General features: G+C 54.6%; 1 protein-coding gene across 1 annotated transcript; it reads left to right on the forward strand.

Moving 5' to 3' along the window:
- Nucleotides 1-4885: 4885 nt before the first annotated feature.
- On the forward strand, nucleotides 4886-60161 carry SNTA1 (syntrophin alpha 1). Its single transcript, XM_075012106.1, has 8 exons — nucleotides 4886-5225; nucleotides 9973-10158; nucleotides 42106-42307; nucleotides 43834-44041; nucleotides 45991-46121; nucleotides 50892-51088; nucleotides 52772-52959; nucleotides 59196-60161. The coding sequence occupies exons 1-8, from the start codon at nucleotides 4976-4978 to the stop codon at nucleotides 59286-59288; spliced, it is 1455 nt and encodes a 484-aa protein (XP_074868207.1). The 5' UTR covers nucleotides 4886-4975; the 3' UTR covers nucleotides 59289-60161.
- Nucleotides 60162-69658: the final 9497 nt, after the last annotated feature.

Genomic DNA, 69658 nt, shown 5'->3' on the forward strand with positions numbered 1-69658 from the left:
TGCTCAAGAAAGTGCTTGGAGTCACCATAGAGAGTTCTTTGAAAACAGGTGCTCAGGGGGCAGTCAAAAAAGAAAACAGAATATTAGGAACCATTAATGAAAGGATGGGAAATAAGATCGTTTCACTTCATCTCAAAAGAGATAATGGAATTGCATAAAGTATCAATGGCTATTAGCCAAGAGGGTCAGGGATGCAACCTGGTGCCTTGGGGGTGTCTCAGCCTCTGAATGCCAGATGCTGGGCCTGGAGGAGGGGATGGACGAGCCAATAACTGGCCTATTCTGGTCATTCTCTCTGAAGCACCTGGTACCCCAGCCTTGTCGGAAGACACTACGCTAGGCTAATTGGACCCTTGGTCTGACCCAGTTTGGCTGTAAATGGTAGGAGAGCAACAGCTCAAGGTCTGCAAGAGCTCACAGATTCCAGTCTGTGTGGCCAGGCAATTTCTTCTCAGACAAAAGTGCTTTTGCCTTCTTGAAGCCGCTGCCACCGGACGTAGTGCTTGTGTATAGAATCACAGAGATTTATTGAGCTATTGCTACTCCAGGTGGTGTTAATGGGAACGTTGCCCAGGACTTTAAATGCAGCAGGATCAGAGGCAGTAGCGTCCTTCGCTGAAGAGCTAAGCACTTCCCGCAAAGGCCCTTCTGCACTGAGGAATAGCCCTGGCTCAGCAATGGCACAGCCTCTGGTGCCAGCCATCAGGTGAAGTGATGGTCAAGCTGGGGTAATGATGAGAGAGGTGGTGTCTGCACCTCCCCTGCCTCTGCTACCCATTAGCTGCTCATTCCCTGTGTCAGGTCAAGCCAAGGCACGGCACACTGTTCACCCTGCTGGTTGGAAGGTCCTGTGCTCTGCTACCCCCAGGTGAAGCCTGGAGACCCACAGGCATAAATCCTTCTCTGCATTCTCTTCATACTGCTCTCCCCATCTTGGCCTTCCACAGCAGACCCCATTCGCCTTGGGCTTAGCTGGGCCTTTAAGATTCCTGTGCATTTCCTTGGCGTAGGCAGGAGGGCCCAGGGAGAGACGGGCACAATCGGCCTGAGGATGAACTCCTGTGTGTGGAGGATGAGTGACTCTTTGCATGCACAAAGCCCTGCCTACGGTTATCTGAGCCCCCCAGAGAGAGAATTTTATTCCACTCCCTGAGCACGAGCGTTAGTGGACTCCTGCTTTGCTTCAGCAGTGATTAATGTAATTAATGTGACGAGAACAAAATGTTGAACCGCACCTCTATAAATAGAGCCCTGGGCTTCACTACAGCTCTGCTCCCTGAGTCCATGCCCGCAGGCAGGGCTGCAATGGGCTGGGTCTGAGAACAGCTGCTTGGAGGTGAAGTGTGTGTGTGGAGGGATGATAAGGATTTGTTCACAATGACACGGTCTCTCTGTGACAGTGAGAGGAAAGGTTAGCCCAGACTCACCTGGGGCACGACAATACATTTTGAAAGGAGTCCCGGGGAATCTTGACAGAGGAGTAGAGCTTATCCAGGGCACTGGGGTGGCTGTGGCTTGCAGGAACTTTTTGCACACAAGCACTTTTCTGAAGGCTGGTCAGCCTCAGGCAGACTGAGCTTCTCTGCCTATTGCCTTGAGGACCCAGACTTCATCCCCAGCAGAAGACAAGTACCGGTGAGCACACAGCCCAGAACTCTCAGCGCCCACACGTTGCATTTCTAGATCTATTTGTCTAGTTTTCCTACCCCTCCAGTTCAGAAGTGGACCTGAGGAAGTATTTCTTACTGCAATAGCTCATTTCCTAATAAAAATGTGGTAGTCCTTAATGGGCTTCAGGACTGCTTGTTACTTGTGAAGTTACAGACCAACATGGCTACCCCTCTGAGTCCACCAACACAGTTCCATGAGGTACTGAGGACTGGCTGCCTCCAGCCCCGCCTATTCCTGGGCCACTGAACTGCTCCCCACACCTTGCCCAGGGACTTGGCAAGTGTGTTGCCCCAGTGCTGAACTGGGACTGGGGGGTTCCGCAGGAGCAATATCTTTCCTGTTTCCTGCATCAGGAGTGAGACGGGGCAGCTGTCACGCAGTGCTGCCCTGGCAGCTAGTGAAAATGCTTGTCCTGGTGTTACTTTGTGGGCAAAACCCACGGACCCCATGACTGACTGCAGGAGCAGTGACAGGAGGACTTTGCTCACTGTCTATCGAGGTCCTGTCTCCCTTTCTATATCTTGTTCTAGGTTGTCTCAATGCTGGTTCAGGCCTGGCCAAACATGAGCATTAAAATTTCACTGGTGCTTTTGCCAAGCATCCCACTCCTGACTCCCATTAAACTCTGCTGCTAAAAAACTCCACTGTCCACAGGAGGCAAGGGCTCTTTCGTTGCTGAGCTGAGCTACTCCATAATGTTGCTGTGCTCTCAAAAGAGCTGTACCTTCCACCCCAGAAGCAGCTGGATTTTAACGGAAGGATGCAGTGGCCTGTGACGTGCTTTGTGCAGTGAGTGCGTTGGGAGCTTTGACAAATGGTGTCATATCATCCGTAGTTTTTATCACCATCTGTTCTGCAGTTGGGCATTTTTAGTCAGGCCAGTCAGAGGGGCAGCAAGTGTTGTGAAGTCCAGCACAAGGCTGCGATAGCAACCTGCCAACCCTAAGAACTGGTGTGTCTGCCTTTGGTGGGGGGACCCCGTAGTCTCACAGCACTTGTACTTTATCCAACTAGGGCTGAAGGACCCCTTGCCCGACTATACCTGAGGTATGTCACCTCGTGTCTCTCCTCATGGCACTTACTAGGGTCTGCCATGAGCCTCAATTCCCCCAGTGCCCTTAGGGCAGCTTCTAGATGCTGGAGATGTTCTGACCAGCTTCAGCTATACACCATGATGTCATCTATACAAATCACTGTATATTGGCCTGGTGACAAACTGGACTGAGTGAGGAAAGCTGTCTTCTCCTTGGAATAGTCACAGAGTGGTGGCCGTGTTACCCTGTATCCTAACAAAACAAACAAGCAGTCATGTAGCACCTTAGAGACTAACAAAATAATTTATTAGGTGATGAGCTTTTGTGGACCAGACTCACTTCTTCAGACCTGGAGATAGAACAGAGAAGAAATCAGGTAAGATGGGCTGCAGCTGTTGTGAAAGTCAGATCCATTTCCTAGCAGATGGGACAAGACAGGCACGCACAAAAGGGACATGGAAAAGACCAGCTAATGCAAAAAACACAGCTTGGCTACGTCTACACGTGAAGCCAACATCGAAATAGCTTATTTCGATGTAGCAACAACGAAATAGGCTATTTCGATGAGTAACGTCTACACGTCCCCCAGGGCTGGCAACGTCGATGTTCAACTTCGACGTTGCGCGGCACCACATCGAAATAGGCGCTGCGAGGGTACGTCTACACGCCAAAGTAGCACACATCGAAATAAGGGTGCCAGGCACAGCTGCAGACAGGGTCACAGGGCGGACTCAACAGCAAGCCGCTCCCTTAAAGGGCCCCTCCCAGACACAGTTGCACTAAACAACACAAGATACACAGAGCCTACAACTGGTTGCAGACCCTGTGCCTGCAGCATGGATCCCCAGCTGCAGCAGCAGCAGCCAGAAGCCCTGGGCTAAGGGCTGCTGCCCATGGTGACCATAGAGCCCTGCAGGTGCTGGAGAGACAGCGTCTCTCAACCCCTCAGCTGATGGCCGCCATGGCGGACCCCGCTATTTCGAAGTTGCGGGACGCGCAACGACTACACGGTCCCTACTTCGACGTTGAACGTCGAAGTAGGGTGCTATTACTATCCCCTCATGGGGTTAGCGACTTCAACGTCTCGCCGCCTAACGTCGAAGTTAACTTCGAAATAGCGCCTGGCGCGTGTAGCCGTGACAGGCGCTATTTTGAAGTTAGTGCCGCTACTTCGAAGTAGCGTGCACGTGTAGACACGGCTCTTGTGTCCCTGGGGTTGACTTTCACACACCACCTCACTGCCGGAGAAACAGAGGTCCTGCACAGGATCTTATTGGTCACTTGGAGGCCCAGCTAACTTGCACCAACCTTGGACTGTTTCATTCATTGCTTTTAGCTGCCTTTTTTGGTCACAAGCTTACAGCGTTATTGCAAAATATGTAGTCTTGGCTGGGTGAGTGAGACTTCCTAGAGTGAAGGAAAGGAGGAGAGAGACAGGAGAGAGCAGAACAAAAGAACAGCCACACTGGGTCAGGCCAAAGGCTTATCTAGCCCTGTAGCAGTCTTCCGACAGTGGCTAAGCCCAGATGCCCCAGCAGGCGTGAATGCAACAGCTGGTCACTGAGTGACCCCTCTCTCATCATCCCTTTCCAGACTCTCTGGCAAACGGGCCAGGGACACCGTTCCCACCCATCTTGGCTAAGAGCCACTGATGGACCGAACCGCCATGAATTTATTTAGCTCCTTCTTGAGCCCTGTTAAAGCCCTGACCTGCACGGCCTCTTCTGTGGGGGGGTTCCACAGGCTGACCCCGCGCTGTGTTAGTTTTAAACCTGCTGCCCATTAACCCCCGTCCTGGTGTTCCGGGAAGCGAGCCCTGTTATGGAAAAGGCTGGCACCTGCTGGGGAGCAGGGGCTGGCACGAGGTTGGCGCCCGGCTGAGGGCCCATGGAGCACAAGCGCCAGCGCCCTGCGCTCAGCACCCTGCAGCGCCTGGGAGCTGAATCTGCAGCACTTGCACAAACTCCCCGGGGGACATTTGCCTCCAGCCCCAGCGGCAGAGGGGGCGGGGCGGGGCGGGGCGGGGCCGGCTCCCCACCGCTGCCCCACGCCCGCCCTCGGCCTGGGGCCCCTTCCCCCTGTCTGAGCGCCCCCGCCCGGAGACGCGCCGGGGCGGGGAGGGGAAGGGAGGGGCGGGGGGCGGACCTCCAGCGCGCCCGCGGCCCCGTGCGGGGCGGGGCGGGGCGGGCGGCCCATGTGCCCGGCGCCCGCGGTCCCTCCCGGGGTGGCTGGGTGCCCGGGGCCCCGCGCGGTGCGGAGCGGAGCGGAAGATGGCGGCCGGGCGGAGCGGGCTGCTGGAGCTGCGGGCCCCGGGCGGCCAGTGGCTGCGGGTGCTGCTCGCGCTGGCCGAGGACTTCCTGAGCGTGAGCCCGAGCCCGGGGGCCGAGGAGCCGCCGCCCGCCCCGGCGCAGCTGAACGGCGGCGAGCCGGGCGCCCCGGTGCCGGAGGCCCTGGCCAACGTGCGGCGCACGGTGCGGGTCGTCAAGCAGGACGTGGGGGGGCTGGGGATCAGCATCAAAGGTGAGGGGGGTCGGCGGGGCGGGGTGCGGGGCCGGGAGCTGCGGGCGGGGTCGGGGGAGGCGGGGTGCGGGGCTGGGGGGTGCAGGGTCGGGGGGGAGGGGGGGTGCGGGGCTGGGGGGTGCAGGGTCGGGGGGGAGGGGGGGTGCGGGGCTGGGGGGTGCAGGGTCGGGGGGAGGGGGAGGCGGTGCTGGGCCGGGCCGGGCCGGGGGCTCCGGGCGGGGGAGGCGGGGTGCGGGATGGGGTGTGTGCAGGGGTGGGAGATCGGGGGAGGGGGAGGTGGGGCTGGCGGGTGCGGGGTCGGGGGGTGCGGTGCCGGGCCGGGGCTCCGGGCGGGCGGGGTCGGGGGGTGCGGTGCCGGGCCGGGGCTCCGGGCGGGGTGCGGGGCCGGGGGGTGCGGTCAGAGGGTCCGGGCGCGGCCTCTCCCGCTGCTGGCCTCGGGCGCTGGCCCTGCCCACCCGGCCGCGGAGAGCGGGGTCCACCCCGGCCGCTGAGGCTCCCCCGGGCGGCCGGTGCAGCGCCGAGCCCCGCGGCGGGCCGAGCCCTCGGACAGCCCGGGGCGCCGGCTGGGACGTGCCTGGGGACTGAGCCGGCTGCGGGGAGGCTCTGCGGGGCGCGCCGTCGGTGACCGGCCCGGGCTGCGCGCAGCCGAGGTGGCGATGCTGCAGCCCGGAGGCCCGGCGGGGAGCGGCCGGGCTGGACGTGCACCCGGAGCGGGGAGTGACCCTGAAACTGCCCGTGGAGTGTCCGGGCCGCGGTGGTGGGCGGGTTCGGTGGAATTGGGGGCGGGGCGGCTGTGGGGTGCGGGATGCGGTGTGGGCAGGAGAGGGAGCTCTGGGGGGTTGGGTTCAGGGGGCTGTGGGGTGCAGGATGGGGTGTGTGTGGGGATGGGAGCTCTGGGGGGTTGGGTTCAGGGGGCTGTGGGGTGCAGGATAGGGTGTGTGTGGGCAGGAGAGGGAGCTCTGGGGGGTTGGGTTCAGGGGGCTGTGGGGTGCAGGATGGGGTGTGTGCGGGGGTGGGGGGTTGGGGGGCAGGAAGGGCTGTGGGGTGCGGGATATGGTGCATGCGGGGGTGGGAGCTCGGGGGAGGTTGGGGGGCAGGAGGGTCTGTGGGATGCAGGATATGGTGTGTACAGGGGTGGAAGCTCTGGGGGGTTGGGGGTGCAGGAGCGGCTTTGGGGTCTGAGAGGGACTTGGGGCTCAGGAGAGGTTCTGAGCTGTAGAGGTGCGGTTGCGGGTTGGGGTTTTGTCCTGCAGCAGGAGGTTAGGGGGTGCTGGGTGTGGGCTCTAGCCAGGAGGTGCTTACACTGTGGCCGCAGCAGCCAGTGAGCCTGTCTGAGGGTCCTGCTGGGCTGTGGCAGGCTGGGTCTAAATCTTTGGTGGGCTGGATTTTGCCGGGGTTATACTGAACTCACAGACAATGTGTGTAATTGTCTAAGCATGCTGGAGTGGCATTGAACAGAAGGTGAAACCGGATGGGGGCAAATTAGTCTATTATAAATTAAATGTAAAGAGAGCTGAGAAATGTTCTCCCCTTACATCCTACAGAATTCAGCCCAAGTCACATTCTGTCTCTTCCTTGTGGGTTCTGCTGTGCTTGTCTGCATTTGTCTTGTTCCATTACTGAGCTCGGAGGATGTTTTTGCGTTCTCTTATGGGCAGTCCTGCACGTTAGCCTGCTGCAGAGTTCTCTTCCAAAATACCGTAGACTTATAGAATCCTAGAGCACTAGAACTGGAAGGGATCTCAAGAAGTTATCAAGTACGGTCCCCTGCCCTCACGGCAGCACCAGGCACCGTCTGTATTATCCCTGTTAGATATTTATCCAGCCTCTTCTTAAATATCTCCCGTGATAGAGGTTCTACAACTCTCTCTAGACAACTTATTCCAGTAATTAGTCACCTTGACAATTAGGAAATTGTCCCTAATGTCCAACCTAAACCTCCGTTGCTGCAGTTTAAGCCCATTTCTACTTGTCCTATCCTCAGAGGTTAAAGACAATAATCTTTCTCCCTCTTCCTTGTAACGCTCTTTTAGATACAGGTTGCACCTCATGTGTCTGGCATGCTTGGGCCGTGACTAGACACGGACGAGAGCATTTGCTGCATGAGGAGAGAGAGGGCTTCTGGAGGCAGAAAGCCCTGTGGTCAGGGGCTGCTGCAGCTCCAGCCTCTCTCCCCACCCCAGGCTGCCATGGGGCTCCAGCCAGCCCCTGCCCCCACCCCCCAACGGCTGCCACAGAGCAGAAGAGAGCTCCAGCTCCCAGCCCCACGGCAGCCTTCCGGCCCTGCTACTGCGGCCACAGGGAAACTTCTGTTCCCTGTGCTGCTGTGGGGGCTCTGGCCCTGTGCGCTGCTGCGGGGCCAGTGGGGACTTTGGCTCCTAGCCCTTCAGAGGCTCCTGCACCAGCCACTGCTCTCTCATTTTGGCAACATTTATAGTTATGCCAGAGGGAGGCTGTTGCCAAGGGAGAAAATATGGGATTTCAGAGGTGCAACCAGTACTTGAAACCACTATCATGTCCCCTCTCAGCCTTCCCTTTTTCAAACTAAACAAACCCATTTCTTGTACTCTTCCAGGTCATATTTTCTAGAGATTGTTAATCATTTTGGTTGCTTTTCTCTGGACCCTCTCCAATTTGTTCACACCTTTCCACACAACATGATGCCTATCAAAATACAGATCTGAAAATCCACAGGCCCCCACACTGGATTAATCTCAGTGAAGGCTGCTCTGTAAAAGCACTCCTGTGAGCTGTGTATCTTCAGAGATCTCATCTGTGCAACTTTGCTGTCTGGCAGAAGTCAGCATAGTGGCCACAGGTGCTCTGAGGAATAGATTGTTTTTGCACAAAATGAACAGAGCTGTGAAGGTATAAGGTTCTTGAAGCTGCAGATGACAGTGGTTTGTTTTGCAGTTGATGCTTCATGAGTTACACCTGCTGGACAGGCAGATTTGACCTTCCAAATCCAAGACCTAGAAAATTCACCTGGTGAGGAATCAGAGTGATCTCCTGAGGACGGACAGGAGGAGATGTTGGAAAAGTGATCTGTTGCCAGGCTGGCTTCTGCCCATAAACATGTACTGGGTGTGGTTCACATTTTCGCAGAATAGCTCCAGTGCAGGAGCCTTGCAAATGTTAAGAGTTGGTGTTGTCGCTCCCTCTAGTAAGTACTTGAGGAGGGAAGGCGAAAAGGACAGAGCACATCTGGGAGCTGAATGAAGTAGAAAAAGAGCTAGCGACTGGCCACAATTTCCCTGTGTGCCCCCCTTACCCGGGGGGGGAGGGGTGAGAGTTAAGTGTTTTGTACATCTAATAATCTCATTCTTTTGTGTTTTGTTTTGCCCTTAATCCACATCCCTCTTGGTATTTTGCAGCTGAGATGACTCAGCCTTAGAGAGTTGTTGCTGAGTACCAGGGGCTCTCACTATCCGGAGGCGCTCCTTCCTAGCAGAGACCTTCCTCTGCTCAGTTCATACTTCTGTTTTGCAGTGGCATGTGCGAAAGTCAAGTAGCACCCCTCCTCCCAACCCCATTGTGGGCTAGTGGTATCGCCGAGCCACTGGTGAGGAGCTGGTGCTCAGAGAAAAACTTCCCCAAGGTGTCACAGCCTGTTGCAGAGCCAAGAATTCAGGGCTGCTGAGTACCAGGCTAGTGCCTTAACTTCTCTTCCCTGCCAGCTCCTGCTGGGTTTTCATTCACAGTGCAAGAGCTCCGCCCTGGCAATGCAATTCATAATGTCAGGATTTTAGCAAGCCAGAAAGAAAGACTGTAAGGCAGTGGGTGCATCTACTTATCCCCACCACATGTTGTGTGTCTGCTATTGCTTGTTCCTAGGAGTGCTCGGAGGCCTTTGTTTGCTGTTACAGCCAGTGCCTGCCTTGTGCTAGAACCCAGACGGGACTGGGTGCATGGCTCTTGGGGCTGGAGGGCCCTGCCCAAGGGGCCATCCCTGCTGCAGGGAGCATGCAGTGCAGCTAGGTCACCCTTTGATGCCAGCAGTCACCTGCACTCTTGATTCTTCTTGGTCATTTCCCACTTTGACCCAGGCCACTTGCATATTTGTTAATCTTCTTGTTTTGGAGTCATCCCCAGAGAGGGGAGTGGTGGGATTTCTACTAAAAAGGCAGATGTGAGACAGCTGTGTAGGAAGCACATCTGTGCCTCCCTTCTCTTGTGTTTCACTATATTAATGTTGAGTCAGAAGAGTCTCTAGAAACTCTCAGACAAGCCTGGGCTGGGGTAGAATAAGCAGCCCGAGTCAGTACTGGTAGATTAACAGCTGCTTCATCCATGGGGCAGGAGCTGCTCTGTCCTGCCTCTGCTGCAGAGGCTAAGAACCATTGTGAGCAATCAGTAATACAGCAAGTGGCTCAAGTGAAAATATAGGAGTCTTGTATTTCCAAGAACGGGGCCAATATCTGGATGTCTCTCTGCCACTAGCTATGTGGCAGAATTTATATTCTGAGAGTCAAGCAAGAAAAGGACAGTTGCCAGGGTCTGCGGGCATATGTGGGACCAGACGTGTACCTCCTTTGAGTCACGTTCCTGTGTACAAAGCTAGAAAATCATGTTCATTACTTTTACCAAAAAATGACACCAGTGCTTGCAAATATGCTGCACTACTGGGGAAAATGAGCTAAGTCTTGATAAATCAGCCCTCCGATTTGTCTAAGTGGGATGCTTTCTAAGTAGTATGTTCTGCCTTCTGTATAGAAATAGTATCTAACCACTTTTCTTTTCCTTTAAGGTGGCCGGGAAAATAAAATGCCCATCTTGATTTCCAAGATCTTTAAAGGACTGGCTGCAGATCAGACGGAGGCGCTCTACGTGGGAGATGCTATTCTGTCCGTCAATGGGGCTGACCTGTCGGAGGCAACACATGATGAAGCAGTGCAGGCGCTCAAAAAGACTGGCCGGGAGGTGGTCTTGGAGGGTGAGTACCAGAGCTGACCTGTGTGGGAATGTGGCAGTTGTTGCTAGTGAGACTGTATGCTGAGATACCCAGACCCCACTCCCTCGCCCCACGGGTGCTGCTGGGCTGTACCATGGCTCCTTGGTTACCACATGGCACCTGCTATTTTATTCCTGCACAGGGCATTTTGTTTCAGTGCTGGGAGAGCTCTTTGGGGGCTCTCCCCACCTTGCACCCAGGTGCCATGGAAGGGGCCAGAAATACTCATAATTCAGAGCATCTGGGGTTCATCTGGGCTGTGGATGGATCGGATAACAAACGCAAAGTGAGCAGTGGACCACGGTGAAGACAGTCCCCCTTTTTTGTAGCTCTTACCCCTGAGAAAGGGCCCCGCCATCCCCAGGCCATTCTGCTGAGCCTTGCCAAAGCCATGTGGGCCCAGACTGAGGCTTCCTGCTGGGGGATGCTTGTGGGAGTCAGTATGACCAGTAAGAGATTTTTACACACCAGATGAGCTGTAATATGGAGGCAACCACGGTGCCTGCTCCTTGCTGTAGTGAGGATGGTGGTGGTAGTTTGCCAGGAAACCGAGAGCCTAATCTGCATATTCATTTACATACAACTTTTAACTAAAAGCAAAATCTGCACAACCCATTCTATCCACCCACCATGAGAGCGGGAAATAGCCAACGGGATCTCCCTGAACAGATGGCTAGAGACTGCTTGTTCTGGTCCTTCTCCAACAGCAGACACCTGGAGCTCACCAGCTTTGGGTCAGGGCAGATGGGTGACTGTGGGGCAGGACTCTGAGCCAGTGTGGGCTGCTCTTGGGTTAAATATGGCATTGCAGCTCACTCAGTTCCTGGCTCACCCCAGATCTTTGTCTGTGTCACTTCATGTTCAGGGATCACAATGCTGATGCTACTGGCTAGATCTGGCATTGATGCAGAGCCATCTTCCCTGGGCTCTGCTGTTGTCTCCACCACAGCCCTCATGTGTATTTCCCCTTAGGTTCCATGCTTGGGTCTCCCACTCAGCTCAGTCCTGACTCGCAGCGCCCCGGGGATTCCAGTGCCAGGTCTTGTCTGCTCAGCATCTGTTACCCAGATGTAACTCGTGCTTCCCGAGGGAGATAAATACGGGGTGTGGTGATCTTGCTTTTCCGTGTCAGGTGCTTTATGGACATGCGCTGGTACTTCACCGGAACGCCCTGGGAGCTGTGCTCAGGCGGCTCCGTTGTCCCTGCAGATGCACTGCGGCAGAGCAGGGGTGGTCTTGGAGGGAGTTAGCTGTGAGCAATTGATGCTTTGAGGCTGAATTTGAATCTTAGCATGAGCAGTGTGTGCAAAGCCTCACAGCAAACCAGGACGGGCAAGGGAGAAGAGTTGTTTGCATTATATTGTAGTAACCCCAGACATCCCAGGGCTACCTGCTTGCACCGGTGGGCTGATGTAACCGAATATAGAAAACGGGGTTAATAGGGCACCAGGTGCAGGGCTTAGCCCTGAAACTCCCTTTTCTGTCTGTGACTCCCTGTGTGCTATTTTGTGTGAAGGGCAAGGGGCTCTTGGGCAGAGCTCTTACTTACTCTGCAGGGGGCTCACGCCGTGATGGGAAAGTGTAATAGGCCAGATTTTGTTGCAAGTATTTTGGCTAATGCTTATAACTGTACAACTGCTAGTGTACAAAATACTAGTGTGTCCATGATTCTGTTGGCCTTTGGGCTGCAGCTAGCACCAGGTAGGTCTTTGGGACAAATAAAGCAATGCTTGTGTGGAACCTGAGTGCCTGTAGACCATACAACCCGTATCAGGGAAACAATTTCCGACGCAGAGTGCATATTAAACTCGGGTCATGGCCGAGATGATCCTGTTAATTCTCAGAGCTTTGAATCCAGGTACTGAGAGTAGGAGGAGCAGTGATTGTTCCTCTGTTCGGCATTGGTGAGGCCACATCTGGTGTTTTGCATCCAGTTCAGGGCCCCCCAGTATAGAAAGCATGTGGATGCATTGGAGAGGGTCCATCAGAGGACAATGAAAATGATTAAGGGGCTGGAGCATGTGACCTATGAGGAGAGGTTGAGGGATTTAGGGGTATTTAGTTTGCAGAGGAGACAAGTGAGGGTCAATTTGATAGCAGCCTTCAACTTCCTGAAGGGGGGCTCTAAAGAGGATGGAGAGAGGCTGTTCTCAGAGGTGACAGAACAAGGAGCAATGGTCTCAAGTTACAGAGTGGGAGGTGTAGGTTGGATACTAGGAAAAATTATTTCACTAGAAGGGTGGTGCAGCACTGGAATGCGCTGCTTAGAGAGGTGGTGGAATCTCCATCCCTAGAGGTGTTTAAGTCTGAGCTTGACAAAGCCCTGGCTGGGAAGATTTAATTGGGGTTTGTTCTGCTTTGGGCAGGGGGCTGGACTCGACCTCCTGAGGTCTCTTCCAGCCCTGAGATTCTATGGCTGTAGATGGAAGTCCAGTCAACTCCATGTTCCACTGACTGTTTTGAGGAGAGGCTTTAATCTACAATGTTTTGGTTTGTGTTTGGAAGCTCAGGCCAGCCAGGGCACAGAATTTTCTGGTCACATCTCTTCCCACCCACCCCAGCCCTAGTGTGCTCCTTGGCAGAGAGCTTCCTCCCTGCAGGACTGTCAGCTCCCCTGCAGAATGCTTTGCCCCCTTTTTGGCCCCTGTACGCTACCAAGGCAGCATGAAGGGGCTGCAGCGGGCTCTGGAATCTGGCCAGCAGCTAGGCAATGTGAATAATTTGTTCTGTGTAACCGTGACCCTCCAGGGCATAGGGTGTAAATATGCCAAGTTCTAAACCATTAAAGCCAAAGTTTAATAACGGCTGTTGGAATGAGCTACTCCTTACATAACAGCTTTCCTCCGGCACAGTCGGCTTGCTCACTTGGGCTCCCTACAGCAGCCTGAACAGACTAGATTTGGTGCCTAAAGGTGTGTGCGTGCGGGGGGGGGAAGTTCCCATAAAACATTCCCATCCCCCAGCTCCCTGTGAGAAGGTGGTCTGGGAATGCTGGCCTGGTACTTTTGGAGGTTTTACTTTTAAAGCAAGTCATTACCTGGACTTGCAAATCAGAGTAGTCTGTAAACTAGATTGAGCTGCAGTACCTCTGTGAGAGCCTAGAAGTTTTGGGGTGCGGTGAGCTGGTAGGACTCTCCCTGGAGGGTGATGAGAAGTGCCATGTTTTCACCAATTGGCTGCCTGGTATGTCTCAGAGTTACACAGTGAGGAAGCGTTTGGGCCAGGTGCGCTGGCTGTGAAGGGTCGCATGTCTGAAAGGTTCAGGAGATCTGCTTGATTCAGACTCCTGCAAGGAGGAGATTCTCCTGCTGCCAGGAGGCTGAGCTGCTGGGTGCTGGGAAGGGTTGACCTTGCGATCACCAGAGATCAGATGAGGTCCGACTGCGCTGGTGTGAGAGAAGTCCCACGTTCCCTGCCAAGCGCAGAGGTTTGTGATGCTGTATTGGAGAATCTGTGACTGGCCAAAGGAGGGGCAGAGCCCCAGCTATGCTGGGCTGGGAAAGATGAGATAACTGAGGTTAGTGGTGTCTTTGCTCTTCAATAAAATAGCCTGGCCTTCCTGCCCAGTTGAGTGGCAGTGGCTGGTATTATTCATATGTGTTTCCAGTCCTTTTCTGAAACTTACTTGTAAAGTTTACCTGAGGAATAGCTTGTGGCAGAGAGTTCCACTGGCTAATTGTGTTGTGTACAAGGGTGATTCCTTCTTGACTGCATTGTGTTTCCCTTGTTCATGTGTACTTGGAAAGGGTCACTCAGAATCTGCAATTTATATTTTCCAGACCAGTGTTTCTTAAACTTTTTCAGACCATTGAACGCCAAACAAGAACACTTTTCTGCAGAACACCTGTGAAAATTTTCTTCAAAAAAAATTGTCCGACTAAATACAGCAAAACCAGAGTGAAGTAATGTAATCGGGTTTCACAGCAATGAAGAAGTAAGATTGTTTCTGGCTTAAATACCAGAAAATATAGACCACCAGCGTGTTTTTCCAGGTGTGCTGGCAGCACACTTGGGCGTTGTTGGCGGAACACAGGTTAAGAAGCACTGCGCTAGACAGTGCACTCATGATCTTCTGTATTTTCCTCCTCCCTTAAGTAATGATCCAGACCGTTTAAATCTGTTATCTCACCGAGTCTTTCCACACCTCCCACCACTTCTTCAGCACTTCCCTGGGGCGTGTCTGCCTCCCCTGTATCGTTTTGGAGGAACAGGCTAGAAATAAGAGGCCAGGAGCCCTAACCCCCAGTTACACACTCTTGCCCTAGTGACGTCTGTAAGAAGCGGTTCTCAAGTGGGCAGGTGGGCCGAGCGTTGGGAGTCGGACGTCGCAGCACTTAGGGAAGGGCCTAGGAGAGGGGCGCCTGAGGGAGATCTTGTAACGTTTGTTCAGGGGTGTGCAGGCGGTGTTCAGTACACTGAGAATCTGCAAGAGAACAATAAACTCCACTGTTCCCACTGCTGTCCCCCATCGGCCAGACAGCTACTAGCGCAGCTGCCCCAGGTGTGTCAGGGTGGGTGGCTGGGGCCTAGTCCCCGGCCCAGCTGAGCTTGCTCCCCTTCAGCTCTGCTAGTCGTGGAGCCCGGGGGCGCTGCTCCAGGGAGTGCTCTCACTGTTCGGACTTGGGCGGTGTGGGCAGGCGAGCTGCTCTCTGGGGCTCCAAATGCTTCCTTGGCCGCCTCTCTGGCTCAGGAGGGTGTTCCCCTCCCCCACAGGGGGGTTGTCGCTAAACTCTTTTTAGCTTTGCTCAGCCCTTTCTGTGGCTGGTTCCTCCCCTCTCCCAAGCCGCTGGAGCCACACGTGGTCCTGTGGAATGTGCTCCGCCGCCGCACAGCTGCTGGGAGCTGAGCTTTAACCCGAGAAACACGAGAACTGCTTTCTGGCTGGGCCCGTGAAATTCCTCCGCAGGCCTCTCGCGCTCGCCGCAGTTTTTCTCTTTCCTGGGCCTGGGCTTGTTTTCTTTCCTACCAAAGGCTCTGGAGGGGGCGGGATGAGCTGCCTCCTCTCCGGGGAGAGAGAGCTCAGCTGCATACTGACCTGCTGAGAAGAGGAGCAGAATGGGGTAGCCAGGAGGCAACTGCAGAGTGGGCTGGGCCGCGCTTTGCAGCAGCTCACATGAAACCAAACAGCAGGTGTAACCACTGACAGGCAGATTCAGTGCTGGGACCTCTGGAGCTTATCGCGTGAGCCTCTGTGGTGTGAGCTAAAAGCCAGCCGGAGCAGTGAGAGCCTGGAGCCAGCCGACTTGTAGCTCAGACGGTAGAGGCTCTTGCGCTAAGCTCCGGAGGTCCCAGTCCTAGGTTCGGGTCTGCCAGTCAGTGGTTACAAGGCTCTCGGCTAAGGCTGTGCAGGAGACTTGTTCTGTCTCTGTGTAAATGGTACAGGTGCCACCACGTGGACAGGGAACCACGCCCCTTGGTGGGTGGGTCACACAGGCGAATGCCAAAGGGAAGCTGGTGAACTTTGCTCCTGCATTTGGGGGGCTTGGTGTCTTCGCTCGCAGAGGCTGAGCAGAACTTTCCACCACCCAGCGGGGCTGTGTGCAGTACCCTCTCTGGAGCCCTGATGGCCTCGTTGTGGGAGAGCCATTTCGGGCAAGATGTGACTACGCCAGCGCTAGGAAGACACAGAATAAACTTGTCTTGCTCCCAGGGTTTGGGGTTCTGATGGTCCCTAGCCTTCCCGCAGCTCTGACTGCTCGTTCTGAGCAGTGATGGTGGCATGGAGGGAGGTGGCAGAGAGGGGAGGATCTGGGAGACGGAGCATGGGCATGATTCCTTCCCTGCAGGGCTCTCGTTGCTTGGCCAAGGAGGGTGGGGCTTTTAACTCTCCTTTCCATATCTTCCTTCTGCTGGCCTTTGGGAGGTGGGAGAGGTGGGGAGGCCTTCAGGCTCTTGCTCAGGGAACCAGCTCTTCAGCAAGAGCCTGAGATGCATGGCTGAGCAGGTGGTGGCTGGTGTGCTCAAGTTGTGCTCGGAAGCCCTGTTGGGAGGCATCCAACCTCAAGGGCAGGTGAAGTGCAGGTTCCCCAGCTCAGCTCTCTCTAGGTCTCAGTTGCTTGAGGTGCGGGGCGGGGGGGGTCTTTCCTCTGACAAGGTGGGAGCTTTGCTCCCATTCCCTTTTCTGCCAGGGTTTATTTTGCAGGGTACTCAGAACCACGAGTCGGAGCCTGTCACAAAGATGCCAATGTGTTGTCTGGTTTGGCTAGCTCTGGGCTGTGTCCTGCCATGGATGTGTGTCCGACCCTGCCTCCTTCCTCGGCTGAGTCCAGCTGCACAGCTGCCGCTGGAGGGGAATGGGATGGGCTCTGCCTCCTGCCTGGAAGCCTGAGGGGAGCGCCACGGCCCTAGGCAGTGGGTGAGAAGTGAGGAAAGGAGCTGAGCCTGTAGGCAAAGCTCAAGTCTTTTGACAGTCTGTCTCCTCCCTGGATATCTGGACGTTGCCAGCATGGAACCTCCACTCCGGGAGATGTTTCTGGGCCATTGCAGAGACCACTCTGCTGGTCTGCTGATCCATTCAGGTTTGCCAAGGAGCTAGTCTCTGCTTCTGCCCAGTGGGCTAAACTGGGCTGGCGTGACTCCGTTGAGCCCCAGGCCCTGAAGAAAAGCTGTGGGCACTTCAGTACTTCTGCCTGCCCCAAGATCTCCAGGCATTTCTTGTCCTTTCTGTTGCCCATGACCAATGGAAGCCTCAGAGGCAGCTGGCTCGTTGCACACTCCACCCTTCCCCAGGAAGCGTGCACCAGCTGTGAGGACGCTGCGCTGGTGGGTGGGACTGCAGCGTGAGCAGACCTACGTCTGCGAGATTGAGATTCAGTCTGGCTCACGGGGGTATGGGAAGGGGAAGGTCCTAGCTCCCTGGGCTGCAGCCTGGGCTGTGTGCGTAGGCAGAGCCTAGCATGAGGCCTCACCGGCTGTCTAGGCCCTGCTGAAAGTGAAGCTTTGCCTTTGGTGGTACTGGCAGCGCCTCCTCGGTGTGCCTGTGCCAGCTGGTCTTCAGCCCGCTGGGGCAGTTCTCTCAGGCCTGTGCCGTGAAGCACCCGCTCTACTCACTGCAGTGGGCCAGGCCCATGTGCAGGGGAGGGCCGGGCAGCGAGGGGCCGGGCGGCTGCACTCTCACACTGCTGTCAGAACGGCTGGGGAGCGGCAGTGGGCAGCCAAGGGCAGGAGCTGGGAGGGTTCTGCTTTACAGCTCTGCCAGGTCTTCGTTCCGAGGCCTAGAGAGGTGACGGTGACTCTACTATCTGGTAGGCGCTTTTGGGCGGAGAGCTCAGAGTGCTGAGTGTGGCGGGAGCAGGGGAAAGCTGCTGAATCTGTCGGCTCAGCACAGGAGCGCTGTCTGCGTCGGATTTCTGTGACCGCTGAGAGCTGGCTAACGGGAGGGGGCTAGAAGGCAGGCGCTCGGTGTGATCCTGGGGCCGACCTGGTGCTGGGAGTGGAATGAAATGCCGACCCCGCGCAGAGCAGCGCTGTGGGGAGGGACCGATGGTCCGGGGCTGAGGAGGGCAGCGGGTGCCACCGCTCGGTGCGAGAGTCACCCCGCGTGTCTCTGAACTCTGGGGCAGTTGGACTCTCGGCGCCTTCTCCGGTCCTTCGGGCCCCGTGAGATCTGTGGGCTGGGAGCCGCGGAAGGGGAGCCTGCCTGAGACTTCTGGGATTCCCTGTTCCTGGGCGGGCTGGCCCAAGCTGGTGTTTGTGCCTTTGCTCCCTGCCTAGGCCAGGATCAGGGATTACGTTGCTGCACAGAACTAAGTGAGCCAGACTCTGTGGAGCCTCCAGCATGTGCCCTTGTGAGGCTGGAGTGACAGGGTTGTTGGTTCGGGCGGAGCTGGTTTCCTGCCCGGGCTCCCCATTGCGTGTGCCTGTGCCAGCAGTTCCAATTCTCCTCCTGTACCAGCCAGTGGACTGGCAGGCCAGATGTGCTCTCTGCCAAGGCTGATTTGCTCAGGACTTAGCCATGTCTCTTATTTTGTCCTAATAAATACAGCGGATGTCCTACTCGGTGGTTCCTGGGGAGCCTTGGTTATCAGCTGATCCAGAGCGCTTATGTCATTGTGACATCGCCATCTGGGGTGACCTCAGGGGCTCCCAGAGCTAAGCGTGTAAGTGGCGGTTGGTTGAGCTGAGGCGGGGGGTCCTGCTGCAGGTTGGATGCAGCGAAGGTCAGCGTGTGGCATAGCCCCATTCAGTTTCATCTCATCCGGAGCGCTCAGTTTTGGCTCCTTGCCGGGGCCAGATGCTGATGTCAATATCGGGCTGTTGGAAGAGACCTTCTTTTCAACCCAGCTCCGCTGCCTGGGCACCCTCCGTGGCAGCACAGCTGAGAGTTGAACCAGGGCCTGTAGAGCAATGTTCCTGCTAATCTTTTCCATCTGTGTGGGGAATAAATTTTCTTATGTGCGCCGAGTGTGTGTGCACCACCTGGCAAAGCACAGACCTCACTCTGCCAAACAGCTGGGTGGCATTGGAATCTCTCCGGAGCGGCCACACACACGCCCAGCTTACAGGGTGTAGGGGCAATCCCTGGCCTGGTGCTGACAGCAGGAACTGCAGTGAGATTGTCTGTCTCCTCTGGGAGTGGCTCTTCCTGTGGTCTCTGTTGTTTTCAACAGGTCTCCCCCACGTGCCTCCAGTTCCACACCTCTGTACCTCCCAAGCCCCCTCCAGCACACTGGGCTCCTCCTGTGCCAGCCCCCTGATTTTTCCATTTATCTGTGAACATTTTCCCAGACTCCCAGACCACAGCGTCTCCATAATGATATGCACCATGGCCAATAAGGCTGAGTCAGCTCTCTCTGATTTCTAATCATGTCAGCCCACACACCAGGCAGCCTGACCACTAAAGAACAATGCTGCCTCCCTGCCATTAAAGAGACAGCGAGCACGTGCTTGCAGCGGAGGCGCTCTCTGAGTGCCCTCCTACAAAAAGGTCTGGCTGTTCCAGGTAGGAAGCTCTCTTGTGAGTGAGCTAAGATGGTATGTGTGTGTAACGCTCTTAGAATGCTGCTGGGGGATGTGTTCAAAAGGGGTCAGAAAGGTAGGAGATTCACCATTATAGTTCCACAAACAGCCTTAACTCTGACCCCATGTGATTGCCCGCTGCCTTTCTGGCTGGCGTCTGTTTGCTTCCCTCATGCAGCATGGAGGAGAGTTGTGCCCTATATCTATTTGGGGTAGTGGATGAGGCACAATAGTTCACACAAAGTGGCTATTAGACAGCATTGCGTCTGGACAGGGGAGGGGTGCAAGGGGGTGCTGGTGTTTGCTCTCTGTGGCGGTGGAGGTGAGCTAGAGGAGTCTAGGGTGGATGGATTTGTAGATTTGTATTTGCTTAGTTAATGATGCTTCCAGCCTGAGTGTAACAAAAAATGCACGCACCGTGGCCATCGCTGTCCTGGCCCCTTGTGACTTTGCTGTATACACGGCAATTAAAGATTTGCTGTCATGGATATTAGAAGTGTGGCTGAGGAGTGGTGGTTGGGTGTAATGGGTTAACAGCAGTTACACACAGATTGAGTATTGGCATGAGGTCAGAAGTAAGGTGATTTGTGAATCTTTCCCTATAGATTTCTGGGCTTTCCCCCTCTTTGTTTTAGACCACGACAAAATTCTAATAAATGTTTTGGTGTAACTGTGGTCTGCTCACAGCCTTGATTTTTGTCATAGCAAAAGAGTTCCTTGGAGAATTTTGTTAGCTTTCTAGAGCAGGGGTGAGGTGGACCCCCTCAAGGGGGCGTGAAGCTTCCACGGGGGGTGCGGCATGATTAGCTGCTGGGCCTCAGGCTCATCCTCCTCGTTGAAAATGTTGAAGCAGGTTACTGGTTTTATATCTGTGCATTCGTATTTATGTACCAATTACTGCGTTTTTACGTTCTACACACTTCCTTTCTTACATGTGCCGAAAGGCATTTTTATTCATGTGAACATGTCACGTGGCATGCCTGCAGGCCTCAGAGAGCAAGCGTGGATACTTCCATGCTTGCTAGACACACCTGAGCCCTGCTTTGACTCCGCTTTAACTCTGTGGGAATGCAGAGGTGGCACTGAGCCAGTGCATGCGGGTGGTGGTAAACACCTAAGGTATAAAAACTTGGGGAGCCCTGCCCCTAGCTGAGTCCCACTGGGGACTTGCAGCCGCGGGGGTGCCCTGGGTTCCCCCAGCTGGAGCCTTGGCCTCCACAGCTCTGGTGTGAGGCCTTCTGGGATTGGGACTTCCCATGGCAGCAGGGCTGTGAGCACGCGGAAGAGCCTTTTCTTCTTTAAGCATTGTCCTGTAGTGCTTTCACTTGCTAATGTGCACCCTGCAAATTGTAGTAGCAGCGGAGCGGTAAGCTTAACCAAGTGCATTATCCCTAGTCAGCTCTGTGTTGAAGAGAATCCCATAACCCTGTTTGTCCTTGGCTCTGTGAGCTGACAAAACGGAGCCAACATTGCCATTGGTTTGGATGATGTTAGGCAGGTTGTGGGGGCTGCTAATTGCAGGCATGGAAAGTGGGGCCCAATGTAAAAAGTTTGCTCGCCCCTGGTCTAGGGAATGCAGGCCCAAATAGGAACCTGTAAAAGCAGCTATCTTCTGCATGGAAGAGAGATTCTGAAGGTCCACTCTTATAGCCAAAGGGACCTGTTGGGTCAATTCCAGGTTAACTTAACCCTCTCCTGCCCCTGTCGTGGCTCACCCAGGCCAGACTCTTCTCAGCAGACAGTGCCAGCCATGTGGTGCTTTTGTGGGTCTGCATGACACCTGCCAAGTTCACTTCTGCTGCCAGCCCGAGGCAGGATTTGAACCCAGGTTCCTGTGCTGGTGCAGCAGTGGGTAGCTGTTACTGAGCTGCTTCTCCCTCTGGGGACATGGTCAGCAACATGTCAGGCCAAAAGAGTCTGGCATCTGTGTGTGTAGCAGACCTGAGCAGGAGAAATACCTGTGTCCTTGAATGGTGGAACTCTGGGCTTTTTTATTTATCTGACAGCTGGATTCTTGCTCCCCTCCCCAAGTCTGTGGCTTATTTGGAAACCCTTGTAGACTATATTGCAGCAAATATTGGGAGGAATTCATCAACCTCACGAACAGAACTTTCCTTGGGGCTCGTAAGTGGTAAGCTGAATTCCGGTGAGCGTGGCTTTGTGGTGCATGACTTAGAAGTGCCCTGTAACAGATGCCCACACCTGTAGGAGGATTTACAGGTGTTGCTGTTCTGGAGTGTAAGGGCTCTCATCTGTTGATTTAAGAAGATTGTGTCTTGTGGATCATGGATAAATTATTGCCTTTCGAGCTGTTTCCTGCATTGCAAGTGATATTCAAAGGAACCTCACCTCATCCAAAGGCTTCCCAGACTCGCCTGTGAGCAGCCTAGCAGTGTTTATTTTGTAGACTTGGTCTTAACTGCTCAGTAAGCTATTACAAGTCTCGGAGGGGTAGCTGTGTTAGTCTGGATCTGTAACAGCAACGAAGGGTCCTGTGGCACCTTGTAGACTAACAGAAAAGTTTTGAGCATGAGCTTTTGTGAGCACAGACATCACGCATCTGATGAAGTGAGTCTTTGCTCACGAAAGCTCATGCTTAAAGCTTTTCTGTTAGTCTATAAGCTATTACAGAAGATTTAAGGGAGCTCCGTGGCTTTAGTTTAGCTCTATTAATAGCTTTTACTGCCGAAGAGAGAGAAGCAGGTACTCCAAAACAAGCTAACCTGCATGGACTTATTTCTTCAACTGCTTCCAAGTTCTTCCATCTTTCACGAAAAATGTGTCTCTGGTGGTTTGTTCACCTCCAGATCTGTTTATCCCCTGCCAGCCTGTGACAGGAGCATTGTGATGTGGGTAGTTTGACTCTAGGTGAGAGGTGGCATTTTCAGAAGTGCCCAAGAGATGCAGGCTGTGTCTATATGCACAGAAGTGCTGCAGCAGCCTGGTGACAACAGTCTGTCAAGAGGAGAGAGTTCTCCCATCAGGTAAAAAGCCCACTGCACTGTGCACATGAGTGCAGATGTCAACGGAGCGTAAATCACTCCTCTGAGGGACAGAGTCATACCGCTGAATGACATCAGTTCCTCTGAAAATAGATGAGCCCATGCTTGGGGTTCCAGGTTTGTGAGAACCCTGGTCAGGGACACATGGCCCATCGCTGAATCTCGGAGCCAAGAGATTCAACAGCAGTAGTCAGTCCACCAGAAGTGGCTGGATCTGCTGAGGCCCTGTTGCCCGTCCCTGTCCGGAGGCAGGTGACATGCTCCATCTGTTCTGTGTGTGTGCGTGCGCGCGCACTTTTGTGACCGTGGCTGTGCACCTGAGTGAGAACAACAAGAAGTCCTGTGACACTTTACAGACGAACAGATTTTTTTGGACTATAAGCTTTTGTGGGCAAAGACACGCTTCATCAGATGCATGTAGTGGAGATTCCAGAGGCAGGCCTAAATATACAGGCTCATGAAAAGAGGGAAGTACCAATCAGGACGAAGGCCAGAGCTGACCAGGTCAATTTACTCGAAGGGTGTGGCCCACTGCCAGCAGCTGATGTGGAGATGTGAACACCAAGAGCAGAGCAACTAGTTTTGTAGTTGGCCAGCCACTCCCAGTCTTTGTTCAATCCCTGATTGATGGTGTCAAATTTGCAAGCGAATTGTAGCTCTGCAGTTTCTCTCTGGAGCCTGTTTTTGAAGTTTTTTTTTGTTGCAGGATGGCTACTTTTAAATCTGCTACTGAGAGCCCAGGGAGATGGAAGTGTTCTCCTACAAGCTTTTGTGTGTTACTGATAGCCAATTTGTGTCCGTTTATTTTTTTACATAGAGACTGTCCAGTTTGGCCAATGTTGTGTACGGCAGAGGGGTGTTGGTGGCACGTGATGGCACATATCACATTAGTAGATGTGCAGGTGAATGGGCCTCTGATGGTGTGGTTAGGTCCTGTGATGGTGTTGCAGGTGTAGATATGGGGGCAGAATTGACACTGAGGCTTGTTGCTGGCATGTGTTCCAGAGTTAAAGTTACTGTGGTGTGGTCCATAGCTGCTGTTGAGAATTTGTTTCAGGTTGCAGATGCAGACTAACACAGCTACCCCTCTGGTACTTGTCACCTGAGTGAGGTCTGCCTTGAAATGTCACAGTCATGCCCAGGTCCTTTTCCTGAGTCAGAACAGTTTATTTAGCACCTCATAAGGTGTCTGAGCCACTCAGATGGTTCCTGGCAATGTGCATGGCCCTGGAGAGACCCCCCCCCCCCGACTCTGCGAGCATGGACGTGCTCAGCTGCTCTCATTAACCCTCGTAACCTGAGCTCTGACAGCATGGTTAGTGCTAACTTGGATTTGCAGGTTGGCGTGCATGGATCTCAAAGCATACGGGGAAGAAGCCTGCACTACCCCATGTCACTGACAGGGCAGCTGGAGGCCCAGAGGACAAAGTCCCAAACTGCAAGAGCAGGTCCTAATTCAGGAGTTCTCAGTGTTGGCATGTAACTTTGGAAACTTGGGCCTGGTTTCCCGAGGGGCCAAGGACGTACTCTCCCGCTGCAAGTCACAAGGAGCTAGAGGGAGCCCAGCAACACTGACCATGGAGCCTTGACAGTTGCCATCTAACGTTGGGCTCCAAACTCCAGGGCTGCTTTCTGAACAGTCAGCTATGAGTAAGCAGCTCAGGTTCAGCCAGCCAGCTGGCACGTCTAAGCTGGTCAGAGGGACAAAGCAAATGCTTAGAAGCAGGTGTTACAGACAGCTCCACGGCTAGGAACATGGGCCAGTGCAGGGGAAAGAATTACTCAGCAGCTGCCCGCTGCAACATTCCCCAAAACTGAGTGGGGAGCAGCAGACAGAGAAGGCAGTAACTGGGGAGGCTCTAATAGAAATAAAATCAAACCCCACTCAGCTGGGAGTCGTAGTAGGTGGGTCCCCTTGAGTCAACCTTTTCTAGCACTGGTCATCATTGAAAACCGTCTCCCAGAGACCAAAGATCCCCATTTTCCATTACCCTAAACCTGGCTGTTTACCTGGGTGCAAAGCAAGCATGAAGCAGGTTATCACATGCAATGAAATCTCCAGCAGCAGCAAGTCACAGGCATGGTGCTCTAATTTGCACTGGTGCAAACACAAGATGAAGGGCAATGCGGAATCAGGCTCTCAGTGGTGTGTCGGACTTCAGAGAGCAAGGAACACTTTGATCGGTTTCCTGGCTCCTGCTTGTGGCCATAAACTATGTGATTCTCAAAAACAGCTCAAGGAAGAAAGGCAGAATTCAGCACAGAAATTAGCGCCTCTGTGTCGGGGTTCCCCCCGCCCTCCAAGACTTATTCTGGTGGAGGTCACAATGCACCGCCAGTGAGGTGTGTGGGCTTGTGTGCACTGATGCAAGTTTAAACATACACTGCCAACTCCTGGGAAAGGTTGGTTGATCTCCTGTTTCGAGGTCAGTTTGTATCATTGGCCTTGCTCTGCTTTGGCTCCACTAGCCTCTGCCGCGTGTTCCATACCTGATGTCCCACGCCCGTCCCTGGCAGAGAGTTAACCTAGAGATGATTGTGACCTCAGCAGGTGCTGACTGGGGTGTCAAACATGGAATAAAAAGCAGGTGCACAAGGCTCCAAAAAAAACTTCCCGTAAAGCAACGCAGGAGAGAGGAGGTGAGTGAGGTAATACCTTGTATTGGACCCAACTTATGCTCATGAGGAGAACCAGTCTTTCAAGGCAGTAGTCATCCTTGAAAGTTAAAGGCAAGCCTGGATTTTAGAAGATGACTAGCCCTAGTAATCTAGATTTTAGTTTACACTCCCCCGCCCCCAATGAATGATGAATGTTCATCGCTTTGCTACAAGAATATGCAGCAAAGTTCTGAATTAACCTTTTTGTCAGTTGTTGGAGTGCATCTAGCGACTTTTTCACTCTCCTATGGCATCTGTACATCTCACCACGTCGCCAAGATGTCAGCTGCTACACAGCTGTCACTAGGAACTTGGGAGGTTAGGCTTTGAAGATTCTAAAGTGACTCCGTTCAGCTCCCTCTGTGCTGTGCAGTAGTGTTGCAAAGGATGAGCAAGCCAATTCAGGAAAAACAAGAAATTCTGCAAAAGAAATTTACCCCTAAATGTCTTCTATGAGCCCAGTCAGCAGTGGAAGGGTTGGTAATGTGCTAGATAATATTGACCTCCTGTGGTTTGGCAAATTCTCTTAGCCAGCACCGATCAGATCCCAAGGGTGCCGGACTAGAGACGTTCAATCTGTACCTTGAAAACTTGTCTCTTGCACTAACAGAAGTTGGTCCTGTAAAAGCTGTTACCTCCCCCACAGGCCTCTCTTGGACCTGGGACCGTCACGTCTACAACAGCGCCACACGTGTATAACGGGTCTGATTTTTGTGTACGCGCCTTACCTTTAAATGGCTCCCTGCTGGAGGGAGCCACTGTCTTGAGTTCACGTGTGGCCGATGACAGCAGAGGCCCCAAAGTTCTTCACTGTTTTGTTGTTTTCTCATAATTTAAAATAACACTGCTCGCAGCAGACCCTAGCAAGCCCTGGCTGACTGGGGTTGAATCATAGAATCTGAGGCCTGGAACCAACCCAACGGGATCATCCCAGCCAGGACTTTGTCAAGCCAGGACTCAGAAACCTCTAGGGATGGAGATTCCACCACCTCTCTCAGTAACACATTCCAGTGCTTCACCACTCTCCTGGGGAAATAGTTTTTCCTAATATCCAGCCTAGACCTCTCCCTCTGTAACTTCAGATCATTGCTCCTCATTCTGTCCTCTGTCACTACTGAGAACAGCCTCTCTCCATCCTCTTTAACCCCCCCACCATCAGGAAGTTGAAGGCTGCTATCAGATCCCCCCCCTCAGTCTTCTCTTCTGTAAACTAAATCGGACCAGATCCCTGAGCCTCTCCTCATAGGTCATGTGCTCCAGCCCCCTAAACATTTGGTTGCCACTGGTAGCTCTACTCTCCCTGCTGCTGTGGCAGCTGAGATTGTCAGAGGCACTCTGAGGCTTCCCTGGGCTGGGAGGATAGGGGATGAGATGGAGAGCAGGAAAGGGGATGGATGCTTGAAACTCAGGCAGAGTGAGACAGTCCTTGAAGTTGTACTGCTGCCCTTCCTGGCTGAGAGCTGTTTGCTCCTTTTATGATAAAGATCGCTATGGCATGAGGCCAGCACATGAACCATGGGCGTTGCTTTATTTAGGAGACCAGATGCAGCATTCGCCTTACCCTGGGGTTTCTGGGACATTGTGTCCTTGCTTTGTGCTCATGTTAGAGTATTTGGTTTCAAGTGCAATAGTCAGAGTGATCACGGACCTTTTTCCAGGTCCTCTCTGAGTGACTGAGGCCGTTGGCACCTCTGTGCAAAGCGGGTGGGCAGGAGACAGCGTTGCAGGCTCCACTTGTGTTGATTCTTACTCAAGCTGAAGAGCTTGTGGTGGATTTTTACAGAACATCTTCAAATTCTGGGAGAGCAGTTCAGTGTACGGCACACCCTGTGAGCTGCTGCTCCATCCCCACTGCGCTCTCTCTGGCCGCCGCCATCAGCTCCTGGCCTCTTGCCCAGATCTGCCTCAGGAGGGGATCTTGCAGTTCTTCCACCCTCAGCCTGGGACCTAAGCCATGCGTGCAGACACAGCAGCCTTATCGCTCTCTGGGTCTGCTGGGCTTGGGGCACGGCTGGGTGGAAGCCTGCAGCCAGTGCTCTAGTGGGCAGCAAAGCCAAGCGTTTCCATTCTGTAGTTGGAGCAACGTCTTGGAGGAAAAGGAGTTTAAACAGTTGCCAACAACTGATGCGCGAAAGTCCTCCCCTCTTGTTGAGCTTCGCTACAAGCTCAGGGCTGGTGCACATTCCACAGTTAGATCGACTTAGCTACATTGCTTAGGGGAAAACTGCACCCTGAGAGCTGCAGGGAAATCTCCTCAGCCCCCTGTGGCCATTGCCAGGTCGGTGGAAGGGCTCGGCCAGTGTAGCTGCTTGATCTCGAAGAGCTGGGTTAACAACCGTGACGGGAAACCACCATCCATCAGTGCAGGCAGTGACTCTGCCGGCGGGAGCGTGTGGATGTGCCCTAGGCAGATAGGTTTGTCCTCCCTCCAGAGGCGCATAACAGAACTAGCTGACTACTTCTCGCTGGCCTCACACCTCCTGTGTGTCTGTGGGGCTCGCTCTGCTCTTCCAAGTTTAGACGGCGATAGCTGCACCCACCCGGGGTCTGTGAAAACCACACCCTGCCTGACAGCGCTGCCAACCTAACCCGCAGCACAGACGCAGCTGCTTCAGCAGGCGAGACTCCTGTGCGGCACCCCCAACTCTGACATGGTTGCCATGAATAAATGAGGCAGCAGCGGGTCTCTTCCACACATGGCTACCTCCAGGGGGTTGCAGCGACATTTGTGCCGGAGGAGATGAGGGGTGCAGCCCCAATACCCTGTAGGCAGAGGTGGAAAGAGAACCCTGAAAGTTACTTGAGTAGAAGTACAACTGCTGGGGGGGGGTGGAATTAAGTAAAAGTCAAAGCAGCCATCTGGAAAACTACTTGAGTAACAGTGCAGACGTGTCACCATGGGATTGCTCACAGGTATCCAGAGATAAAAAGCGACCATCCAATGGCAATCTGTGGAAACTTAGGGATACATGAGCACAGTCAAGAGCCAATGCGTTAGTGCTTTTACTCAAGTAGCTTTCCAAAAGGGGACGTTGACTTTTACTTAATTACACCCACCAGAGTAGCTGTACTTTTACTCAGGTAACTTTAAAGGTACTTTCTTCACCTCTGCCTGTAGACAACAAGGGTTTCGTTCTGCGCCATGCTGGCTGGGTGAGGACTGGGCTTGAGGCCAGTGGCATAGGCTTTGTGGCTGGCTGCCACTGCACCTGAGGCCAGATTGCTATGTTGTAGATGGCCAGAGGTGTGAGTGGGGGGCAGGACAGCTCCCCTGTCTCTGCATGGAGAGAGTTGGGGAGCTATCATGGTAGGAAAGAGATGACAAGTCTGTGCTTGGTTTGACCGCCACCTGCTGCTGCAATTGCTGTGGGCCCCAAGGGGAGAGACGGAGGGAGCCTGGATGTCACTTTTTACAGTAACGGACCAGCCCAAACCTTCTGTTGTCTGGGGCAGGCTGGGGGTGTGGCGCAGCCCAGCATGCCCCGCCTGTGGGCAGGGGATGAGCCGAGGCAGGTAGGGAAGGCTGCATTGTGTGGGCACAGGTGTGTGATTCCCTTGGCACATCAAACATGCGCCAGGACTCCGAGTGACTTGCAAGCTCTCAGCTGGCAGCCACTGATAAAGCTGCTTTCTGCGTAGTTAGGCCTCAGGCTGGAGCATTCATGAGTTCCTCCCGCTGCACGACCGGAGTGTTACTGATGAGCTCTAGCCCAGCTGCCCCGAGGCAGCCAAGCACCCCACTTTCAGAATTAGCAGTGCCGGGTGCAAGGCAACCGCACGCTGCGTTTGGAGCCCTTTGTTTTAATGAGATTGCATAATTACCTACTGCATTCAGTAAGAGGCAGTTTCACTGGAGACAAAAGGACTGGCAGAGGCTTAAGTTCATCCACCATCAAACAGAAACCTGGCGTGTGATGTTCTTTGGTGTTTTATACTGGAATGCCAGGGCAGGGCAGGGCAGCTCAGGCCTGGTGCTGCATCATCTCAGGTGAGCTCTGCCCTGCGGTGGTGTCTGGGATCCTGGATCCAGTTCTGATACCTGCAAGTACTCCCTCGTTCCCTGCCGCAGTGTGCGGCCCACGGGTCCCCAAGAGAGGCGCAGTGTTAGCACTTGGAACGCGCCACCTCTCCCTTCCACGTTTCAGCAAGCGCTGTCTGGCAGCCTCTGCCCCGTGGCAGGTGGGCACTTCCCCTCACACACCTGCGGGGACCATGGCCAGAGCACACAACCCCAGCATGATCTGGGTGGTGCGTGGCCCTGCCATGAGGACGGGGGCTGGACTTGATGATCTGTTGAGGTCCCTTCCAGTTGTGGTGCTCTGTGTTTCTACGTGGTGTGCCCTCTCCCAGCAGGGCTCTGCCACCCAGCCACACCCCTGCAGAACTGTCTAGGGGCAGGCGAGAGCAGATCCAAAGCTCCATGCAGAAGGGACTTCAGTGGCTGTGGAATGAGGCAAGGGCGAGGTGGGGAGAATGATTCACTCCCCTCTGCCCAGCAAAGTAATTCTGTGTGGAAAAGCCCCAAGGGATGCGGTCTCCACCGCTGGCCCTGTGTGCCTGTCCCACAGCCCAGAAAGTGTGTGGCTGCTCAGCCTCTGTAGTTTTTCCTTGCCCTGGCTCATCCCAGGACTCTTCACAGAACCCGCTGGACACGCTGAAAGGTGACGGCTTTCTCATAGCACTTTTCCACGGTGGGGTAAAGCTCACAGCGCACGTGCTGCTCCAGGGGCCCTGGGTTCCAGGCTTGCGGTGCATCTGAGCTGCCTTAGGACCCAGGCCTGTGGGTGCAATGTTTGAGAGGCGCTGCTGGTCCTGCATTTCTCAGCTCTACTTGGCACCATTCAGACCTTCTGAGGTGGGTCTGCTGCTCAATCTGTGTCCATGCTGCAGGACAGCAGGGCTTGGACGTGGCTCACAGTGGGAGCCAGGTTCTGGCCTGCTGAGGGAGCTGGAGTGCTTGCTGGCCCAAGCCTGATTTGTGTGTGAAAGGGGGCTTGGGCTCCCACTGGGCAGACCCCAGGCTCTGTGTGTAGTGTAGATGCACCCCCATTGCTGTGCTCTCTACTCCACATCAGCACAGTGCCATTCATGCTCCCTTGCCTCTGCCTTTCATTTCCTACCTTCTCTTTTGGGCAGCTGCTAAACACAGCTAGACCTAGTGCTGGTCCCCGTCCCACCAGGAGACCCTGGAGCAGATGCTTTGGGTACTCTCTGCAGCCCAGGTGGCAGTTTCCATGGGCAAGCCAATGCAAATCAGTTTTTCGACGATCATTTCCTGAGACCCTATCGGATCCTGTACTTCCATCCAGTTACGTTGTGCCAGCCCCAGTCCAGTCACTCCTTAATTCTACTTGAAAAGTAGTTTCTCTCATTAGTAGCAATTGCAGCGTGGCAATTCCTGCTGGCCCCGTGCAGCCTGGGGGGTATTCTGCTCCCCAGTCCAACCATCGCAGAGGCAGAGGCTGGGGGGGTGAGGGAGTAGCCAGGGATCTGACCAAACAGGGTCAGCAAAGAGAAACAACTGAGAAGAGCTACCCCACCTGGCCCCATGTGCCACACAGCTCTACCAGCTCTGTCCAGCATTCCCTGGAAGCTGAGCACTGGGTGGCTGCCCAGTGGATGACCAGAGCACCCACGGGGGGCAGCGTGTGTTTCTACTGGTGGTTCACAGCTGGACATGCCTTGGTGTGCATAGCAAAATTTATTCTGCCCATGAATGGATAAGTCAGCAGGAATGTTGGCTCTGTCCCTGACGCTCAGGGAGGAGGTGACGGTTTTCCACAGCGCTTCTCAGACACAGCAGCCAGGGGCACAGCAGGGAGCTGTGGGGCCCCTCTGCCGTGTACGGCTAATCGGGTTAGTGCTTGTTCCAACAGCGTCAGAGGCACCATATTTTAACAGAGCGTTTAGCTGGTAGCTTGCAAAGGACGGCACCGTGATGTAGCAGTGCTAGGGGCTGGGGCAGATGCTCTTTGTGCTGAGGCGTGTGTTTTCAGAGGGAAGGTTGCAATTTAACGCTGATTCTTGAGAGTGCAGCCAAGTTCCAGAAGTTCGTATTTCAGTGAAGGGCAGGAATTAGTCGCTGCTTCCCCAGCCCAAAGCGAGAGACAGCCCCAGGCCCTGGTTCCCAGACACCACAGCCAGCCAAGCGGCTGCATTCCTGCCTTGTGGTGGTGACATTTCTTGCAGTGCACAATTTCGTGCAAACGCTTTCAGCACTATCTCACATCACCTCATCTGTCTGTGTCCCCGTGAGTGATGCGGCCCTGGCCCCACCCGGCGGCTTGCTAACAGCGGTCAATGAGTTCCACGCCTCCCTCGTGGCCACAGAGATGCCAGGGCTGGGAAGCACCCTTGGGCCGGTTGCTGAGGGCTCCTGAGAAGCAGTTTGCATGACTGGAGGGGACCTGGCGCCTGTGCATGCCTGCAGGAAGCTCTCCCTCAGGTCACAGAGCTGTGAGCCGGGGGGCCTGGGAAGGCTGCCCCTGAAGAAGGGCGACTTGGGGTTGCTCTCCTTGCGGTGCTTTGAGACACATGTGGTACCCCAGGAGGGGCAGGGCTGGAGGCAGAGGACCGGGGAGCCAGGTTCTGCGCTCAATGTGACCATGGGCTGGTTGCTGAGGCTGTGATGGGGGCTCTAAAGCGAGCTGGTTCAGGAGCTTACAACTGCAGCAGCCAGGAGCGCTTCTGTGCGTGCGCATCGGAGCAGCTGCGAAGCAGTGCCGTGCCGTGCCGTGCCACGATGGGGTGCAGCTCTGCTCTAGGATGACGGGTGACCCCATTTGCAAAGCCAGCCTTCTGCAGGAGGGTGGGAGCTGGGCGTGGGTCAGTGCCCCACCTCCTGACGGTTGGTGCCCCGCTCCTCGGGGGCAGAGCAGTTGCTGGAGCAAGGTGAGTGGGGCGGCCAGGGGCCATGAGCGACCCAGCAGGCCTAGCACATTGAGAGAGAACCCTGGTGGGGGCCGTCGGGGGCAGCTGGTTCAGGGACTGCCCAGCACTCGGGGCTGGGGCCTCGCTTTGCTGGGCCCTGTTCTGGGGATGGCCTTGGATTCCTGCCTTGGGGTTTATAGGGCCTGCAGACCTGGGTGAAAAACCTGGCGCTTGACATGAACGTCAGCTCTCTCTGCTCAGCACCCGCGCCTGCCCCTCCCACCTCCTGGACCCACAGCAGGGCTGCCCGGGGTCCTTCGCCCCCGGTGCTGTGGGCACCTTGTGCCCCATTGCCAGAGTGCTCCAGCATCTCATGCTTCAGGGCGTTTCTCCCAGCACCCCGCGAGGCAAGGCAGGGGTGGGGGTGGGACCTGAGGCCCAGGGTCCCACCGAGCAGGGACTGAACCTGACTGCCAGAGACTCACTACTGGGACAGCTTCCTCTCACTCTGCCTCATCTCTGCCTGGGAGGAGCCGTCTGCCCCATCCTCTCCCAGTCCAATGGGCGGGTTTCCCTGTGACCCACGAGTCTCTGTTCACAGGGACTTGGGAGCCGTGCTGGGATCCCTCACTGGGCTGGGCCAGCTCAGCCCCCTCAGATAAAATTTCCCGGGAAAGGCTTTGGCCCTGCACTGGCACCCAGGACTGGGTGACTTCATGGTGGGCTGTGGTTGCCATGGCCTTCCCGGGGGGCTCCCGGAAGGAACCAATGTGACCGTCCCCTGGGGCTGCCTAGGAGCCCACTAAGTGGAAGGTGCAGTGAAGAGGCACAACATCAGTACTCCGCAGGCCATGCCCCTTGTAAGCCACCTCTACCCGCCGGCCAGCAGCTGGGAGCCGCCGACAGAGGGAGGGCGTGGGTGCCTTGCGCTGCCCTGGCTTTCGGCTGCCTCCTGAGCTCTTGGAGGGAGAGGGGGTGAGCTGGGGAGTGCACGTGGCCAGACGCAGGCAGCTCAGCTGGGGCTGTGCCCCGGACAACACACGCAGTTTTGGTAGGAGGCCAAAGCGATGGTGTTGCACAGACCTTTGTTCACCTTGTCCGTCAGCTCATCCCCCCAGGCCTGCCTGGAGGAGCGGCTCCCTCTCAGCCCGGGGATCTCTGCCCTTCCTCCTCCTTGGGCCCCTTTGCTCCCTGTCCTTGCTGTGCCAGAGCGTGCACGGGTATTGCTGGCTTGCTGCCCCCCTTTGCCTCCAGGGGAGGGCGCGTTGCTCCAGCCCAGCCTGCTGGGGGAGCTCTCCACGTCCTGTTCAGGTTCAAAGGGGCCATAGGGGGGCCCAGCCCAGGGTCACCGCTGAGGGCAGCCCCCAGTCCCTGCAGACTTGGTTCTGGGCACGTATCGAGCGTGCTAGGGGCCTTCTGACGGTGGGTCTGCAGCTCTCGCTGTGGCCCGGGGCCATGGCGCTCGCTCTTGGACACTGACACTAACGTTGACAGAGTTTCATAAATAATAATCCAGCTGGATGTGGCACCTCATCCAAGTTGCCTCCAGTCCTTGCGCGCGGAGGCCCGGCCTCGCTAAAACCCCAGCAGCCCTGGTGCCTGCCCATGCCCCGTGCGCTGCTTAGGGAGTGTTTGCACAAGACCCCCGTGTTCGCTGACCTGCTTTACGCTGAGCTTGTGGGAGACCAGTGGGCTCTGCCATGTGCCGATAAAGCCGGCCTGAGCCCCGTGGTAGAATGCGCAGGCGAGCTGGTGCCCTGCGGCACTGGAGCTTGGCACGTTCCTCAGATGTTTCTTCGGAGGGGTTCAGCAGCTATTTAAAGTCAGCCCTGAGCCCAGCAGCGCTGCCTTGGAAGCCCTGTGACCCAGAACGGACGCAGGCCCTGGTGCTCGCTGGCTCGGCAGAGCTAACCAGCTTGCGCTGGTAAGGCCGTACCCAGCCGGGCTGACGTGCAAGGCAGGTGGGCCAGCTGCAGGCCTCACTTTGAACTCAGCTTTGTCCCCTTGACTGCATGGTGGGTTTAGAGGACTTTTTGCGAATGCCAGTAACAGAAGCTGTAAAAAACAAAGCCAGCGAGTCTTGGGCCAGGGCCTCCTGAGGATGAGAACAGCCCGAAGCAGAGAACAACCCTGGCTCTGCATTTGGAAGTGGTTAATGGGGGTTAATGGCTCAGCACCCACTGATCAGTGCTGTAGGGGGGCCCTGTGGGAGGGGTTGGAGCAGGGTCAGGAGGGGGCAGATGGGGGTAAGGTTTGGGGCGTAGCAGGACTGGAGCAGTCCCCTGGAAAAATGGAAATCTGGGCCTGTGCCAAAAGCTGTTCTTTAACTGTTCCCAGGGCACATCCTGCCTTGGGCTACACTAGAGACCGCAAAGGGGGCCCGTTTCCAAAACCGCTCTGTCCTGCCAGGGCCACCTCCACCTGCTCTGTGCTCTCCATGGCTCCCCTAGCTTGCAGTTGTTCCTACGGCCCCTGCCTGCTGGCACAAATGGCTGTGGCACACTCGGCTGTGGGCTTGGACTGTGCCAAGGGGCAGGCACGGGCTTGCGAGCATATTTGCACCTCCAGTAGCAGCGCCCAGTTCTGAAAATCTGAGCCCACTACCCGGGTCTTGTGCTTTCCTGTTGGGGGGGGCTTGTTCTCATCTCACACCCAAGTACTGGCCTTGGTCGTGGTAGAGCAGCTCCTCAGGGCGAAGGACGCCCCGGATCTTCTTGGCAGCTGAGCTGCTCCTGGGGGCAGCTCGGGAGTCCTACAGATTGTGATTTGTGCTCTCGCGGTGAAGCCCGTTAGTTCCCAGGCATTGTAACCGCTGGCCGGCGTTCTGTGCCAAGGTTAATGACTCAGGAGACATCGGAAACCAGCTCAGATGTCTGAGCCACGGAGCCTGCTATTTATAGCAGGAGGCACAGAACACCAGGGCCCATCCTGGTCGCCTCCTCCCTGTCCATTTTGCTCCAACCTGCGGCAGTGGGACGTGGCGCTACCCTTTGCGTAACTTGATCCACCAGCTTGACTGAGGTCCTCTCCCTTTTTAGCTTGTCCCTGTCTCTGGCTGGGGGTGGCGGAGCGGGAGAGGGTTGGGCCTGTTGTTCCCAAAAGCCGGGCACGCGCGCCTCGCTGGGAACGTTGGCGTCACCCAGAGAGCAACTCGCCTTAGGTTAAAAGAGAAAAGGGCAGCATGTCCCACCCCCTGCTTCTCTGGCTCTTGAGCAGCGACTCAAGGTGACTTCCCTGGGCTGGCTGTGCTGCTCTGAGAGAGGGGTGCAGAGCTCCACTCAGAGATCCCGGCCCCCCAGTGCTAGGCAGAGTGCACACTGAAGCCATGAAATCCCTAAAAAGAGCAGCAGCCCCCAAAGCCAGGGCTTCCCAGGGGAGGTCGAGTCCATTGCCGTTTCCAGGAGGCAGGCGCAGGTGACAGGATTGTACAGGGAAACCTGCCGACTGAGAGCAGCCCAAGCCCTGCATGCTCAGACTGCTGGAAGCAGCTCCCTTCCTGCTCCACACAGCCACCCCATCATCGAGCAGCTTCTCGGCCCGTCTCCCCGTGCACACTCTGCTTGGCTGTGGGGCAGGAGAGACCCTCCTGGGGCTGTGGAACCCCTTTGGAGTCTGGAATTTGCTGCGTGCCTCCAGCAGAATCTGCAAAGCAGCAGCACCTTAAATTTCCCTCGCACTCCTGGCCCAAGGGTCGTGGGAGATGGTGGGTCACAGGAGGAGTTTTCCAGCCATTTTGTGGCCCTTGGGCCCCCAGCAGGTGGACAGTCAGTGCCATATTGGCAACAAAAATGATGAGGGGTTTGGAACGTGTCCCATATGAAGAGATATTAGAGAGACTGGGACTTTCAGCATAGAGAAGAGGGGGCTAAGGGGGATATGGCAGAGGCCTGTAAGTCATGACAGGTGTGGAAACAGTGAATAAGTAAAATTTATTGGCTCATTCCTATAACATAAGAACTAGGGATCAGCAAATGAAGTTAATGGGGAGCACAGTCGGCCTGTGGAACTCCTCGCGGGAGGATGTTGTGAAGACCAGGACTTCAACAGGGTTCATAAAAGAGATAGATACATTCATGGCAGTTTGGTCTGTCAATGGCTCTCAGCCAGGCTGGGTAGGAATGGTGTCCCTGGCCTCTGTTTGTCAGAAGCTGGAAACGGATGACAGGGGGTCACTCAATGACCACCTGTTCTGTTCATGCCCTCTGGGGCACCTGGCCTTGGTCTCTGCTGGAAGACAGGACACTGGGCTAGATGGACCTTTGGTCTGACCCAATGTGGCTGTTCTCTGTTCCTTCATCCCAATGGGCTGAGTCAAGTATGTGTTGGGCTGGCTTTCACAGCTTGAGTCGGGTGCAGCCAGCTCCTGGCATTGTTGGTGTGAAGAGGAACCTTTAGGGTGCAGCTTGTGGGAGTTTGCGGGGAAGCCTAACTCTGCCGGTGCTGATGCTCTTGGCCCTCAGGGCATGCCCAGACACACCTGCCTTGTCACGTGGGTCGTGTGCATGCCGGGTGTTTGCCTCTCCAGGACTGGCTACAACATGAGACCCTATATGTACCAGCTGCCCCCCACCCGCCTGGGTGGTCTGTGTGAAACGAGATGGGGCTGTGACCAGGGAGCTGTGTCACTGAAGAGCCAGCACTGTGGTGTGTAGAGAAAGCAGAAGGGACGAATGGTCCCCAACCCAGAGGTTTTTTCTCTACCCTACTGGCATCCCCCCAAGCCAGGGCTCATGCCTGTTGTTGCTGCCTGTGCAGTGCTCTGCTCTGCTCTGCTCATGGTGTGCATGAAGAGAGAGCTGTAGTTTCCAAGTGGGGCAGTCGCTCCTGTGGCCCTGCAAAGTCCTGTGAGCTCCTCCTGGCATTGGCCAAGACAGCCATCCCTCAGTGCAAGAGGAGTGAACTGCACAGAGGCACCTCTGGGAGGGCTGGGCCATGCCTCACATCCATGCCCACGACTGAGCAGAACTCCTGTGTGCGGCATCCGCTGACCCTGGGCGTCACTCTCCTCACAGTCATTGTTCTCTGTGTAGCATCCCTTCTGAGCCCCTTGCTTTGGCTGCAGCCTGATCCTTGGTGGTTCATTTTTTGTATCCTGTGTGTGGTTAGGTCCCTGCCTTGTCTGAGGGAGCTGGGTCTTGCGTCCCTGCAGTGGGCTCTGCCTGCCTGTCCCGAGGGCACTTCCTCTGGAAGCACCACCTGTGCTGCACTGGGCTGGGCTGTCTGAGGCCTGTTGTGGACCCAGACACCTCGCTGAGGGGTGTGAAGAATCCGTGGGCATAGGCCGACCCAGTCTCTGGCGCAGGCAATGCTAGGATGACTTCCTTCCCTTCCTAAGCCTCCAGAAGAACCTCCCCGGCCCCAGGGTAAGGAGCGTCCTGAGCGGAGTGCTACAGCTGCCTAAGCCTCAGCCAAGGGCTAAGTCGCCTGAGTAGTGGGTGGGAGGGGAGAGAGGTTGGGAACACAGCTGCCAGTGTGCAGGTCTCTGCATTGCGTGCCAGTGGCAGCTCTTTGCAAGTAAACCCCCTCCAGCTCTGCTCTCCCCATCAAACGTGGCATGCAGATGCCCGGCGGGGAGTTCCTGGTGCAATCAGAGAGGCCGTGTGACTCCACAGGAAGTGCTTGGGCAAAGCTCAGGGAAGCCGGAATCAGCCACCCAACCGCCACCATTTCCAGCCCCCCGGGCTGAGTCGGGTGAGTGGCCCCAGAGCCCGCCTGACACTCGGCTGCGCTGAAATCTCTCTGCTGCAGGGGCCAACCCTATCTCTGCATGGAAACGAGAACAAAAGGCAGCCGCCTTCACCCCCAGGCTGGGGGCTGACAACCCGTCTCCCTTCTGGCCTCAAATGGTCAGACCATAGGTGGAGTGACCCCCTGCATTGCTGAGTCCAGGTCCTGCACCCTGTCGAGCACAGAAAGCCACCCAGGAGGCCACGACCGAGTTGTGCCTGGTTCTGAGCTCCCATTCAGCCTGTGAAAACGTGCACCGTTTACCATGCAAGCTGCTCTCCTCGGAGTTATGCACCATCCCCCAGTTTGTGGGGCAGCCGCAGAATGGTGACAGCAATGCCACCCAGGCTCCTGTGCCAAGCCAGCCATCCGGCAGCACAGCCTTCTGGGGAAGTTTCTGTTCCTGCTCTTTCCCACGCTGCTGGTTACAGGCTAGTTAATGATCCACCTGTGGTAGGTGCCGCAAGCCGCTCAGTGCGAAGTGCCACAGGGCTGATTCGCCCCCGTCAGGCTGGAGTAAACCTGCGTGACGCCGTGGGAGGGAGCGGAGTCACGCCGCAGGCGGGAGAGGAGATGTGCTCAGAATTCCTAACGCGTTAGCTCTTGCTGTGGGGCTTGCTCTTTCGAAACTCCATTGTTCCCGGCTAACGACTGGCCTCTTGCCATCTGTTCATTCTCTCATAGCCCAGTCAACCGTGCTGGCAGCTGACCCCCAAAGTGCCGACACCGGTCACTCCAGGGCTCAGGGAAGTGGGCCGTGCTGGGGGCTGCTGGATGGCCTGGGGTTGGCAGCCCCTGTGGGTAGGGCAGGGCTCTGGGCTTCAGTGGGAGGGCTGGGGTATCGGGCAGACGGGGTGGGCCGAGCTGGGCCGGGGCAAGCCTCCCTGCGCCCAGGGTTCCCCTACTGCCCATCTGCCAGGATAGGTGTGGTGCTCTTGCTGCTTCTCTACTGGGAGCCGTCACAGGTCTGGGGAAGTGCGCCGTGATCCCTCGAGACCAGGCCAGTCTGCCTGGGGGTGAGCTCAAGGGCATCGCCTCCTCTCTGGGCCAGGCAGGGTGTATTGCTTGCAGATCCTATGGACCACCCAGCTCCTTCAGAGCAAGGTGCCTTTAACCACCAGGGGAAGGCTCCCCTGCAGGGCAGTAAAGGTTCCCTTGTGCACCAGTGCTGTGTCACTCTCATAGGCTTTCCAGCCCCTCGGCAAGGTGGGGACCCTCAGCCCCCAAGGGCCTGGCCGCTTGCTGGCTTGGAGTGAAGGCTGGACTCACTGAGTCAGAACCGTCTGGGCAGCCCCCAACCCCTGCCAGAAGGGAGTGGGACAAGAGTCCCTGGCTGGAGACCTGAGACCTGCCTGGGCCCTCTTGGTGAGGGCTTAGCATGTCCAGCTAGCAAGTGTGAAAAATCAGCGTGGGGATAATGGGGTCTTACAAAGCCCCTGATTTTGGGACAGCTGGCCACCCTGGCCAGGCTGTGGGGAGGGACCCGCGCAGTTCCCCAGGAAGAATGACAGGGTTATGCACCATATGTTTATCTGGACCAGCTCCAGGGAGTGGGCACCTCACTGGAAGTCCAGCTTTGCCCTCAGCTCTCTCTTGCCAAGGTTGGAGATGGAGTTTCAGGCATCGAGAAAAGACAGTGGAGGAAAGTCTTGTCTGGGTTGTGAAGGAACGGCCGGGAGGAGGTCCTGTTCTGGGGTGAAGGGCACAGGAGCTGCAGCACACAGATGGAGCATCAGGAGTTGGCTGCTGGTGGCTGAGACCAGACAGGGAGAAAGGTGCTGAGGGAGTTGTTAGAACATCCGCAATGGGACAGACCCAAGGTCCATCTAGGTCAGTGTCCTGCTGGCCGACAGCAGCCAGTGCCAGCAGCCCCAGAGGGAGTGAAGAGAGCAGGTAATCTCCAAATGCTCCACCCCATCACCTGTTCCCAGGCTCTGGCAAGAGGTGGGAAGGCGTCCCAGAGCTCCTCCCCTGCTGAGTTCAGCTGGAGAAGTTCCTGAGTGGAAAACCGATTGTATTGCCCCCAGAGCAGAGCTCTGCAGCCGGCAAGCAGCTGTTCTTCTCGGGGAGCACATTGTTCAGACCGCTACTGCCTGTTGTCATTCAGATTGTCTTCTTGCCCTACAGGCCCCGGGCACAGGCCTAGTGTTTGCAGAAGGCCGTTCTTTGCACTTCTGTAGAGTCTAGAGAACATGAGCGACGAGGGAAGACTGAAAGAACTGGGCTTGTTTAGTGTAGAACTGAGAAGGCCAAGAGGGGACATGACAGCAATTTACAAGTTCCAAAAAGAGTGTTACAAGGAAGAGGGAGAAAAATTGTTCCCCTTGGTCTCTGAGGACAGGACAAGGTACAATGGGCTTAAACTGCTGCAAGGGAGGCTTAGGTTGGACATCAGGGAAAACTTCCTAATTGTCAGGATGGTCAAACAGTGGAATAAATTGCCTGGGGAGGTTGTGGAATCTCCATCACTGGAGATATTTGAGAGTAGGTTAGATTTGTATGTTATATCAGGGATGGTCTAGATGGTGCTCAGCCCTGCTGAGAGGGCAGGGGACTGGACTCGATGACCTCTCGAGGTCCCTAGTGGTTCCAGTTTTCTGTGACTCTGTGGTGATCTATTCTAGTTGCCAAAGGTGCAACCCGCTGCCATTTTCTTGTCCTCGTGTCTCAACACCTCGTCCCAGTGAACACAGCTACAAAAGTCCAGCTTGGCATCCACACGCCTTCTTCCTGCTTCTCAGCTGGACCAGTCAATCGGAGGTCGAGAGCAGTGCAGCTCGGCCGGGCTTGGAGCAGTCTTGGCTGGAGTCCCAGCACCTCTCAGATGCCTGTTGGCTGGTGGCCTGAGAACAGCCTGCGTAGGCAAGAACGTTAATCAGCCATATTGGGAACGAGGATCCGCACCAGCGGAGTTACTGGTGCGCATTCGCCTGCTGAGCCTGGCTTTGGAGGCGGTGTGGCAGCTCCCCGGATCGCAGCGGAGAAGGCCGAGAGGGCTTTGCCCGGCGAAGCAGGGCTGCGGCTCAGTTTGACACGGTTTCTGCTCTCACGTTTCTCTCCCCACCCCCAGGCTGCAGAAGCCCAGCGCGGCTGCGCCCGTGTCACAGCAAGCTGCCGCACAGGCAGCAGTTGGGAGCGCACGCATGGGTGTCCGGGCAACGTACTGCACGACGCCAGGCCCTAACGCAACCACAGCCCAGTGCTAATTACACGGGCTGCTAGTGAGAACGGGCACGGCTCAGTTCTGGCCACTCGACTCTCCCAGCTTTGAAAGTGCCTCTTGCATGGGAGCAGCAGGCAGCGGGGGGAGGAAAGGATTCAGCGAGGGGAAAACAGCCCAGCCCACACGCTTGCTGGTGCCAGCTGAGCAGCCTGCCCCAAGGCTGTTTGACAAGCGACTCCCACGGGGGAGAAGTTTGTGAGCAAGGTCAGTTGCTCGTGCACCTCCTCCACGTGCACAGACGTGCGCTGCGGTCGGGGGGAGCTCAAGCGTGTCCCTGTGCTGAACGGGTTGTGAGCGTCACCCTCAGTGGCCCGGACGCTGGTGTTGGACTGGCTCCCGGCTCTCCTCGCCCCGACTCGACCTGAGCTGCGTTAGGCAGTGACCGCAGCCGGTCTCCATCCCCAGCCGTTGGAGATACGAGGATGGGTGGATTTGCCTGGCCGCACGGCGCATGGCACGCGCTGGGCACCCTGTGTTTGCCCTCCCTCTGCAGTGCAGCTCTCAGCCTGCTGCCTCCCTAAGGAGGAGGAAGTTAGGCGATCTGGAAAAGCCCCACGCGAAGGATGACTTTCCCTCCCTGGCGAAACCCGCCCTGGTCTCAAGCACTGCCTGCCCCAAGCGGTTCCACAATCGCCAGCCAGCCATGGGCAGTGTGTGAGGATATGGGGCTTCCCTGAGTGCAGCAGGCACATGGTGCCCTGCTCTGAGCCCCAGCCTGCTGGCAGCAGCCACCAGTGCCACCTCCCTCTGCCCCACGTGGAGCACGGGGTGCACCTGGCCTTTGCCGGGGGAAAGGAGAGACAGGCAGTCGCTTCCCAGCCTGCGTCTGGTGTGAGCTGCCTGGGCTAGGACGGCGGGGTTGGGCCATCACACGCAGGGTCAAGCCCAGGGCCAGGGCTCACAAAGGAGAACTTCTGGGCTGCTCGTTAGTGGCTAGTCCAGGGTCCTGCCTTCAGCCACCGCAGGGCTGTATAGAGGAAAGACAGTGCAGGTCTGCCCTGGCTGGCACCAGCTTCCCCAAGGCTCCAGACGTGCTGAGCCCTTTGGAAGACCTGGGCGCTGCTGGAGACCCAGCCCCTCTGGAGGCGTCCGAGCATGGGCAGACCTGCCCCAGGTGCCGTCTTGTCTTTGTGGCTGAGCCATGTGCAGGGACAACAGAGACCAGGTGCGATCATAAAGGCCGAGACTCAGGGCCCTGGGAGGTGCTGCCTGCCACCTGGGCCAGCTGCCCTGTTGCTGGGCTCCCTACAGAAGCGCTGACCAGCGAGCAGGGATTGCTATGCCCAGGGGAGGGGCTGCAGGCTCCAGCACACACAGCCCCAGGTGCCCCAAGTGGCCAGGTCCCTGCTCCCCGCCCATCCGTCAGGGGGAGGGGTTAGGGTATGTGTGATACCCAGGGCAGCTGGTCCAGCTTTGGGGAAGCCCTGGAGGGGCAGTGATGGGACAAGCTCTGAACCGTGCCCCTGAGCCAGGTGTCTCTCTCCCTTCCAGTCAAGTACATGAAGGAGATCTCCCCGTATTTCAAGAACTCCTCGTCCGGGGCGACCGTCAGCTGGGACCCCACACCCGCTGTCTCCCTTCAGAGACGAGCCTCGCCCATCCTCTCCCTGCGCGACCTCAAGGAAGGGAAGAACGTGCCCCTGAAAATGTGCTACGTGTCACGGAAATGTCTCCCGAGCGACCCAGAGAGCAGGTAACCCAGCCCCCGGGGACTTGACGTGAGCAAGCCCCGGTGCGCTCTGCCCAGGGGTCTGTGTCCCACTCGACCCCACAGCTGGGACTCCGTGGCAGGAGTAGGCCGTGAGCAGTGTGGCCCTGGGTGTCTGAGGACTAGCTGCGAAGTGCATGCAGCGAGGCTGGGCTAGGGCTGAGCTGCGGGAAATCCACCCGGGATGGCTCTTGAGTGGGGCCGTGTCCTTGGTTGGTCTTGGACAAAGACCTCTGGGTTGCTCCGTTCTCAAAGACAGCCACTGGGGCCACCTGCTGCCGCTGGGGAGGTTTTCTGTGGCAGGGATGTGGGTGGGGCAAAGCAGCTCCCCCTCAGAGCACGGCTGCTGCACCTGGGTGCGCTGCCTTCGTGTTTGCTGGCGTCAGCCTTGCAGCCTGCTGGGTGCTCCGGGAGCACGTCTGCAGTCACGGGGCTGGAGCGTGTGCTTGGTGCGGGAGGGACCTTCCACTCGCCACTCGCCCTCCAGCAAGAGCCGCTGGTTGCACTCTGAGGCCGCAAAAACAACGGGTTACAAGAGTGCCAGCGGATGGCTTTGTGCCTGCCCAGCCTACGGGGGAGTGTGGAGCGAGTGGGGCCTGGCCGGGTGATAGGCCCGAGAGGGGACACCCTCACATGGCAGAATTACAGGTGCTGCCACCCTTATGTGGCACGCACAGGTAACTCACGAGGGCAAGCCGAGGGTCTCGTGGCCCTGGGGCCGTTCCAGCCCAGAATGCTTGTCTGCAGAGCACCATCAAAGAGAACGACTGTATCCCTCTGTCACAGGCCCGGCGGCTCCCAGGCAGCCTGGACATTCCTCCTGACCTGGGGGTGGCCCGGCTGGTGGCTGAGCTGATCTGGCCCCTGGCAGACTGAGGTTCAATACAAGTCTCTGTCCCAGGCTCCCTGGGAAGTCCTGTCTCTGGGTCCTCAGTTTGTAAATGGCCATGAGGTGCTGTGGCGCTGGGCTGCGCAGGTGTGCAAGCAGCCGGGAAGCAGCCAGACCGTCCCCTGGGCGTGCCGGGGAGTGACTGGTCACATCAGCCCCAGCGTGTCAAGCCCCTGCTCTGGCTTCGTGAGCAGAAAATGAGCCCTAGCAGGGAGCCCCCGGCTGGCTCATGCTCCTGGCCCCGTGGGCTTCCTGTGCAGCGTTCCCAGGACTTGGCACGCATCACTTGGGCTCACGAGTAAGGACCAGCGTGAGCCTCCCACCAGAGCCGGCTCCACAATTCTCTTGCCGGCTTAGCAAACGCAGCCCGTGTCAATGGCCGGCCCTTCGGCCCTGGGGGCATCCCTGGGCCTGTATCCAGAACGGCCCCTGTGCGCTGCTCCACTGCCTGGCACTGAGGGCGTGGGCCGCAGTCAGAGGGGGCGGCCGAGGGGCCTGGGGTGATGCTGATGCTGCAGGGAACTGCCAGGTACAAGTGGAAGCCCCAGAGCAAACCCTGTGCTCCTTCCTGCTGCGCTGACCGGGGTCACCCACCAGCCCTGCCGGGGCTCCTCCTCCACAGGTACCTGGAGGTCTGTTCAGCTGACGGGCGGACGCCCCTCTTCCTGAGAGCGAAAGATGAGGTGACCGCCCAGGCCTGGTTCAACGCCATTCACGCCAACGTCACCGCCCTGGTGCCCAGGGTCAAAGAGGAGCTGAGAGCCCTGCTGGCAGCTGCAGGAGTTGCAGGGAGCAAAGAAATCAAGCACGTCGGCTGGCTCACCGAGCAGGTAGCCCAGGGTCCTTCAGTGCACAAGTGTGATGCTGGTAGGAGGGGACGGGGCAGGGTTTCCCTCCCAGCTCCAGCCAAGTAAATATGCAGAGATGCACATCTGACAGAGCGGGAAAGGACCTTGGTAGGTCATCGAGTCCAGTCCCCTGCCCTCTTGGCAGCACCTGTCACCGTCCTTGGCAGATTTTGTTTCATTTTAAATCTGTTTGCCCCAGATTCCTAAATGGCCCCCTCAGGGATTGAGCTCACAGCCTGCGATTAGCAGGCCAGTGCTCGAACCACTGAGCTGTCCTGTCCCTCTCCCCACAGCCACTCACACCTGTGGGCTTCCCATAGCTCTGCCAGGGAGCCACAGCCCTGACCTGCGTCCCTCACAGCTCTGCTGATGCTCCTCGGTCCCAACCCGCAGCCCCCTGCTAGCTCAGTGCCAGGGCCGTCCCAGCTCTGCTGATGCCCCGTGCTCCTGACCTGCCCAGTGGTGGATTGCCCCTGGCTCTGGCGACGTCCCTCACTCCCACCCTGCCAAGGTGGTATTGCAGAGTGACTTGCGACTGTCCACCAGGGCCCTGCACGCTGCTCTGCTGACGCAGCCAGTCTGGTCCCTGCTCGCTCCTGGGGGTCCGGTGCATGTAGGGGCAGTGGCTGCTTTCCTCAGAAGCACCGTAGAAGTGCCAGCGACCAGGGCTGTGCCGGCTCAGTGCCCCTGGGTTCAGTGGTGCTGGACAGCAGGAGGTCCCCAGCCCCAGCACAGGCTCTGTGCGCCAGTGGGGCGAACCGGCCAGGCCATCTGCAGGGTATGGGAGTGGCCGGATGCGCTCACAGGCACGCTGCCGGGGGTCTGGGCAGAGCAGGGTCTGGCAGGAGCTGGGGTGCATACCAGAAGAGAGGCACTGAGGGAGCAGCGCCTTTCTGCTCGGCTGTGTTGAAGTTCCCCAGGCCACTGCCTGCAGATTGTGGTTCTCGCCAGAGCAGCCCAGGAGGAGCTGCTGGGGGAAGGGGAAGGGGAGAGAACAGGAGGAGCAGCTTGGCCGAGCCAGGAGCCTGAACTCCTGGGTTCTCTTTCTGTGGGGCTGTGCAGCTGGCTGGGCTGTGCCAGCTCCTTACAGAGCTCGTTGTTGGAATGCCCAGGTGGGGGCTGGTGAGCTGGAGCCTCGTTGCCTGGCTGGCTGCTCGCCCAAGCCGGTGCAGGTAGGGGGGTCTGGCAGGTGGTGCTTGTGCTGCTGCAGGAGTTTGGTGCGCAGCTGCTGAGCTGGGTTGTTCTGGGGGAGGAGGCAGGGAGTAGCCAGGGGCAGAGGAGAGCGCTGTCATCGCGAGGTGGGGCCCAGCTGACGTTACCGGTGCCCCATCATGCACTGGGGCTAATGGAGGTGGCACCTGACGTTCAGTGTTGTAAGTGAAAGGCGCGTGGCCTCTGCCTCTCCATCTGTGGCCTGGCAGCAGCCCTGTTCACATCAAAAGGGCCACTACAGCCATGACCCTGACTGGGCCCCTGGGGACATGCGAGAGCGGCCTGGTGATGGAGCGTGCCGGCTCTGAGGTAGCTGGCCAGGGCCGTGGGGAGAGGGTTTGGCTTGAGGCTGCCGGTGTTCAGCAGGCCCCACCCTCGTGCCTGTGCTCGCTGCCTGGAGGGAGGCTTGCTGGGTTCCGGTGGGTCTTGTGCTCCTGGCATGGCTCATGCAGTGTGGCAGGATGGAGGCATTTGCTCTGCCATCTCCTTGCTGCCTCTGATGCTTCCCTGCACTGTCCTGGCTTGAGAAACAACCTGTCCCCTCCCCTCCCAGCAATCCTGTCTGTTCCCTTGTGCCCACTTGGTACGGCCCCGCCCCATCCCATGCACAGTGGGGTGTCCCAGGCCCATGGCGCCACCTCCCTGGGCAGGGTGAGGGAAGCACCTTCTGCAGGCTCCTGCTTTGCTGCCCGTTTCACCCCGTGCCCTCTGTTTTCCAGCTCCCTGGTGACGGGACAAAGAACATCCTCACCGTCCTTACGGAGAAGGACCTGCTGTTCTATAGCAGCCTCCCGCAGACCAGGGACGCCCTGAACAAGCCAAGCCACAGCTACCCGCTCATCGCCACCAGGTGCCTGAGCCGGCTGGCCACGCTGCAGGGCGCCAGTGCAGGGAGCTGCCCAGCCGTGGCCAGGCACCATGTGCTAGCACAGAGCCCCATGCCGCCACCACCCAGCCCACCCTTGCTCTTGTCTAGCACCTCTCTTCACTAGATCTCCTCCCAGAGGAGGGCGGTGCTGTCAGCCCCATTTTACAGGTGGGGAAACCGAGGCAGGGGGTGGTGACACTGAGTGTGCAGCTCATGCAGCCAGCCAGTGGCAGAACCACTGCTCTGCTCCTTGTTTGGTCTGGGGCTGGAGCTCTCTTGCCCCTGGCAAGGGACCCATTTGTCAGAAGCAAAGGGGTTGCTTTGTCCCCAGGGCAGCCCCACAGCTGCTTTGGCCTGGGTGGGGGCTGCGGTGCTCAGCGCAGGGAGGGGTGAGTTTGGCAATAGGCTGCTCTGCAGTGTTCGTGGTCATGGGCCAAATGTGGGGCTGGCCACCGAGCCGCAGTCCCTCAGCACTATGGGTCGGGCTGCAGAGTCCCTGTGGCACAGGCACCAGGACTGGCCAGGTCACGTCTGCAGGTTCAGATTCAGCCACCCCCACACAGTGAAGTGAAGCAGAGGGCTGCGCGCGGGTCAGGTAAGGACCCAACGAGGGCTGGCTCGGACCATTGGCAGCAATGCTCCAAGTTAGAGCTGCGTGGTGTCAATCAGAGAGAACTAGGACTGGCAGGGACCTCGAGAGGTCGTCGACTCCAGCCCCCTGCCTTCACAGCACGACCAAGCACCATCCAGAGCATCCCTGCTGGGGTCTGTCCAACCTGCTCTAAAATATCTCCAGTGGTGGAGATTCCACAAGCCCCCTAGGCAGGTTATTCTGGTGCTTAACCACGCTGACAGGTGGGAGGTTTTTCCTAATGTCCAACCTAAACCTCCCTAGCTGCAGTTAAAGCCCACTACTCCTTGTCCTGTCCTCAGGGGCCCAGGAGAGTAATTTTCTCCCTCCTCCTTGTGACGCTGCTTTAGGTGCATGAAAGCTGCGATCACGTCCTCTCCCAGCCTTCTTTTTGCCAAACTGAACAGGCCCAGGTCTTTCAGTCTTCTCCCACAGGCCAGATTTTTTAGACGTTAATCATTTTAGCTGCTCTTTTCTGGACCCTCTCCAATTTCTCCACGTCTTCCCTGAAATGCAGGGCCCAGAGCGGAGCCGGAGCTGAGCAGCGCCATTGTGAATGCTAGAGGGCCCCCCAGGGGCCTGTGCGGGGCTCGTCTTCAGCACCTGGTTGTACTGGGCGTTGGCCTCCTGTGCTGGCAGGGAGGGGGCATTGCTCAGCTCCTCAGGAGGCTCTTGGAGAAAGATGCAATGACACCGGAGTGCTGCCTGAGCCTTTCTAGCTTCCCAAGGTCACCGGGCTTAGGGAGCTGGGCAGGACCTGCTGCAGGGTCCCTGCTCCCCCACTGCTCCCTGGGATCTCTCCCCTCCCTCCAGTGGCAGAGGGCTGGGCGCCGGTGGCGGGTTTGTTGGTACACGGCCCAAGCCTCTGCTCGCTCTGCAGGAGCATCGCTCTCCAGTCCCTCACAGCCGGGACCCCCAGCAGGGAGCTCGGCACACAAGTGGCCCAGGCTCCTCTGTGGCTGCCCAGGGGGCACCGGCCTGGCTCTGAGCCAGTGCGCCTGCTCAGCAGCACCCGCCCGGCGCGGTAGGGCTCCAAGCCTGGCGGGTACCGAGCCAGGGGCCTCGCAGCTAGTGCTTGGAAAGCTGCCCTCGCCCTTGGGTGCAGTGGTTCGGCTGAGGCCGCTTTCCCGAGCTTCTACCTCCCCCTGCTGGCCAGGGGCTGAAAACGGGCGAGAAGCGCTGGGATTTACGGGACACTGGCCAGTGTCCTGATCAGTGGAACAGAGGAGGTGAAATGCTGTTGAGGACCTGGGCCCTTCTGCTGCAATAAAGTGATGCAGCCTCCCGAACCCCAGGGACCAGTGGTTTCCTGCTGGTGCGAGTCCTTCCCCTCTGAGGCAGTAGCACGGACAGTGCCAGGCCTCCGAAAAGCTCTGCGGTTGCCTGCGTACAGCGGCTGCTTTGCGCTGCCAGAAGGGCTGAGGACCAGGTCTACTGGGAGCTGGCATCTCCCCAGGCCCGTTCCCAGGCAACCACAAGCAGCTCTTTGCTACCTGCCCAAACGCAGCCAGGCTGGGGACTTGGGTGGGAGGGTGACTTTGCAGGAATGGGGTGGAGGTTGGGGTGCAGGGTCTGAGTGGGAGTTTGGTGGAGGAGCATCTGGGGTGGGGGTGCAGAGTCTGGGAGGTGGGGAGGGTGCAGGGGTGGGGTGGGGGTGCAGGACCTGAGTGGGACATACAGTGGAGGAGGGGTGGGGGTGGGGCACGGGGTGGAGTGGGGGAGGGCTGCGTGTGAGCAGGGGGAAGGGTGGACCAGGCGGGATAGAGTTAGCACCTGTGTCTCAGCTGTGATCTGGCTGTTGAGAGCCATAAATGGGGCTGCAGCGGCCTCTGCTGGCAGCTGGCCCTGTTGCAGGGACACCGGAAAATGGGCTCTGGAGCATTAGAAGGGGGTCAGAGAGCCCAGCAAGCAGGGTTGGAGTTGGTGGAGGTGCAGGAGTCAGGACAGGGGCTGAAGGTGTGGGGGGCAGGAGAGGGGAATGGGAGGGGCCAGTGCAGGGATTTGAGAGGTATGGAGGGGCTCAGGGTGGGGGTGAGGGGTTCAGGGCAGGGAGTTAGGGATTTGTGGGGACTCTCGGGGCTGGGAATGCAGCCACCGTCTCCTGGGGCAGTGGGAGACCGCCCTTGTCCACTCGTGTCACCCGAGCAGTGGGGCAGCGGGGACCACATTTGCCTGCTCACCTGAGTTCTGGGCCGGCTGGGACTGCCCTTCCCTGTTTACCTGCTCCTGGGTGTGCTGTGGCCATGTGCCCAGGGTACTGGAAATACTCAGAGCCTCACCCAGAGCTAGGCAGTCTCTTAGGGGTGTGCTGCACCCAGGTACATCCCCTTAATTTCACCTCCTCAGTTCCCCTTCATTATTCCTATGTCCTGACTTCACTGAGCAAGCATTGATTGGTGCTGGCCGGAACCAGGGTCCGGCACCCCTGGCCCAGCAGCAGGGTGGGGGGGTGGGAATCATAGAACGCTAGGAGTGGAAGGAACCTCAAGAGGTCAGTGAGTCCAGTCCCCTGCCCTCTTGGCAGGACCAAGCACCATCCCTGCTCATTTATTTTTAATAGAAAGAAAGCATCTGGTTGTCTTACACCCCTAAGTAGGCATCTCAAACATTGAATGCTCACCCCTGGATTTATAGGGCCAATGCTCAAACCACTGAGCTATCCCTCTACATCATCCCTCGTAGTCGTCTGTTTAACCTGCTCTAAAATATGTCCAGTGATGGAGATTCCACAGACTTTCCAGGCAATTTATCCCTCTGTTTAACCACCCTGACAGGAAGTTTTTCCTAATGCCCAACCTAAACCTCCTTTGCTGCCATTTAAGCCCATTTCTACTTGTCCTGACCTCAGGGCCAAAGAGAACAATTTTTCTCCCTTCTCCTTGTAACACTCTTTTAGGTATTGCTATCATGTACCCTCTCTGTCTTCTCTTTTCTAAACTGAACAAGCCCAGTTCTTTCCATCTTCCCTCAGCGCTCATGTTCTCTAGACCTTTGATTGTTCTTATTGCTCTTTTCTGGGCCCTCTCCAATTTCTCCACATCTTTCTTGAAATGCAGTGCCCAGCACGGGACACAATATTACAACCGAGGCCTAATGAGTGCTGAGTAGAGCGGAAGAATGACTTCTCATGTCTTGCTCACAACACTCCTGTTAATGCATCCCAGAATCATGTTTGCTTTTTTTGGAACAGCATCACACTGTTGACTCATATTTAGCTCGTGGTTCACTCTGACCCCAAGCTCCCTTTCTGCAGGACTCCTGGCTAGACAGTCACTTCCCATTCTGTGTGTGTGAAACTGACTATTCCTCCCTAAGTGGAGTATTTTGCGTTTGTCCTTATTAAACGTCATCCTGTTTATCTCAGACCACTTCTCCAGTCTGTCCAGACGATTTTGAATTCTGACCCTCTCCTCCAAAGCAGTTGCAACCCCTCCCAGCTGGGTGGTATCTGCAGACTTAATAAGCGTACTCTCTATCTAAATCGTTGATGAAGATGTGGAATAGAACTGGTCGCGAAACAGACTCCTGTGGGGCCCCACTTGTGCCCTTAAGTGGGCTCCCTGTCCTGTCCTGTCCTGTCCTGTCCTGTCCTGACCCAGAAGGCAGCACTAGGGTGGGGCTGGGAGATGGCATTTGTTGCCATGTGCAAAGTGCTTTGAGATCCTTGTTGGTAAGGTGCTAGTGACAGAGCACCAGGAGCTGACATGCACAAACTCAGGCTGCGTCTCCCATTGCACCTGAAAGGAAACCCACATGGAGGGGGGAGAGTCCTGGTGCCTTCCAGAGGGGCTGGCCCCTGCTGGCTCCATGAGCATGTGCATGACCCCCAGCAGGCACTCAGATGGTCCCCCCACGCTGCAGGCAGTGTTCCGATCCCCACTGGCCAATGTGGTCAAGGCAGGGGGGCCATGACTCGAACTCCCCTGGGAATCGGGAAGTCAGGCACACAAACCCCTGTGAAGGCTGCTGTGGAAGGAGTAAGTGACTTGCCCAGGAAGCAGAAAAGATCTCCTGCATAGGAGGCTGGTGCCCTAACCACTAGGCCGTGCTCCCTCACCAGTGGTGAGCTTTCGTCATTGTGCTCGTGGCTGGGGGTGACCAGTCTCTTGTTCTCCCACCAGACTTGTGCACTCTGGCCCATCCAAGGGCTCCCTGCTGTACGATGCGGAGCTCTCCTTCGCCCTGCGGACAGGAACCAAGAAGGGGGTGGAAACGCACCTGTTCAGCGTGGAGACGCCCCGGGACCTGGCCACGTGGACCCGGGGGCTGGTGGACGGCTGTCACAGTGCAGCTGAGGTCACTCAGGAAGTCTCAGCAGGTCAGGCGCTGTGGGGGGCAGAGATGTGCCTGCAAGGATCAGGCAGTGGGGGGGGTGGCCCCCCCTCAAAGGCCCCTTCTCATAGAGAGCCTCTCCTCAGCAGCTGCAGCTCAGAGGGAGACCCTCAGTGTCTCCTGGGGGAGTAATGAGGCACCGGCCCCTCCACACCGGGAGTGGGTGGGGTTATGCACAGCCGTGTTCGGTGAGGTGAAAGGGCATCAAATACCTCAGCACGTGGTGCAAGACCGGCGAGTCCAGCCAGTGCCAGATGTGGCAAAGGGTCGCCTGGCAGGGGCGAACGGGGGGCTCTGGAGGGGGAGGAGCGCTCCCCAGGGAGTGCCATGGTCTGGGGCCGTATGGGGGGAATACCCAGCTGCCGGGAGGGGAAGAGTCTGCTAGCTGCAGCTCAGGAGCTAGGCACGGTGCGGTGAGCAGATGAAGCGAGGTGGGTACCCGTGAGGACCTGCAGGGCTGCTTGCTGCCTGCCCACACAGACAGTGCCTCCAGCCCCCTGGTCTCAGAGAGACTCAGACATGGGCCAGGCCAGTCCAGCCACTGCTTGGGGAGCCGCTGGGATGTGCCTGTGGCAAAGCAGTGCAGGGGACCCTGCTGTACTTAAAAGAATGGTGCAGGGCCTTTTGCAGGGGGATAAGACAAATGCCACATTTATTGGTAACAGACCTCGATCACTGCGTTATCATATGCATATGATGTGTTACACTCAGGCACTCACTCATGCATACAAGCACGCTCCAGCTCCTCGCTGTTACGAACTACTTGCTCCCCTAACTTCCTTCATCCATCCCCCTGCAAGATACTCTAATTTACAGCAGCTTCCCTGTCCGGGAGGTCTGTGGTAATTGGTCAGCCATCAGTTCATGCATATGCAGAATCTGTGGTACCTTCTTCTGGGTGTTGTCTTAACTCTGCCCCACTTCAGAGGGTGATTCCTAAACAGGCACTTAAAGGTGACTAAGGTCCAGGCTTCTTTTTATGAGCCCACCTGACAGATCTTACTGTTCTGAGATCTGGCTTCCATCTCCTCTCTAGACATTTCAGCTCTCGCTGGACCCGCCGCCTTTCATGCCTTATCCAGCCACACCTCATTCATTCAACAGGGCAATTGATTACGTAAAAGGGGAGAGACCTAGTCTGGTATAACGACATTTTCTTTACCTTATTTAATACGAAATTATAAAAAGTTTCCGTGTGAAGTACTTAATAATGGAGATACACCACAAAAGACGTACTGTAGAGTTGTGTGAAAGTGAAGGCTCTACATGGAGAGACATAGTAAAGAGCTTGTAGGAAGCTGGTCTCCACTCACGAGAAAAGGATTAAAGCAGGGGTGTACCTTACCTGCGGGCTGAGGAGCAGGGAGAGCTCCAGGGAGGCAGCATGTTTCAGAGGCGGCTCTGCGGCTGGCATTGTGACTCAGTTGTGTCTCCACCTGGCTCTCAGGTCCTCCCCACCCCCTCAGGGCCCTTAGTGGTACCAGCTTGGCTTGGCTCTGAGCTCTGGGGGACGGCACTGGGGTGTGGGGCAGGAAGTGATGTCCTGCATACCCTGCAGGGTTGCATTGCACCTGGCTCTCACCCAGCCCCGCTGCCCCATGGAGCAGAGGAGGCTCTGGGGCAGGGGGCATGCATCTTCAGGATGCCATTCTGCCCTGCTCTCTTCCAGCCTGCACATGGAACGGGCGGGACTGCACCTTGTCCATCCACATCGACAAGGGCTTCACCATCTTCACCACAGAGCCGGGCCTCAGCCGGACCATCCTGCTGCAGCAGCCCTTCGAGAAGCTGCAGATGTCCTCTGATGATGGAGCCAAGATGCTCTACCTGGACTTTGGCAGCACTGAGGGCGAGATTGTGCGTTAGTGTGGGGCTCTGCTCACTTGCTGTTTCTGCCTTTTGCATGCTCCCTCCGGGTCCCCGGGAGAAGGAGGGGCGGGAATGATACGCAGCCTCTGAGGGCAGGTGCTTCTCAGCAGGGGCAATGCGAGAGTCTGGCACCCGCTGAAGAAGAGAGAAGCCAGGATGACAGTATGCCCAGCTGCCAGGGCTTCTGCTGGACATGGAGTGCGGTGCTGGGAGAAGGCCTGGGGTGGTGTCGGGCAGGGCCAGGAGTGCTCAGATCCCACTTCTAGTCTACAGAGAGGAAGGGATCGTGGGTGGGAGTGTTATGCTTTTAAAGTGTTGCTCTGAGCGGTTCTGGGAGCCAAGTCCTGTCAGGTGGGGTGCTGGGGGAGGCAGCAGATGGCTGAGAGGGGTCATGTGGGACCAGCAAGCAGCCTGCTGCCAGCTGCTCCCACTGGTGTCAGTTCCCCCACTCCTGGCTTTGCTGCTGTAAAACAAGGCTGTGTCCTTCCCTGCCCAACTGGGTGTTCACCTGTGTGCACCCCGAGAACTAGTGCGCTAACCTTGGTAACGTAGCCAAGGCAAGCCACGTTCATTAACCTGAGCATCTTCCTGTCAGGGTGTGTCTACACAGCAAAGTTATTTTTGGAATAACAGCCACTCTTTTGAAATAACTTTGTGAGCATCTACACAATGCAACTGCTGTTATGAAGTAATTTCCAAACAGTAGATGTCTTATTTCAAAATAGGTAAACCTCATTCCCAGATTATACCCCAAATTAAAAAACGTACCAAGAGACCGAAAAAAAAAAGAGCCACCATGGGTTAACACCCATGTAAAACAAGCGGTGAGGGATAAAAAGACATCTTTCAAAAAGTGGAAGGCAAATCCTAGTGAGGGAAATAGAAAGGAACATAAACGCTACCAAACTAAGTGTAAAACTGTAATAAGGAAAGCCAAAAAAGAGCTTGAGGAACAGCTAGCCAAAAGGTCAAAGTAATAACAAACTGTTTTTTTCAGTACATTAGAAACAGGAAGACTGCTAAAAAACCAGTGGGTCCCCTAGATGATACAAATACAAAAGGAGCAATCAAGGACAATAAAGCCATTGCGGAGAGGCTCAATGATTTCTTTGCTTCAGTCTTCATGGCTGAGGATGTTGGGGAGATTCCCAAATCTGCACCATTTTTTGTGGGAAATGAAACTGAGGAACTGTCCTGGATTGAAGTGTCATTAGAGGAGCTTTTGGAACAAATAGGTAAACTTAATGTTAGCAAGTCACTGGGACTGGGTATCGTTCATCCAAGGGTTCTGGAAAAACCCAAGGGGGAAATTGCAGAACTGTTAACACTAGTTTGTAACCTGTCCTTTGGATCAGCTTATGGACCTTTGGACCTAATGACTGGAAGATAGCTAATGTGACACCAATATTTAAAAAGGGTTCTAGAAGTGACCCTGGCAATTACAGGCCGGTAAGTCTAATGTCAGTTCCGGGCAAATTAGTTGAAACAATAGTAAAGAATAAAATTGTCAGGCACATAAAAGAACATAATTTGATGGGCAAAAGTCAGCATGGTTTCTGCAGAGGGAAATCATGTCTTACTAATCTGTTAGAGTTCTTTGAAGGGGTTAACAAACATGCAGGCGGGGGGATCCAGTGGATGTAGTATACTTGGATTGCCAGAAAGCCTTTGACGTGGTACCTCATCAAAGGCTCTTATGTAAATTAAGTTGTCATGGGCTAACAGGGAAGGTCCTTTCATAGACTGCAAACTGGTTAAAAGACTGGAAGCAAAGAGTAGGTGTGAATCAATCAACGCACTCGGACACATATACCTCCTAGAGCTGGAAGGGACCTAGGGAGGTCGTCTTGTCCAGTTCCCTGCCCTTTTTTGGCAGGGCCAAGCACCATCCCTGACAGCTATTTGCCCCAATCCCTAAATGGCCTCCTTTAGGACTGAGCTTACAACCCTGGGTTTAGCAGGGCACTGCTCAAACCACTGAGCTATCCCTCCCACTGCTGTAAATGGTAAACTTTCCAAATGGAGAGGGCTAACAAGTGGTGTCCCCTCAAGGGTCAGTGCTAGGACTAAAATCCCTGGAAGCTGCATGGAAACTGTTTAAAGACACCATACTAGAGGCCCAACTTAAATGTATACCCCAAATAAAAAAACACAGTAAGAGACCTAACAAAGAACCACCATGGCTAAACAGCCATGTTAAAAAGGCAGTGAGAGAGAAAAGGGCAGCTTTTAAAAAGTGGAAGTCAAATCCTAGTGAGGAAAATAGAAAGGAACATAAACACTCCCAAATTAAGTGTCATAATGTAGTAAGAAAAGCCAAAAAAGATTTTGAGGAACAGCTAGCCAAAAATTCAAAAAATGATAGTAAAATGTTTTTTTAATACATTAGAAGCAGGAAGCCTGCTAAAAAAGCAGTGGGGCCCTTGGATGATAAAGATATAAAAGGAGCTATCAAGGAAGACAGTGCCATTGCGGAGCGATTAAATGATTTCTTTGCTTCAGTCTTCATGGCTGAGGATGTTACAGAGGTTCCTAAATCTGAGCCAGCCTTTTTAGGTGACAAATCTGAGGAACTCACTCAGATTGAAGTGACATTAGAGGAGGTTTTGGAATTAATTGATAAGCTGAATAGTAACAAGTCTCCAGGACCAGACGGTATTCACCCAAGGGTTCTGAAAGAACTCAAATGTGAAATTGCGGCGTTATTAACAGTGGTTTGTAACCTATCCTTTAAATCCACTTTGGTACCAAATGACTGGAAGATGGCCAATATAACACCAATATTTAAAAAAGGCTCTAGAGGAGATCCTGGCAATTATAGACCGATAAGTTTAACATCAGTACCAGGCAAATTAGTAGAAACACTAGTAAAGAGTAAAATTGCAAGGCACATAGAAGAGCACGAATTGTTGGGCAAAAGTCAGCATGGTTTCTGCAGAGGGAAGTCGTGTCTAACTAATCTATTAGAATTCTTTGAAGGGGTTAATAAACATGCGGACAAGGGGCACCCAGTGGACATAATATACCTAGATTTCCAGAAAGCCTTTGACACGGTCCCACACCAAAGGCTTTTATGTAAATTAGGTGGTCATGGGATAGGAGGAAAGGTCCTTTCATGGATCGGGAATTGGTTAAAAGACAGAAAACAAAGGGTGGGAATAAATGGTAAATTTTCACAATGGAGGAGGGTAACTAGTGGTGTTCCCCAGGGGTCAGTCCTGGGACCGATCCTGTTCAACTTGTTCATCAATGATCTAGAAAATGAGGTAAGCAGTGAGGTGGCAAAGTTTGCAGATGACACCAAGTTGTTCAGGACAGTCAAAAGCAAAAGGGATTGTGAAGAACTACAAAAAGATCTCAGCAAACTGAGTGATTGGGCAGCAAAATGGCAAATGAAATTTAATGTGGGTAAGTGTAAGGTAATGCATGTTGGAAAAAATAACCCAAATTACACGTACTACATGATGGGGTCAAATTTAGCTACGACAGATCAGGAAAGGGATCTTGGAGTTATAGTGGATAGTTCTCTGAAGACATCCACGCAGTGTGCAGCGGCAGTTAGTAAGGCAAATAGGATGTTAGGAATTATTAAAAAAGGGATCGATAATAAGACAAAAGAGATCATACTTCCCCTATATAAAACTATGGTACGCCCACATCTCGAGTACTGCGTGCAGATGTGGTCTCCTCACCTCAAAAAAGATATATTGGCATTAGAAAAGGTTCAGAAAAGGGCGACTAAGATGATCAGGGGCTTGGAAAGGGTCCCATATGGGGAGAGGCTAGAGAGACTGGGACTTTTCAGTTTGGAGAAAAGGCGATTGAGGGGCGATATGATAGAGGTATATAAAATCATGAATGGTGTGGAGAAAATGAATATAGAAAAATTATTTACCTTTTCCCGTAATACAAGAACTAGGGGACACCAAATGAAATTGATGGGTAGTAGGTTCAAAACTAATAAAAGGAAATTTTTCTTCACACAGCGCACAGTCAACCTGTGGAACTCCTTGCCGGAGGAGGCTGTGAAGGCCAGGACTCTATTAGGGTTTAAAAAAGAGCTTGATAAATTTTTGCAGGTTAGGTCCATAAATGGCTATTAGCCAGGGATAAAGTATGGTGCCCTAGCCTTCATAACAAGGGCAGGAGATGGATGGCAGGAGATAAATCACTTGATCATTGTCTTCTGTTCTCCTTCTCTGGGGCACCTGGCATTGGCCACCGTCGGCAGATGGGATGCTGGGCTCGATGGACCTTTGGTCTGACCCAGTATGGCCATTCTTATGTTCTTAGGACCAATCCTGTTCAATTTATTCATAAATGATTTGGAGAAAGGGGTGAGCAGTGAGGTGGCAAAGTTTGCAGATGACACTAAACTGTTCCAGATAGTCAAGACAAAGGCAGACGGTGAAGAACTTCAAAAAGATCTCGTCATACTGAGTGATTAGGCAACAAAATGGCAAATGAAATGCAATGTGGATAAGTGTAATGCAACATTGCGCATTGGAAAAAATAACTCCAACTATATATTCAATATGATGGGGGCTAATTTAGCTATAACCAATCAGGAAAGAGATCTTGGAGTTAGCGTGGATAGTTCCTTGAAAACATCCACACAGTGTGCAGAGGCAGTCAAAAAGGCAAATAGGATGTTAGCTATTATTTAAAAAGGGATAGAAAATAAGACCAGGAGTATCTTACTGCCCCTGTATAAACTGATGGTACAGCCACATCTTGATACTGTGTACAGATGTGGTCTCCTCACCTGAAAAAAAGATATCCTGGCACTGGAAAAGGTTCAGAAAAGGGCAACTAGAATGATTAGGGGCTTGGAACAGGTGCTGTATGAGGAGAGGCTTAAAAGTTTGGGACTTTTCAGTTTGGAAAAGAGGAGACAGAGGGGACATAATAGAGGTATGTAAAATTCTGACAGGTGTGGAGAGGGTGAATAAGGAGAAGTTATTTACTTGTGCCCGTAATACAAGAACTAGAGGACACCAATGAAATTAATGGGTAGCAGGTTTAAAACTAATAAAGTTCTTCTTCACTTAGCACATAGTTAATCTGTGGAACTCTTTGCCAGAGGAGACTGTGAAGGCTAGGACTATAACAGAATTTAAGAAAGATCTAGATAAATTCATGGAGGTGAGGTCCATAAATGGCTGATAGCCAAGGGTAGGAATGGTGTCCCTGGCCTCTGATTGTCAGAGGCTGGAGATGGATGGTAGAAGACAAATCGGTCGATCGTTGTCTTTGGTCCACCCCCTCTGGGGCACCTGGCACTGGCCGCTGTCGGTAGACAGGCTGCTGGGCTGGATGGGCCTTTGTTCTGACCCAGTGTGGCCGTTCTTATTCTGCGAGGGACAGCACCTTCTCTGAAAGGGGGGCTGTGTAGACAGAGAATGGGGCTATTTTGAAATAAACTATTCCGGAATGGCTTATTCCAAAATAACATTGCTGTGTAGACCTAGTACTCCCATAGCACTGCTTCCAGGGGCTCTGATCTAAAAGAGTCTACTGTGTGTGGACACACTATTTCAGAGTAAGTCCTGCTTGCTTTGGGCCTTCCCTATAGTGCAGACGTATTATTCCAGAACATCTTATTTTGGATTAATAATGCTGGAAGAAGCTGTTCCAGAATAACTCTGTAGTGCAGCCAGGCCCTCAGGAACCCTCAGCAGCTTTCCCCATGCTGCTGTGGCTGGCTGCACTGCAGCTCGGTGGCACTGGCCCGGCTGCCTCTGCTGGAAATAACGCCTCTAGCTCTAGGGTAGAGGTACCCACAGCAATTTCAGACTCTTCCTTCCCATCCTGCTTGAATGGGCATGTCTGCACAGCAGATAAACCTCTGGTGCTGGCCCCCGCCAGCAGACTGCTGCGCACAGGGCTCAGACAATGGGCCCATCTCCCTGCAGCACAGACCTGCGGGCTTAGGCTCTGCGAGGTGGGAGAGCCCAGGGCTCGGCCTATCAGTTAAACAGTCCTGCAGCCTAAGCCCCTGCGCCCAGGTCAGGCCATGGGTTTTAGTTGTGGTGCTGACATTCCCAGTGAGCCTGAGCGAGCCCCTGAAGAAGAATACCCTCTCCTGGGCTCTGGCCTCACCAACATGACTTCCCCGCACACCTCAGCCCTGCCCCGACCTGCAAGGGGCCCTGGATTAGCAGAGGGGTGGCTGGGTGGCTGAGCAGAGCACTGACCATTGCAAATATTCCCTTTTATTACAGCAACTGGACCTGCACTCCTGCCCCAAAACCATCGTCTTCATTATCCACTCATTCCTGTCTGCCAAAGTGACCCGCCTTGGGCTGCTGGCATAGGGGCACAGGGAGGAACCAGAGAGAACTGTAATCCACTTCCCCATTGAGATCTATGCACTGGGGTGATTCCTCATGGCCGGTGCCAAGGAAAGCCATTCACACAAGATGCAAATGACTGGGAAGCAGCCTCAGCCTAGGAAGACCACTCAGTTTTCAGGATGCCTGGCATAATCCCCTCACCTGCTGGGTCTGCCTCCTTCCTGTGACAAGACAGAAGTCACTGCTCCCAGCCTGCTTGCAACAGGAGTTCTCTGCAGTGCGCCGCTCAAGAACTAACGACATTCCCCCTCGGCAGCGGCATTCAAAACAGGCTTGAAAAATGGCCACACAAGGCGAAACACCCCTGGACACATCCTCACTCTAGTGCCTTGTGAGAAGATATTTTCTGTATGAAGAATACGTTTGTATCAATGTTTTATATTTATACAATTCAGTTCTGAAGGTGGAAGTGGCAGCTTTCCCTTCCCTTATTTTTGCAGCCATTTGTCATAAAAAGAAATCACAGGTTAGATATTTAAACAGGTATCTCTGTTCCTCTGGGACCCATTTTGGAAACAGCTGGTTTGGAGACCTGAGCCAGCTTTGCATTCGTTTGACAGATGTGAATTAGCAAGTATAAAGTTTATTTACTGATTTCTTCAATTCTGTAACCAGTTAGAAGAACCATAATTTAAAGCCCTTTTTTGTTCACCCAATTTGAATGGTGGTTTTTTCTTTTGTTGATGCCCAGCTCTTTAAAACTGTTATTTTTTGGTTTCAATGTCAGGCGGGGAGCAGGGAATCAATTGGTTTTATGAACCGAAAGTTCATGCATGAAAATCTTCTTTTTTTTCTCTTTTGTGAAATAAACATCACAAACGATGACAGACAATATCTGTTTCCCAGTTTATGCTGAGTAGTAACAATTCAGCATTTCAAATCATAAATGGTCTCCGGTCTCAATTTTTGCCAAAGGATGGGACAAAAGTAACTCTGAGATTCTGACTGGAGGAAGTTGAAACAGTGGGAGAAAATTCTGTAATAATGACATTGATTTTGTTTCCATGTGAGGGTTCAGACATTGAAATTCTAGTGATGTTCATCAAATTTCAAAAGACTTCCCCTTGCTGGAGATCTTTAGGCAGAGAGATTTCAGCAGGGGGATGTTTCTGATTTTAACACTCTTGGTGCTATTTTGGGTTTGGGAAGAATCATCAGGTGCTCTGATTGTTCTCTATGGGACTCGATGACCGTCTGAGGTCTCTTCCAGCCCTAGGATTCTATAGTGTTTGCCTGTTCATTTTAAAGTCCATTAATGCTACAAGGCCCTAGGAGGTAAAGCTACTTTCCCCATGTCACATGGTGGGCTGGGGTCATGAGTCCTATGTCTCATCCTCCTGCCCCATTCCCAGCTTCAGAACAGCCCAGGCAGGATGGAGACCCAGGGCCCAGACTTTCTCCTTGTAACTGTTTTTTCTGTCTCTCAAGAATCTAATGAAGAAAGAAAAACATGTTGTGGGGGTACAAATGCTGAATTATGAAATCATGCTCCGTGTGGGAAGGCAGCTAAAGGTTAATGACCCAGTAATTCAAAAGACAAGACAACAGTGCTGACACATCGATCTTGGTAGCTCTTCTATTAAACAAAGCAAACAACCATGTGTACAGTTCTGCAGTTTCCTGGAATGCCTAATGTATTCTCTGTGATTCCACTGAAGGATGTCTTGTCATGCTTAATAAGATACAAGGGTATTGGACCAATGGTCGAACCCTTGTTTAGTCACAGGGAACTCAGGGCATATTAGTGAGCACAACAGAGTCAGACAGATAGTGGGCCTGCTTGCAAACCAAAGCTTTGGCTGAAGACGAGGCACCTCACAGGTTACCCTGCACTGACGAGGTGTTGCCTGACCCTTAGAATGCAGCTGGGTCAAGAGAAAAGTGAGATTCATGTCTCCCTCTGTGGTGTTGAAGCAAGGGCGAAACAAGCTAGTGTAGGCAGGAAGAATTCGGTGGTGAAGAGTGTTTCTTTTTTAATTTAAAAATGGGAGTGGGGAGTGTAGAACCTGGTAGTTTTGAGTTTTGAAAATTGAATTTTTTTAATTTCAATTTGTTCGTAATTTCCCACAAACTTTAGAAAGCAAAATTCCTTTTCATCGCTTACTGCTACCTTACCTACACACAGATGTGACCCTCAGATGTGGTAGGTGAGGCATTTCCAATAGAGATGGAGAGGGGCAGTATTAATGCTGATAAACAAGGCACGACTAGGACCTCGTTTAGAGTACTGTGTAAGTTCTAGCCAAGTTATGTTCAGCTGTGATGGGGTTTGACTCTCCGCTATGCTGCCTCCTGCTGGCTGTCCTGGGGACTAGCTCTGTATGCCAGGGCACCCTGTTCAGGTGATGTTTCACCACCTTTGCGTCTGCTCCATGGACCCATGCCTCAACCACAGCATCCTCCTCATGAGACAGTTCTCCAGTCCAGGCGCTTCCTCAATGGGTGATGGGGGCAGGGAGGACCCAGGCCCACCCACTAGTCCAGCTACCAGCCCAGAGACCCTGTAGATGTCCAGCACTTCTTGGTCCTCTCTGTGTCTTCAGTGGGTTTCCTAGGGCCACTTCTCTGCAGCCCCAGTGCTGTTGCCCTTGCCTCAGGGTCTCAGCTGCAGCCCCCGAGGGCCCTGCCTTTTAGCTCCGCAGGTCTCTTCCTGCAGCCCTGCTCTGTTCTTGGTGCTTGCTGCCTTCGGGGCAGCCAGTCCTCCTCCCTTAACAAGCTTCGGGGAATGGCTGCAGCCACTCTTCTTCTGTGGGTTTGCCGGGCCCAGTTGTTTGCTTCTCACAGGCTCTTCTGCGTGGTCTCCCAGGACTCTATTAACCCCTTTGAGCCCAGTGGGGAGTGGGGAGACACCCCACCACATCAACTGAGATGGATTTAAATGGGACTAGGTGCAGAGAGGTGTTCTTAGGGTGATCAGGGCAAGGAAGGGCCTATCTTATGAGAGGAGGCTGGCAGAGCATGGCCTGGATTGGTTAGTCTCTTAGAAAGAAGGCTGAGAGGCAAGCGGATTGTTGTGTGTAGATTACATTAAGGGGGAAATATGAGGGAAGGGGAAGAGCTGTTTAAGCTAAAGGACAATGATGGCAGCAGAATAAAGGGTGGCAGTGAGAAGATTTCTAACCACGTGATGTTAAGAGAGGACTGGGCAAACCTGAGTGCAGTTGTATGACGGGTGCTTGTGATGGTACAGGGCAGGGCTCAACAGCCTTGGTATTCACTCCCGGGTTATATCTTCTGTTCCTAAAGCTCATGCTTCAGGATATCATCTGGCCACCAGCAGGGGAAGTGTGGCCTGGGAGGGTTTTCAGCTCCTTCCTCTGAAGCATCAGGGATGAGCCCGGCCGGAGATGGGACCTGGGGTGGGGTTGGGCCAGACATCTGAATTGGCACAGAGCATGCTGGGCTGGCTGACTCTGGATCACATGTTCAGGGTCTATCTGATTGCCATATGGACATCTGGAAAGGAATTTTCGCCAGGGCAAAACTGGCAGAGGTTTGGGTGGTTGTCACCTTCCAGTGTGGGCATGGGCCTATTTGGGCCTATCTCACACAATCAATTCCCCCCACCACTGGGGGGGCTCTCAGACACTGGTCCTGTCCATTCTCTGCCTGTGGCACGTGATGGTCTAGTCACTTTTTCTCTCATTTGCATTTTTAGGGTTAGTGTGCAGGTGGCTGGGTGCTGGTGGAGGTCTGCGACATACAGGAGATCAGCCAATGATCTAGTGGGCCCTGCTGGCCTTTGTTTGTATGATTCTGGACTCTTTACGTGGGGTGGCAATGTGGGACAGCACAGCTGTTGGAGGGCTGGTTTCCACCATCATGGGATGAGCTACTTACATCAAATCCCCAAAGAGAGAGGAGCTGTGGGTGTAAATGTGACCGGGTGCTGCTGTAACTTCTCCAGCTTGGGAGGCTCTCGTACCTCGAGAGGGGGTGCCAGGGTTCGGTTTGGAGTCTAGTTACAAGGAAAAGTTCAGTTCGGAAGTTGGGGCCTGAACCCCATCTTTCCTGACATTCAACCTGAGTTCAGCTTTGCGGAACTGCTTTGAGACCATTAAAGTGTTTAACAACCAGCTTCACCCAGAACAAATCTAAATCCGCAGTTGGGCAGCACTGGGACAGGAAAGGCATTGAATAGAGACAGATTCAGGCCCATGTCTCATTGGTACTTTGTTTCAATCAAGGGGTACCTCTGTAAGAATCCAAAGGTCTTTGTATAAAACCACTGAAGATGATTTCATTCAAAAATGGAACTGTCATTTCTCAAAGAACATACTGTCTAAAATCAAAGTGACCTTGAGTGACCAAGAGAAACCTGAAGGAGGGAAGCATGAGCTGTAAAAATAATGTAATAAAAGCCAAACGATACAGAAATAAGAAATTCTATCCCTGAAACTCAAGGACCAGCCCCAGGTTCTCTGTGCAGAACGGATGACTGTGCCATACGTGGAGAAGAAGCAGTACTGTTTCCAGGGCCCTTCAACAAGGAAGTGAGTAAGATTTTATCTATAAGCTGGCTGTGGAAGCATGATCTGTTTGTGTTAGCTTAGATCTTATATTGTTTTCAATCCATCCCACAAATTCAATATTTGGAATAGAATGCTAAGGAGAGGGTCCTTCCAGGCCATGAGAAAACGACACTGTCTGCCCTGAAAATACAGCAAAGCTGCTAGTGTAGAAATGTCACATGATGCCTCATTCTGCATAACATAAGAATGGCCATAATGGGTCAGACCAAAAGTCCATCCAGCCCAGTGTCCTGCCTTTCAACGGCAGCCAATGCCTTACGTCCCAGAGGAAGGAATAGAACAGGTAGTTATCAAGTGATCCATCCCTTGTCTCCCATTTCCACCTTCTGACAACTAGAAGCTAGGGACACCATTCCTATGCATCCTGCTTAATAGCCATTGATGGGCCAAACCTCCATGAGTTTATATGGCTCTTTTTTTGAACTCTGTTAAAGTCCTGGTCTTCACAACCTCCTCTAGCAAGGAGTTCCACCAGTTTACTGTGTGTTGCATGAAGAACTACTTCCTTTTGTTTGCTTTAAACCTGCTGCCTATTGATTTCATCTGATGAAAGGCCTGAGTGACCTTGTGGTGAAGATGAAGACCTGATGTAAGGATGTTGGACTTTGGACCTTGCTACCCTGGAAGGGTTGGGACTAAAATGAAGATCATCACAGTGAACGTCTATGGAGTGCTTGGGGACATCTCTGCTTGGTTACCACAGGGGTGCGTTGTTCTCTCCACACGGGAGGTGAGGCGGAGGGGGGTGTTAAAACCATACACTAGCTGGATTTGACCAAGGAAGGTCAGTACTACTCTGGCTCCCAGACTGGGAGGCTGGTGGTTAGCGAGCCTCCATGCGGCTGCAGCTGGGTGTGTCCCTCCCTTCCTGTGTGAACGCTGGTGGAGGCACAGGTTGAAGGGCTTTCAGCTCATAACAGGAGCAATGTGAGGGAGCCCCGGCTGGTGGCACCCCAGGGAGAACATGTCACACAACGGGGTTTTTAAAGGTGTGTGTGGTTCCCAACTGGAAATGGGTCTGAGCTGTTTCTGCGTATGTGCCCTGCTAATGCATTGGGGTCACCAGCCTATAAGGAGCACTGCACCTGGCCTCCTTTGTCTTCCTCTGCCATCGTGGTGTGGGTGCTGCCCTCTTCATCTGGAGACAGCAGCCTAGCCACAAATCAGGGGGAACAAGTGGCTTGGTTGAAGTGTGTATTTCCATTGGAGGACAAGCCGCACCCCCAGTCAATGCCCTTGAAGGTCCAGCTGGCTGAGTACCAAGATGAGGATTTCCAATTGCTGTCTGTGTGGTGGGGTGGGCTGGGGTGAGCGTGTCAGGTCACAAGTCCCAATGAGTAATTCAGAGATGGTCTAATTTTATTGTTACGTGCCAGGTATTCTGAAAAACTAAGGAAGGGCGCTGCTGCAGAGCGGTAAGAAATCGAAGCTGCTCTTTCCCCTTGACTGACGCACACCCTGGGTTAGTGGTTGCCATGGCAATGCCATTTTTGCACTCAGAAAAACTATTAGATGATGATGATTTTTGCAGTGTTTGTATTGTTTTTTCTGTTTACCAAGTGTATCCAACTTTGGTGAAAATGACAGGCGCTCCGCACTTTCAGAATGCCTGGGCTGTGCCCTGACTAACGTACACACTGAAAGACATTTTCCCCAACAAAATCACTTTGTTCCAGATATGCAAACTAATATTGCTGTATTCAGGTAAATATTGGTCTGGCAAAGTGTCTGTTTCTCCCTAATGTCTACCACTAGATTAATCTGTCATTCAGCCTGGAATAAAATCAGTGACGCATAAGCAGCTGGGAGAGCTTGAAATGCATTAGCCTATCTCCCAGGCTAACCTAAGATTGGGGTTGGTAAATGGGGGACTCCTAAGCAAGGCTCAGTGTGCTACTGGAAGAGATGTTGGTCTGGAGGACTCTTTGTTCATGGACTTGATGTTGAACTTGGATCTAGCGAGGCGCTGGAGGGGCTGTGCTTAGATACACCACCCTGCACCAGATAGATGAAGTAGTCTGAGACATGAAACAGGTCAGTCAAAGTAGGATTTGCCTTCGTGTGGGAGAGGAGATGCCAGTGGGCCAGCAAACACCCAACACAGGCCCAGCGCAAAGAGCCAAGGCTGCCTTAATGCCTCCAGTAGTTACAAACAATGCCCCAGAGCAGCAAAACTTCCGAGTTTTTCAGGGGAGGCTCATAAAGGCCTCTCCTTAGTGCAGTGAATCAATCCCAAAGATACGTCAGCACCTTCAGAGCCTAATTTGGACATTCAAGTGTTGTTCATTGGTTCCCATTGATCCTTCCCCAAGTGCTGGTCCCTGGGGTGTGCATGTGTGCCAAGATGTTTCCACTAGCAGTGTTCATGGCGAGTGCCAGCGCTGTTCGGCTACATCTGCGCTTCAGCAACCTGTCGACAGCAAGAGAGCTTCCGACAAAACTTCTGTCGACAGATTGCGGCCATGCACCAGAGCAGATCACTCTGTAGAGAGTCATTTGATCCACCCCATTCCTACGCCCTTGAGACAGAGTAAGAGGAGGGTGCAGTGGGGGATGTTGGGGAGCCCCACGTCCAGGCAGGTGAGGAGGCACCTCCAGTGGCCTTTGAGGTGGCCGAAAGTCCTCTCAACCACCTGGCATGCGTGGTTCAGGCGGGTGTTGAACCGCTCCTGGCTGGCGCTGAGGTAGCCCGTGTAGGGGCGCATGAGCCAGAGCTGGAGGGGGTAGGTTGCATCCGCCATGAGGCAGAAGGGCACGGTGGTGTCCCCCAGAGGGATCTCCCGCTGGGGGATGTAGGTCCCTGCCTCCAGCCGGTGGCACAGGCCCGAGTTCCTAAAAACCCCGGGCGTCATGGGTGCTGCCAGGCCAGACAACATGTATGTCCAGGAAGCGGCCCCAGCTGTCCACCAAGGCCTGGAGAACCACCAAGTGGTAGCCTTTCCTGTTCAGGAAGCGTCCTCTGCTGTGCTCCGGGGTGCGGATGGGAATGTGGGTCCCATCCAGTGCCCCGAAGCAGTTAGGGAACCCCGTGCTGGCAAGCCCCACGATGGCGGCATCCAGGTCCCCGAGCCACACGAGCCTGTGGAGCAGCAGAGCGTTCAGTGCGCGGATCACCTGCAGGGGGAGGACATGAGCACCCGTGAGGAGTGTGTAGGGTGTGCCTGGCCCTTCCCCTGGGGTCCCCCCTCCCCTCCGGCTCCCCCCGGGCTCTCCCTGTGCAACCCTCTCCCCCTGTGGTCCCCTCTCCCCACAGTTTCTCCCCCTTCCCCCCGGGGTCCCCTTACCTCCATGACAACAGCCTGACGGTGGCCTTGCCCACACCGAACTGCTGTCCTATGGATCGGTAGCTGTCTGGAGTGGCCAGCTTCTAGACAGCGATGCCGACCCGTTTCTTGATGGTGAGGGCACGTCGCATGGGGGTGTCCTGGTGCCGCAGGGCAGGGGTGAGCCACTGGCAGAGCTCGAGGAACGTCTGCCGGCTCATCCGGAAATTCCAGAGCCAGCGGGCGTTGTCCCACTCCCCAAGCACCAGCCGCTCCCATCGCTCTGTGCTGGTGGGGTACCTCCATAGCCAGCAGCACGCCCGGCGGGGGGAGGCCGGGAGGGCTACATGGTGGTCTGGGGTGTCTCCTTCATCCCCCAAGGAGGACAGCTCATCTTCCAGAAGGTGCTGGGCAGCCTCCTCCATGGCACTGAGCAGGGCGGCCACTGCCCTGGGGGCGGCCGTGTGGGCTTCTGGCTGCTGCTGCTACTGCTTCAGCTGGGGGTCCATGCTGCATGCACCGGGTCTGCGAGTGGTTGTGGACTCTGCGGACCTGTGCTGTGCAGGCTGAGTCTGCCTGGGAGGGGCCCTTTAAGGGAGCGGCTTGCTGTTGCCTGGGAAGGCCTAGTCCGCCCTGTAACCCTGTCCACAGGGTTGAACGTCAACGGCACCAGCCCTGGAGGACGTGTGGATGCGACGCATCGAAACAGCTTATTTCGATTTCTCTACGTCGAAATAAGCTATTTCAATGTAGTGTCCCAGTGTAGACGTAGCTTCTTTGTTGTAGGACGTATATTCTCAGGCCTTTAACAGAATGGCCCACTCCATTGAAATGCTCACCGACCAGCTTACATGGATTGAGATTCCTGATGTGTGCTCTGTGTCCATTCATTCTTTGGTGAAGAGGTTGCCCAGTTTGTCCAATGCACATTGTAGAGGGGCATTGCTGGCACATAATGCCATATCTAATATTGGTCGAGGTACACGAGAGTGAGCCCCTGATCTTGTAATTAACGTGCTTGTGATTAGTGAATGTGTTTGACATGCGAGGAGCTCTGCTGAGGAAGGAATAAAAACCTTAATTATTTTAATGGGGTTAAATCATAAACTGTGTTGAATTAGGCCTTTAAGACACTGGAAATGCCAGTGATCTGAGAGCGATTATCCGTTTTGCACTAAATCTAGGCTGGTGTTCCTCTGTAGCAGATGGACAGTATGCTGATGCTTTCTTTGGCAGTGCTAGAGCAAGGTGCTCATGACTAAGGTTTTGGTGTCTTCTGCTTTGACTGTATGCAGCTACACTCTGTGCAAACTTTGTAATGACTGTGTATATTGCATCGTGTTAGCCAGGAGGCACCCTTGGGGGTGCCTTAGCAGGATCTTTTCTGGAGGCTTATTTGTTTGCAAAGATTTGTGGCTGCTGCTCAGGCCCATTTTTTACTGACATCCTTAACCAGAGTGGGTAGAACTTAGCACAGGCTATGTCTACACTGCAGGGTTTTTAAGAAATAAGTTATTTCTGAAAAAAGTGTTCATGCTGCAAAAGCATTTAGAAATGGAGCGTTCGCACTAGAAAGCACATCTTCAAAATAAAACTAATGATGGGATGCCTGCCTTGAGGTCAATCAAGTCATAATTACCTCCGCTTAGCATGCACTGAGTCACTTTAGAAATTGAAAGGCGGGAGGGTGGGGAAAGTCATTCATTTGGTGGAGTTCCTATTTTAAGTTAAGTGCCCTGTTATTCCAGAATAACAAGCTTTGCAGTGTGGAAGCAAGGGTTTTTTCTTTTTCTTTTTCCTGAGGGAAAAAAACAGTGTAGACATACCCACAGTGGCTGAATACCTGTCCCGGTCTGTTTCCATTGGCCGGAGATCCCTGTTTTTGGTTTTGGGTTTTTTTTGAGCATGTTACTGGCTGAAATAACCCATTGGATTTGCTTTTCTAAAGAAATGCCCCTCCCCGCTGCTCCCTGACAGCACCTTTGCCCTCAGCTTCCAATTCATCTTGCCGAAGCCTGACCCTCAGTCTTTGCTGCAGGAGAAATGGCAGCAAAGCTCACCCACCATCTGGGCAGCCCAAGACACTGCACAGAGGTGATGATGGCCCATTGGCAGGTGTCTTACCAAACCAATTGGCAGTAGCAAGTGGACTGGATGACAGAGTGCAGAATACAGTGAGTTCAGCCTCTGCTTTAGCTGGGTTTTCTGAGACTGGGGTCATAACATGAACGGAAAAGAATGAAAAGTACTTTAAAGAAACGATAACACTGGTAATTCCTGCTGTCTTGGGCAATATGGCAGCTTTGACTTGGAAGTAAAGAGAATGTGAATTAATGCTAATTTTTAAAAGCACCCTGATTTGGTCTTTTAACCATTCACATGGGATTTTCTTCCACATTAGTTCCTCAACTACAGCTAATTGCCACTTGGTTCTTTGGCTGGCCTGATACATGGATATCTGCCGCTCAATGGCAGGGTTTCCTCAGGCAGTGGCTATACCTCTGGGTGAGTTTTAGGGCCTATGTATACAGCACAG

Source organism: Carettochelys insculpta, chromosome 17, assembly GCF_033958435.1.
Source record: "Carettochelys insculpta isolate YL-2023 chromosome 17, ASM3395843v1, whole genome shotgun sequence".
NCBI classification, from domain to species: Eukaryota; Metazoa; Chordata; order Testudines; family Carettochelyidae; genus Carettochelys; species Carettochelys insculpta.

Bases quoted from the DNA above. Each gene is read 5' to 3' on its own strand.
- SNTA1 (XM_075012106.1), top strand. From the start codon at position 4,976: ATGGCGGCCGGGCGGAGCGGGCTGCTGGAGCTGCGGGCCCCGGGCGGC. The intron at 42,308-43,833 runs GTAACCCAGCCC...CCTCCTCCACAG, and splicing joins CCGAGCGACCCAGAGAGCAG to GTACCTGGAGGTCTGTTCAG. The intron at 52,960-59,195 runs GTGCGTTAGTGT...CTTTTATTACAG, and splicing joins GCAGCACTGAGGGCGAGATT to CAACTGGACCTGCACTCCTG.